This window comes from Ochlerotatus camptorhynchus, unplaced genomic scaffold (assembly GCF_037179485.1).
Source record: "Ochlerotatus camptorhynchus isolate MF236.1 unplaced genomic scaffold, CSIRO-AGI_Acam_v1.1 ptg000108l, whole genome shotgun sequence".
Classification (NCBI taxonomy): Eukaryota; Metazoa; Arthropoda; class Insecta; order Diptera; family Culicidae; genus Ochlerotatus; species Ochlerotatus camptorhynchus.
The window spans coordinates 146,290-218,378 of NW_027040598.1; positions in this window are offsets into that span (position 1 = coordinate 146,290).

Sequence of the window (72,089 nt, forward strand, 5' to 3'; positions counted from 1 at the left end):
CACCAAGCACAAACGGCCCATAGGGTGATGATATAAATCGTGCATTTGCCTGACGATGCGGTGCACAGTGGGGATTATAGGAACAAAAAAGGATTAAAATTGTCTGCCGCTTAAAACCCAATATGGAAACAAAACTCATTTAGGTAAGTGAATAAAGGAATCTTCTTCGCACAATTTCATTTGGAGCATTTAATCAAGTGATTTGTTCAGATATGGGATACCAGTGCACACTGGGCCAGAAATGCAATCTAGCGGAGCAAAATTAATAACTCCGCAACGAAGCATTTCCGCGACTTGGTGTCTTAGGTAAAGTTTCTCATCATAATAAGGACAATCTGTTGACATAAACAAATAGTTCAAAACTCTTCCGCAAAGATGGCGCCACAATATAATTATCTTGACAAAATAAACAACTCTTTTCAAGACGTAAAATTTCCACAGCCTACTGGTTCCGAGCTATATGGATTTAAAGAAAAAATGTCGACAATATGTTTTTTCTTTCTGTTTCGGTTTTTTGCTGACAACCAAGGGGTAAGACAACTCTACTCAGAGTAAATATATTTGCAGTGAGTAAATTTGAGTTACTCATATTTACTCAAAAATAAACAAAGTAGTCTAATATTTTTCATCACAGTCCCGTCTGACAGAATGTTTTGAATTCAAAATTTAGTTTTCTTTCATTAAAACATCCAAGTTAGATGGCTCTTATCCAGGCCAGGCGATCGCGATGTTTAGGTGTCTTTTGTTTTATAGGGATGGATGGCTAAAGTGTAATTTCTTTGAAGTTTTTGGTGATGTGGTGGTGTTAGTTTTTCCATTTTCCAGCCATTTCTAGTAACCCGGGAATCTTAGCTGAAGACTCTTCCCGGGAATCGGAAAATATTTTCGGTAGCTATTTATTAAAACTTGAACTTCGTCAGGATTTCCCCTGGAAGATTTTTCCGACAATTTCTGGAAGTTTCTTCCAACTTCCCCTTGAAGATTTCGACCAGCTTCTTCGGAAGGATTCTTATGATTTTTCTGGGAGGTTTCGTCTGACTTTGTATGGAATTTCTTCCAACATCTCTTGGAAGTTTTTTTTTAAACTTGCCCTGGAAGAATTTTCCACCTTCTATCGTAAGTTTCTTCCATTGGTCAACGGAAGTTTCATCAACTTTTCGTTCAAACAGTATCTTCAGATTACCCTCAGAAGTCCTACTGGCTACCGCTGAACGTGGAAACTATTTCCCACGGAAAACTTTTCTGAATTATTCTGAAAATTTCATTCGTCTGCCTAAATTTACATGGAAGTCTCTTCTAACTAACCCGGGAATTTCTCACAGATTGTGTCACAAACGTCTACCGCCCAAGTAACATTGAAAGCTTTATCACGGTTTTAAAGCATTCTACAAGTCTAAATCATGGTCTACAGAACCCGCATAAAACCCAAATTGTTACTTGGGCGGTTTCATTTGGAAGATTCTTCGCCAGGAAGCTTTCCTGACTTCGGGCTCTTATATTTTCCCTAAGGAAATCCTGGGTTGTGTGGTCATTTTTAATATAAAATATGTTTAACATGGTTTTTGTACAGTAAAAAACCGTTTCTCGGGAAGTCAAACTAGTTTCCTGGGAATCGGGAAATGATAATTCTAGTAAATTTCCCAGGCATGAACCACTAGATGGTGTGATTTCAAGACTAAGGAAGTAGGAATTTTAGCTCATGAAAATTAGTACTCATTCTTACAATATCGGAAATGACGAAAAACTCATCATTAATAATTATTATTAATAATTACGGTGTACCGTGATTACCAACATTTTATTTACCAGCATACATAAAGGCAAAGGGATTTAAATCTCTGAGAATATTTAGCTGGAAAACTCAGAGTTAGTGTCAATTCTCTTCAAAAGCGTTCGCTGTTTCCACTGATTGTCCAGAATCCCCCTTTGGATTGACTGGATTATTTGGAATCCCTCCTGGACTGTCATGAATCTCCCTCAGTATTGAGTAAAATCCTTCCTGTGATTGTGTGGAATCTCCCCTGAGATAGTCCATATTCCTTCTATGGATCTTCCGAAGTCCACTTTGATATTGTTGAGAGGCCGAACTGGGATTGTCTAAAAATCCCCTTAGGAATCTCTACTGAGACTGTCGTAAATCCCCTTTGCGATTAACTGAAACCCTCCTAGAGATTGTACAGAATCCTCCCTGTAATAGAACGTCATCGGCATGGCAGTAAAGCAAGACAGCTCTGACTGTTCCGTAAGGTCACGATAAAAATCTTAAAATGTTGTTGCTTTGCTTTGCTTGACAGTATCGGTTGCTATGTGCATCAGTATCAAGTTGAGCAACGCGAGTTACTCAGAGTTACTCAAAATTAACTCCGATTTTACTCATGATCAAAAGCTGTCTTGCCCCAAGCTGACAACCATATAATGTTATATTTTTCTCTTATGCAAATGCATTAAATAAAAAACTTTTTTGAATAAACATACTAATTTAAGCTTCAATTTTAAAGATAATGTTGAATAACCGAAAAAAAAACAACAATTTTTGAACTTTAATATCTTTTAAAGCGCAAAAAATCGAACCTGACATTTTTAGCAAAAATTAAGCAATACTCGATAAACAAAATATCAAAAGTTGAGAGAGGTATATTTTGGTGTTTTTGAGATTTCATCATTTTATTGGAGCATGTATTTTTGTCGACTTATACTGAGGTGCAATTCAAAACATATGTGTTGTGAAATAGTGTTAGGTTTTAAACGCTTGTAACTTTGTCATTTATAGATGAAAATAAAATCCAATTACGCCAATCGATAGGATATTACATTACGAATCTGTTGAAATAAATATTTTTTCAATTTTCCCTAAAAAGCATTTGAAAATGTACAAATGATAATTTTATCTCTGTTTTCATGAAATAAACGATTTCCCCTAACCCTGTCGTCATAATCGAGTACTATTTGGCTGTACATCGTTCTGCTTGAACCTGAAAAGATATAAAACAGCGCTGTTGTCATGCCTCTGCTCATGAACCTTGACAGCCCAACCAAAGATCTTATCAGGCTCCGTAACACCATTCGTAGGCTGTTCCAGCGTTCTGGGCTACCCCACTTGAAGACCAATATCAATAGGCTAACCAAAATTATCCAGGCCAGGATGGTGGAACTCAGAAATAACGATTTTACCAAAAAGATTCGCTCTCTCCCAGATTGTGCAAAACCATTTTGGAAGATGACCAAAATTTTGAAAAATAAGTCGAGACCGATCCCTTCGCTTTCCTCTGTTGACCACTTAGACCCATCCCTACTGATAACCCCAGTTGAAAAGGCCAATGCTCTTGGCCAACATTTTGTGATTTCACATAATCTTGGTCAAACCATGGTGAGCCCCCATGGGCCTGCCGTACTGGAGGCAATGACTAGAGTCGCTGACACCCCCGTAGTAGTGCATGATCATAGTAGAATATCGGCTGATGAGGTGATAGCAGCTATTAGAAGTACTAAAAACATAAAGGCTGCGGGTATGGATGGTGTAGTCAACCTCGAGTTGAAAAACTTGAGTATTGACTTCTTCAAGCATCTTACCGTTATCTTCAACAAATGTTTGGAGCTTGGCTACTTCCCCGCATGCTGGAAGTTAGCCAAAGTGATTCCAATACACAAGCCTGGCAAAGATCCTACCAGTGCCAAAAGCTATCGCCCCATCAGCCTCTTGTCCTCCATCTCGAAGCTATTTGAAAAATTGATACTCAGCCGTCTGCTGGTGTTTTCAAATGATAATAACATCTTTCTCAAAGAGCAATTTGGGTTTAGGAAAGGCCACTCTACCATCCACCAACTCGCACGGGTTACTAACATCATCAAGCGGAACAAGTCCGTTTCCAATACATCTGCCATGGCATTGTTGGACGTCGAGAAGGCGTTCGACAATGTCTGGCATGATGGTCTAGTGTACAAGCTGCATCGATACAACTTTCCGATCTACCTCGTGAAGATCATCAAAAACTACTTGTCGGGCAGATCATTCCAGGTCTACTTGAACAATGTCCCCTCTGATACGTTCAACGTTGATGCAGGGGTCCCTCAGGGTAGCCTGCTTGGGCCTATCCTATTCAACATTTTCACGTCAGACGTTCTTCCCCTGCCGGGTGGTGCCCAAGTAGCAATTTTGGTTTTATGAGGGTTCTGTATACCACGATTTAGACTTGTAGAATTCTTTAAAACCTCGATAAAACTTGCAATGTTACTTGGGTGGTATCCTGTCTATGTTCGCAGATGACACCTCCATCATCTATAAGGGTCGAGTGATCCGTGCTCTGGCGAGTAAACTACAATCAGGCCTGGATGTTTTGTCCGACTATTTTAAGAGCTGGAAGATTTGTATCAATGCAGCTAAAACACAAACCATTCTGTTTCCACACTCGTAATCACCTCGGCTTGTTCCGCCTGCTAACGTCAAGATCCATCTTGATAGCACTCCCATTGAATGGTCGAGTGAAGTAGTCTACCTTGGTCTCACGCTCGATAGCAAATTGCTATTCCGATCCCATGTGGACAAGACATCCACCAAGTGTAACATCTTGATCAGGTCGCTCTACCCTCTGATAAACAGGAAGTCCACCCTGTCCCTCAAAAACAAGCTTGCTGTCCACAAGCAAATCATTCTGCCGGCTATTGAGTATGGTATGCCAAACTGGGAGAGTTGTGCTAAGTGCCACCACTTAAAGCTTCAGAGGATCCAAAACAAGATCCTCAGAATGATCCTTAACAGTCCACCGCGAACTCGTAATTCTGAGATTCACCACCTGGCCGGTCTTCAAACACTCGAGGAGCGAAAGACTTCCAAGGGGGAAAGGTTCAGAGTCGCCTGTCTGCGATCGAACCACCAGCTCATTCGTGATTTGGCAACCTAGTTTAAGTAGTTAGGTGCTCAAGTAGGTAGGTTATCAAATTTTTAAATTCAAACCAAAACAATCCCACTCGGAAAAAAATCCGTTCCCGAAAACGGGAACGGACCGTGAACTAAAAATCACGGCCAGCTATCCAGAACAAAATTTTCTCAAATATACACCGTGAACTATGGTTCACGGCTGTGGTTCACGAATATGGGAACTCTTTTTTTCCCGTGCACAAAGGGTATCCTTTAAATTAGCGCTAAACGCAATCATCACATTAGAATAACCAATTAACTAGAACAAAGATGAAGAGCCAAAGGCTAACCAATTGAAATGTTAAATCAAATGTTGAAACATAAAAACCCAGAAAATAAACGTAAATTTTACTACTACTACTGCCTCTGCTCATTACCGCTTCGGACGGCGTGGCACTTGGTCCTGCAGCAAGCAGGAGCAAGTCAGTGGATTAAGGTGGATCATGGCGTTACCACCTATCACAAGGAGGGAAAGAACTAGGAAAAGTTAAACATGCAAAACACCCCTTCCTCTCCCCCCGCCTTAAACGACAACCCGAAAAAGACATGGACTTATTACTTTATTCCGGGAAATAAATTATAAGCAAACTACAATTATAAGTAAAAGCAAAAGTTAAATTCCGTTAATTTTTTACCCGCTTACCATAGAGCCAAAACTTTCAAATTTGAAAAAAATTTGGCTTGGTGAACTTCCAACAACTGACTGTAAAACATATCTGGTACCTCTATACATGCAATTAGATTAACATCCGAAGTCCAGCCTTTTTTTACATATTCTGCACAAAAGATACTTTCTGCCCCACCCCATTCATAAAAAAACGGCGGGAAATCCTATCAGGTGCGGTTGCACATCGTTCTGCTTGAACCTGAAAAGATATAAAAAAGCGCTACTGTCGTGCTTTTGCTCATGAAGAACTCAAGGACCGGTACAAGCTGGCCCCAATCGCTGTCTTTCGGATGATGAGGCGAAACGAAAACGTGAAGACGTACCCGGATTGTCTTTTCCTGGTGCACTTCCAGAAGGGAACGGTGACGCTGAATGCGCTGCAGGCTATCCGCTCAATTTACTCCATAATCGTACGATGGGAGCCATACCGTGGAGGCCATCGCTATGTGACCCAGTGCCAACGATGTCTGAACTATGGACACGGCACTCGCAACTGCAACATCAAGCCACGCTGTAGCAACTGCGCTCAAGAACACGCCACTTCCAACTGCCCTGCGGATGGAGCCGTGGCGTTAAAATGCGCCAACTGTGGTGGTGCTCATCAAGGTTCCGACAGACAGTGCTCCAAACCCGAGGACTTCAAACGCATCCGAAAACAGGCGGCAACTAACAACCAACCAGGACGCAAGAAGGACAAAGTCCCGGCATTTCGGACGGAGGATTTCCCGCCCCTTCGTGCTCCTCAGCAAAGGCAAGTGAATTCGCGGGTGCATTCCGCTCAAGCAACTTCCGGTGATTCTGCTGGCCAAAGCTCTCCATCCCCCCTGGATTCTGGAGACAACCAACAGCGCAAAACAACAACTCCGATCTGTTCTCAGCGGATGAACTGATGGAAATCTTCGTCAACATGTCCGGTGCTCTTCGTAAGTGCCGCAATAAGCCCGAACAGATCCAAGTGCTCGGTAAGTTCATCATCCAGTATGGCGTCTAAACCGCAAAGTATCGTCACCTGGAATGCTTGTTCTGTAAGAGCAAAAGAGATTGAGCTTGCCGACTTCCTCCGCAAGCACAGCATCGACGTGGGCCTTCTAACCGAGACCCATCTAAAGTCCGGCGACAGCTTCTGGTTGCCTGACCACAACATTATCCGGCTTGATCGCACCAGCTCCAGGGAGGGTGGTGTAGCGGTCATCGTCAGAAAGGAAATCAAGTTCTGCACTCTGCCCCACGTCCGCACTTCTATCATCGAGGCCGTTAGTGTGGAGGTGGAATCACCAACTGGAAACGTCCGGGTTATCGCTGTTTACTGCCCACGCCAGTGTACCACAAGCAACGGCCTAGGCATCCAATTCAAGAACGACCTGACCGCCATCACCCGTACTAGCTCCCGATTCATCGTTGGGGGCGACCTGAATGCCCGCCATGAAGCTTGGCGGAACTACCAGCGAAACCGGAATGGATGTCTATTGTTCGACCACGCACAACATGGACTGTACACTGTGCAGTTTCCGGACGAACCAACTTTTATCTCTCCGGCGGGAAATCCGTCCGCCCTGGACTTGTTCCTGTCAAACATCGTACTATCCAAGCCGGAGGCGCACAACGATCTCAGCTCCGCCCACCAACCGGTGGTGACTGAAGTCGGTGTCAATGTGGTTCCTGCTAGAAGCTGCCTGCGTAAAGACTACCACCATGTCAACTGGGTGCAGTACGGACGAATGGTGGACAGCAACATCGATGAAAATCCACTGCTCGACACTGTAGATGACATCGACCGGGCGTTGGAAGGACTCCAACAGGCCATATCCGTGGCTGACGAGGCGCGTGTTCGACAAGTTCCTGTGAGGGGTAAGTTTGTTGCTATTGATTCCCACACCCAATTATTGTTTCGGTTAAGAAATGTTCGTAGACGCCAGTTTCAGAGGACTGGAGATCTGGGCAAAAAACGTGAAATGGCCGATCTGAACAGGTAGATTGCTTCCAGAAGGGACTCACTCCGAAATGAAAGTTTCGGGCGTGTTGTCCAGAATCTGGACGACCGCTCCAGACCATTCTGGAAGGTAGCCAAGGTCCTGAAAAATCATCCCAAACCCGTTCCACGTCTCAAAGTCGATAATGATGACGATCGGCTTTTAATCACCCCACAGGAGAAAGCAAATGCGATCGGCAAGCATGTCGCTTCATCGCATTTGCTTGGCTCGACTATCCAAAGTCCGCTCGATGATCAGGTTGCGCAATGCGTGCAAAACCTAGATGTCTCCCCTTGTGTCGTAACTCCGGCGGATATGATTACAGTTCAACAGATTTGCTCAGCGCTGAAATGCACCAAGAACATGAAGGCTCCCGGGTTTGACGGTATATTCAACTTGATCTTGAAGAGACTCAGCACGAAAGTGCAGTCTCTTCTAACCACTATCTTCAACAGATGTTTGGAACTGCACTACTATCCAAGCATCTGGAAAGTAGCAAAAATCATACCAATCCGCAAACCCGGTAAGGATCCGACATTGTCTTCAAGCTACAGACCAATCAGCCTCCTTTTAGCGCTGAGTAAATTGTTCGAGAAACTCATTCTCAATCGTTTGCTCAAGTTTGTCGAGGAAAATAACATTCTCCTTCCGGAACAGTTTGGATTCAGAAAGGGGCACTCCACCAATCACCAGCTAGTACGGGTGATGAATAACATCCGAAGTAACAAAGCTGTATCCAAGTCCACAGCCATGGCCTTGTTAGAAGTTGAAAAGGCGTTTGACAATGTTTGGCATGACGGACTTGTGTACAAGCTTCGTAACTTCAACTTCCCATTACATCTGGTTAAAATCACCCGTGACTACCTTCAGCAAAGGTCGTTCAAGGTATCGTTGAATAGCTGCCTTTCAAACACGTTTTCCATCCCAGCAGGAGTCCCGCAAGGCAGTCTGCTGGGCCCCTTGCTTTACAGCATTTACACTTCCGACATTCCTCCCCTCGCTGACGGTTGCGTGTTCTTCCTGTTCGCAGATGATACCGCAATAACCGTCAAGGGTAGGATGCCTCGCGAAATAACAAACAAGCTCCAACGATGTCTTGACGCCTTTGCTGATTATGCCACCACGTGGAAAATCAAAATCAATGCTTCCAAAACACAAACAATCATGTTCCTCCATCGGCAATCACCCAAACTAAAACCGGCTCCCTCTTGTACTGTAATCATGGATGGCACAAGGGTTGAGTGGTCCGCCGAAGTAACCTATCTCGGGATGTTGTTTGACGAAAAGCTCCAATTCCGCTCGCATGTAGAGAAAACCGTAGTCAAGTGTTCCGCCTTGGTTAGGTGTCTGTATCCGCTGATTTGCCGCAGATCCCGCCTCGCAAGGGTGAACAAACTGGCCGTCTACAAACAAATCGTAGCACCTGCGATCCTCTACGCAGCTCCGGTGTGGGTTTTTCAACAATATCTTTAAAATTTGAAGCTTAAACCAGTATGTTTTTTCACAAAAGTTATTTATTTAATGCATAAGAGAAAAATATAACATTATGTGGTTGTCAGCAAAAAAAACCGAAACAGAAAGAAAATAAAAAAACATATATTAGACATTTTATTTTCTTTAACTCCATATAACTCGGAACCAGTAGGCTGTGGAAATTTACTTGAAAAGAGTTGTTTATTTTACTTGAAAAAAGTTGTTTATTTTGTCAAGATAAACAACTTTGGCGAAGACATCAAGTCCCCAAAACGTCAGAGAAAGAAGTCATATTGTGGCGCCATCTTTGCGGAAGAGTTTTGAACGATTTGTTTATGTCAACAGATGATTCTTCGTTTCGGAGTTATTAATTTTGACCGGCTAGATTGCATAATATCTAGCAGGGAAAAAATAATAACGCGCTGGAATTGCATCCAATTGAGCCGAACTCTACAGCAAAGTTTCTTGGCTTAGTTAGGACTACAATTTGGTAGATAAGAATAGTTCAAGATTTGACCGCAAATATGGCGCAGCGATACAAACTTTTATAATTCACATTCTATTCACGGTCAAAACATGGACTATCCACAAAATCCACTTTACTTGAGTTGACGTACTCAATTGGATGCAATGCCAGAGCGTTATTATTATTTTCCTGCAAGATTTCATTCCTGGCCCACTGTGCAGTGCAAAATGAGCTCTAAGCTTGAACCAGGATTATTTTTGGACTTTAAACTAAAATAACATTCTGAATATGTTATGCATCATACACATTGTTTTTTTTTTAATGGAATTAAACATTCACATTTACACATATTATATTCATTTGACCTCATACTCTCCTACAAATTTTCCAATAGCTACCCAACGGTCTCTTATTGACTGTGGAAACACAATTGGTAACTTTTAATTAAATTTATTGACTTAATAGATTATTAAACTAGTTTAAATAACAATCTTTAATATACGGGAGTTTGGGGTAAAATGAGCGCCAAAACAACGCAAGTGTACCAGATCTCTTTAGCTTTTTTCATTAAGAAAACATATACAGGGTGCGTGACGAATTTTTGCAGTAAATTTCAAATAGTAATTTCTCATGCTTGTGCATCATGATTTAGATATATTTGGCAGCACTGGATAGCTTATACTGTTAGGTGTAAGATTTAAACAAACAATGTTGAGTAAACGTAAAGATGTCGAAACAAGAGAGCAATCTGTCAGCCGTTGTCGCTTTGTTGCGCGCCGGAGTATGCATGAAAGAAATAATTCGGTCGGTAAATGTGTCTGAAAGAACAGTGTATAATATTAAAAAAGGCTTGGGAAAGTGTATAGGGCGTCGTCCAACGGGATACCAATAGAACCCCTCACACCACACCTAAGTCGCTAAAAGCTTAAATCAAGGCAGTGATGACATCTATGGATCGAAACATTTTAAAACGTGCATACTGCAGTTTCCGGAAGCGTCTAACTACAGGCGTCGAAAGGGAAGGCAATTTTTTTGAATAAATTTACTTACAACTTCCATATGTTGCGAAAGAAAATAAATCGCACAAAATTCATTGCTAGAATAACTAACTGGTGTATTTTTTCTCAAATATGCCATTTACTGCAAAAATTCGTCACGCACCCTGTATTTCATGTGTAAAATATTTGGTTTTAAAGCGCAGCCAATTTTAATCCTTTTTGTTCCTAAAATCCCCACTGTGCGCGGTGGTTGGTTGGTTGGCTTGGATGGGCCCAGTCAACCGCAAAAACACTTTTCTTCGAACCAAATCGATCCGATCCAGATCGCAGTTAGTTAGGAAGTGTACTCCGCCTTCTTTCTTGCTTTCTTAATTTCTTTCGCTCGGCGCAGGCGAAGGTGACGACACAGGAGCGCGCGAATCCAGAAGCAAAGAGCGTGGATAGCAGATGATTGAGAAAATTTAAATTTTGAATAATTAAATCTGAATGTTAATAACGCGATAACAGCGCAGCGGCTACTGATCTGGATCTCTTTCGGCGCGTCACCTGAAGGATGGGGGAGAAGAGAGCGGTAAGAAAGCAGCGTGTCGGTTGAAGATCGATCGCGTCACTCATGGGTCGGAGGAGAAAGCTTTTCTTCATCTGATGCTTGATGACGATGGCCAGAACCAATCTAGTGGAAAGTGGGGTAAAATAGGAAGCAGAGTGAAATACACTCAACCAAAATATGATTGCTTGATTCACTAGCAATTTTCGAATTATTTAATGCAAATACTGACGAAATGCAATCATTCGTCGTCCGAAACTATATTTTCAATCGTAACTTAGGGGCGATTCAAAAGTTACGTCCACAGTTTTTTCGATTTTTTTTTGTACCTCCTCTCTGTCTTGTCCAGGGTTGCAAGTGAATTTCCAATTTGAAATTCCTGTTTTTTCCTGGTTGTATTTAAAAAAAAAACAATTTTTAATAAACAAAAAATAAATAACAAAAATTAAGTGATTCCTTGTACCATCATTCTTCACGCAATGCCCCGTCTCGATGAGTCTCATCGTCGCCCACTGGTCACCATAGCCAGTCGAACTCCAGACGAATCTAGAACCACACTACCGTTCATACTGGCGACATCGCTCTGATGAGGCAACGAAACCCTACCCCAAGCTCCTCCCCTTTTCCTATCCTTCGACAATGTACCCCTCTAGCCTCGAGTAAGCCGCGAGTATTCGGCCCAACTCCTACTAGACATAGAATTAAGTGAATTTTGTTACAAACAAAGAACAATGAATTATCGGCTCCGTAAAGCTAACGCGATTGAGCCTTACAAATAAACGAACTAGATAAAAAAAATTCTTCGTGCAATGCGGAATTTCACAAACCAAAATAGGTATTAAGGTTCTTGTGAATGCTCGTGAAATCTTTATCTGATTGTTTGCTGTAAAGAAGCTAGTAGGGAGCTGCGCTACTTCGTCGTATCATGGCGCCTATTTCCGTTCTATGTGCTAAAATTATAATAGCAAAGCATTTTCACTTATGTTTTTGCAAAACCATCTTTGCTTACAAGATTAATTACGATTGACACTGAAACATTTACGATAACCCGTAAAATGAGCGATTTTAGGGGTGTATGACGAAGAAAACTGAGATACGATGGACTAGCGCGGAGCCCTATCTAATGTCTGAAATTTATGAGATCTATAAGCCCCTAAATCTTGGGATTTTTGTTTTTGAAACTGCGTTTTTTTTAACTTTATTATTGAGATTTTTATCTCAAGGTGAAATTACGAAGTGTGATATGAATGAGGACTCTTTAAACAAACCTTTGCTTCTAGCAATTTTACGGATTTCCAGTTTGTTTAAATTTTCCGCAAATTGTCAACGATTAGGATCTTACTTAGCGGAATTTTGATTACAACATAATTTCAAAATCATATGATTTAAAGATTTCATAAACAACGCTGGTTCAATAACTCTTATTATTAAAAAGACTGACTGCTGAAGTTCATAGAAACTCCCAAAAGTTCGTAGAACTTCCCTGACGCGTTAAGGTCTTTCCTGAAGGGTTCATTGAAGTTTGTATTGTCTGAATTTCATGGGACTTCCCGGAAGTTTGAAGGACTTTTTTTTAGATCTTAGAACTTCCCTGAAGTTCGGATTTTTTTTGAAATTCATAGAAATTTCTCAAATAACGTAGAAGTACCACGAAGTTCGTAGAAATTCTTAAAGGTTCGTAAGACTTCCTTCAAGTTCGAAGAACTTTCTCGAAGATCTGAGAACTTCCCTGTAGTTTAAAGGACTTAACCCGTAAAGTACCAGGACGAACGATTTTTTTTCAACAAACTCGTTCTCAGCAATGCCTCATCCGATTTTCATAAACTTGGATTTTTATTCAAGGGGAATAGTTGAACTAACTTTTGGCGTAGGTACCTCCCCCTCAGAACCCTCCTCGTTCTTGGGAGATATAAATATGTCTGTGTTTTTTTCTAATCGTTTAACCAAATGTTTTAAATTTTCACACGAATCGGTTTTCTGGTGTAACAAATGATATCAGATAGATGAAATATGATTAGTAAGACTGAATTTAGATATTTCCATGACGTATGACTACGATATTATCGGTTCCGGGAGTCCCGGAAATCGGTTATATACATAGTAATATCTCAGGCAAAAGTATCTTCTGGCATGCCAAATCATGTCAAATAGGTAGAATCAAAAGAATGAAGATGATTTGAGATGATTTTGGCCAGTTTGGCATCGGTTCCGTATCGCAGATCTTTGAATTCCGGCAAACGGTTTGTTGGAATATAATTACATTGAGGTTATGATATCATATTATGCCAAAACGACAAGCTATGATCAATGAAAACAGGTTGTAGTGTATCTGATGATATATGGACACATTGGCATCGGTTCCGGGAAATCCGTGGAATCCGGTTTTATACCTCACAGTAACATTCGCGGTATAGAAATCATTTGGAATATCAAATCATGTTAGCAATAAAAGGTCAATAATGATTAATTGTGGTGATTACTTTGGCATATGGTCACATTGACATCGGTTCCGGGATTCCGGAACTACATTTCAAAGATTCCGCAATACGATACGGTAAGGGAGGATCTTGTAATCCGGTTCTTTAGGCCATAGTCATATTTGAGGCAAATGAATCATATTGCATATAAAATCATAGGATATGACCATGAACAATCATTTCAAATAATTTCATTGTCATATTGGCATCTGTTTCAAGGCTTACAGTCAGGCATGGAAAATCATTAAGTTACAGTATCTGGTTTCGTAAATTCTAGATTATGACTAGAAATGATATATTTGAAACTGCTATATCGCACGGTATGCAAATTAATGCATGGTCAACCGAGAGTCACCGATGTCACACTTTAAGGGGGAGGGAGATGTTTGATTTTGTGACAAGCAATGCATTAGGTATAGGAAAAACGTGACGAAAGGGGAAGGGAGCTAGTTTTTTCTCAATTTAGCGTGTCATAATAAATGGATCGCCCCTAATGCAAATAATCTGAGGACAGTAGCCACCATCCAGGAACTGATCCTGGTGCTCCAGAAGTCATAATGAACTAACAGTCCTAGCTAAAATATTCCATAAGTATGACCATCTGCGATCTGATCCAGGTTCTCCGGAAATCATTCCAGCCCAATAAACGAGGCTAAAATATTTCATACAGCGCAAAAAATCAAATTACCATAGCAAACCCATGTGAATATTACAATGCCAACCATTGTGTGAACACATATCACACGGGATCTGATCCAGGTTCTTCTCAAATATGACTATGGCCTAAAGAACTGGGTTTCAGGATCAAAGGAACCGATGTCAATGTGGCTATGTGTCACAGGATTCTTCTCAAACTGTTTCGGTATATGTATCTACTTTTTTGTCGTGATTGGAACCACCACATGAAATGGTTTTCATGAATATGATTATACCTTACCGTATCGTATTGAGGAATCTATTAAATGGAATTCCGGAATCCCGGAACCGATTTCCATGTGACCATTTGCCAAAGGAATCACCACAAATAATCTTTATTGACCTTATCTTATCATGCTAACATGATTTGATATGCCAAATGATTATTATACCACGAATGTTACTGTGAGGTATAAAACCGGATTCCACGGATTTCCCGGAACCGATGCCAATGTGTCCATATATCATCAGATACACTACAACCTGATTTCATTGTTCATAGCTTGTCATTTTGGCATAATATACCGTTTGCCGGAATTCAATGATCCGCGATCCGGAACCGATGCCAAACTGGCCAAAATCATCTCAAATCATCTTCATTCTCTTGATTCTACCTATTTGACATGATTTGGCATGCCAGAAGATACTTTTGCCTGAGATATTACTATGTCCTTTAAAACCGATTTCCGGGATTCCCGGAACCGATAATATCGTAGTCATACGTTATGGAAATATCTAAATTCAGTCTTACTAATCATATTTCATCTATCTGATATCATTTGTTACACCAGACAACCGATTCACGTGAAACAGGTTAAAAAATTAAAAAAAAAAACAGACATGTTTATATCTCCCAAGAACGAGGAGGGTTCTGAGGAAGCGGTACCTACGCCAAAAGTTAGTTCAACTATTCCCCGTGAATAAAAAAACAAGTTTATGAAAATCGGATGAGGCATTGCTGAAAACGAGTTTGTTGAAAAAAATTCGTTGGTCCTGGTACTTTACGGGTTAACTGAATATATGAGGACAGAGGACCAAAAATTTAGAAGAGCTTCCCTGAACTTCATAAGGCTTTCAATATCGAAGGGTTTTCCAAAAGTTTGTGGATCTTTCCTTAATTTCTTGGAAATTCTCTGAATTTCGTAGGACTACCTGTATCGACTTCTCGGAAGTCCTAGGAACTTTTTTGAGCTTGGAGAACTATGTTTAGTTCAGAGGACTTCCCAAGAGTATTGAAGACTTCTCTGAAGCTCGGAAAAAATCCATAAGTGTCATAGGATTATCCTTAAGCTTTAAGCAATGTCTAAATGTCGTAGAAGTTACATTAAATCTGTAGAAAATTCTGTAAAATTCGTAGTTATTCCACAAAGATTAAAGGACTTCCCTGAAGTTCGGAAGACTTCTCTCAAATTTGTAGAACTTCTCTGAAGGTTCGGAGAGATTTCCTGACCGCCGTAGGTCATCACAGTAGTTCACAGGATTTTCCTGAAACTTGTAAGACTTTCCCGAATTTTGAAGAACTTGCATGAAGTTCGAAGGCCTTATCTGAAGTTTTTAGAAATAGAACTTTTTTATTGAACATGTTGAACAGGTACTTCAAAGTAGTTACGCGTCGGCACTGCTTAAGGTTGCTATCAATTAAGCACAAATCATATATGCAATTGATTCGAGAAAAAAATTAAATATATTTACTAAATTCTCAGGGTAAATTTTGTTCATCAATGTTTAGTTGTGTGAAAGATTTAGCTTGAACAAAATGGTTCGTTTTGACCTGATTATAAAAAGAACCTTTGACATACATAAAATTTAAAACCTATTTAAATTATACAAACAAGATTATTTTCCTGGAGGACTTATGAAATTCCTGTTTTTTTCCCGGTGAAAATAAATTCCCGACTTTTTCCTGGTTTTCCTGGTTCACTTGCCACCCTGCCTGTCCCATAATTAATGCAGCTAAAAACACGGACGCATAAAGTGCCATAGCTTTTCAAAACATGCATCTTTAGAGACGAAACAGCCTAAGGCCGCTGGCAGAGTGAAAGCTAGGACCGAGCTGACCAACAAAAAAAAATTATTGCTAAAATCTTTCGTCCGCTCGGTTGCCAGCTTTCACTCTGCCTGCCCGCTTAAGGCAGAAAGTCTCTTTAATAATAATTTAAAAAAAAAAACTTGCATCTGGGCGCGAAAATATTAAAGAGAGCTTAATTACGTGTTCGGGGTATCATCCAAACCATTTGTGATATAGTTTACCCATCCGGGATACAGTTCGTTTATGGTATTTGTTTATTAGGAAACTGATTTTTCCCTCTCGAAATTCCATGAAATTTCGGCTAATTGTTCGCAAGGGGCAATGAACTAAGTTTGTGCCAGAATTCGGCCATTTTGGCTGTCACCTGGTGTTTTCGATATTTTCAATAAATCATAGCACGATAACGGATCATCTGGCTCTAATGTTGGCCTATGATTGGTCTAAGATTGGGCCCATCGCTAAAAATCTGCTATTTATCAATTTTATCTAGATGAACGCGTCATTGGAACGGTACTAATGGATATTTTTGGTCGCTATTGAAAATTTTGTCGATTGCTGAATTTATGTATGGGCCCAAATTAGGGACATTTAGGCCGACATTACATCCATTTCCCCTAATCGAAATGATTGTCTAAGACAAAGTTATAGGAAACTGGAATTCCTTTTCAGAGAAAAAAAAACACACTGCATAAAAATCTCAATTTTTTGTCAAAAAATTTAAAAAAAAATCTGTAATTGTTATTGTAATTTATTAATTATACGTAGGCCTGTTAGTTACACTTTACATCAGGTCAAGAAAGAAAATTTAGTTTAAAATTACAGAGGAAGATTAATCGAATCACAACTGACAGTGGAGCACATTCTAATTTGTTTAGTGTAGTCTTTTTGTTTAACTAGTTCGTTTATTCACTAGGCTCAGTCGTGTGTGACACTTTGCGGAGCCAATAATCAGTAATGTTTGAATTTACATTTTAAACAACAGTAGTTCTAGGTTAATGTGTAACAATCTCGATTTTAAGGGGAAGTTCACCGCTCCAAAAAAATTAATACGTTATGATTTTTTAAAAAATATTGAAAAAAAGATATCAAAAATTTTAAAAAATCCCATTTTTTTCTTATTTTTCAAAGAAATTTCACGTGCAAAAACATTTTTTTATAAATCATTATGGCGTAAAGTTGGACTCTAAAAACCACAAAACATCATCTTTTCAATTTTGCTGAGAGTCCTGTTTGTCATGATCAGATGAAAAAAATATTTTTACAAGGAAGAAACTGAATTCTTGGATTTAAGATATGTTTTCCCAATATTTTTAAAAAAATAAAAACGTACCGAAAATATTTTTTTTTATTTTCGGACCGGTTAACTTCCCCCTTGGAGCTAGGTAGGAAACTGGTTTCTGAAGCCTCCTTCAGATACTACTCTCGGACGGTTAACCCAATCCTGGCTGAGCAGGGGCAAGTAGCACAGACACAGGAAGATAATTAGACTGGGACACAATGGCTGGAAATTGTTGGGAAAGGAGGGGATGGTCACATCAAAATCTAACATCAGACAAAGGAATTCGTAGATCGCCTGCAAGTAGGGAAGATCACGGGTTCCCAATCCAGTCCGCATCGTGCTCTCTTGCCGTGCGGATTTATTTGCTTTCTGTTGAAGGAAGTGTTGCTACTACCTAAAGCTACAACAAATTTAAACAGCACTTTTCAGTGCTCAACCTGTAAAATTTCTACCTTGTTCAACTCTTATTCCTCTTCGATCCTTGTTTGGACCCTACCCGAGGTAATCCTTCTTGGATATTGATTTGATAAATTCCTCTTCGATCCTTCAGATTGTTATAGTAATTTGTAGGAAGTCGATCTGGATAAAAATTTACTGCGCAAAAGAAAGGGGCAAACTCTTGATCCCCCTTCTGATGAAATTAATTTGAGTAATCAATTTGATTTGCTCACGGATGATGAGAATGATCCATCATCCAAGAAAAATTCTAGTAAATTCTCCCGGCTTAATGACAAGAAGGAAAAGGTTCCCCCTATTGTGATAACCACTTCCGATTTCCATGCTTTTCGCATGGAACTTTTGAACTTCGTGAAAGTTAAGTTTTCACTACAAATTGGACGTCGGGGTGAATGCCGTGTATTGGCTGAAACCTTGGACGGATTTAAATGTCTTCTCAAGTATCTTACTGAGAAGCAGCACAAATTTTTTACTTACGACACCAAAACTGAACGTGTGTTGTCATGAAAGGACTGCCCAGTGGTGAATCCCTGGATCAGATCAAAGATGAACTGGCAAAATTAATTGGAGTTGTGCCACTCCAAGTAATCAAAATGAAAATGAAATCCCGTCCAGGCGATTCGCACAACGGGATTTCTAATGATTTTTATTTAGTTCACTTCAAGTCTAGTGAACTAAACAACCTTAAGGCCTTAGAAAAAGCTAGTCTTATGATAAATGACCGAGTGCAGTGGGAACACTTCAGGAAGACTGGAGGAAATTTCCAAAACCTCACCCAGTGCCGTAAGCGCCAGGGATGGGTTCACGGAACTAAAAATTACTACATGCCAGCTAAATGCATGAATTGTGGTGATTCCTCTCACGCAAGGGACGACTGTCCTATGAAGGAAGATCCTAAGAAATTCAAATGTTCAAATTGTGGTGAAAACCACAAATCCAATTTTCGGGAATTTAAGACTTGCAAAGCGATCCTAGAATCTCGTTCTAAGCGAAAGGTAGGAAACGCTCCACGTTTCCGACCAGGTACAACGCTCAGCGAGGAACAAATTCTACATTCGTACCCGTTGGTACAAATATCACCTCTGCTTCAAATTTTTCATCTATACCTACTCCCCTAGCTGCTAACAATGTTCAGCGAGTTAATGGAGCTACCTATGCTGCTATTTCACTGGGTAGAAATCAAAATACTAACCAACGTAATTCTAACGTAAATTTTGAAAATTACTGCTCCTAAAATGGAATTTTTACAGAAATCATTAATTGACATGATTACTGATATGCTCAAATCAAACTCCATGTTTGATGCTATTCAAACTGGAGTAAAATTTTCAAACATTATTGTCATGACTTTGAAATTCAGTAATGGATATTAAAGCATTAAATATTTGAAATTGGAATGCTCGATCTCTTAAAGATAATGAAGACGAGCTATTTAACTTTTTGAGAGTTCATAACGTGCATATTGCCGTTATAACTGAAACGTTCCTTAAACCTGACCATAAGGTTAAGAAGGAGGCAAATTACTTGATTTATAGAAATGATCGTCTTGATGGACCCTGTGGTGGCGTTGCCATCATTATTCATAGACGAATCAAACATAAAATTCTTTCTTCATTTGAAACCAAAGTTTTTGAAACAAAATTTGGACAACTTACGTTTATAGCTGCCTATTTACAATTTCAATGCGTAGGCCAGCAAAAGAATTTTGCTCAAGGGTGACCTTCAGAAACTTACCCGTCATAGGTCTAAATTCATCATTATTGGTGATTTTAATGCAAAACACCGCTCATGGAATAATGCTCAAAGCAATTCCAATGGTAATATTCTGTTTGATGATTGTTCTGCAGGTTATTACACTATTCAATATCCAAACAGCCCAACATGCTTTTCTTCTGCAAGAAATCCCTCAACTATTGATTTGGTCTTAACTGTTTCATGTCAACTTTGTAGCCAATTGGTTACCCATGCTGACTTCGGTTCTGATCACCTTCCAGTAACTTTTGAAATATCCCAAGAAATAATTTCTAATCCCAACAACTCTACTTTCAATCACCATAGAGCTGATTGGGAGCAATATCAAACATTTATGGAATATAACTTCGATCCAAACATTATTTTGCAAACCAAAGATGAAATTAATCATGTCCTTGAATCTCTGACTACTTTTAAAGTTGAAGCAAGAGCTGCCTCAGTACCAAAATGCGAGGTTAAATTCGATTCAATTATAATAGACGACGATCTTCAGCTCTTGATCCGTCTTAAAAATGTCCGTAGGAGACAATATCAAAGAACACGCGATCCTGCCATGAAAGTTATCTGGCGGGATTTTCAAAAACAAATTAAAAAGCGATTCTCTGCCCTGGGGAACAAAACTTTTGAAAATAATGTTTCTAAATTAGACCCTTTTGGAAACTCACAAAAATTTTGAAAAAAAAACTCTCAAAAGTCTATTCCAGCGCTTAAAGAAGGTGGTAAAATTTTGATTTGGAAAAAGCTCAGAAACTTGCTAAGCAATTCGAGAGTTCCCATAATTTCAGTTTGGGTCTTACTAGTCCTATTGAGAATCAGGTTGCTCGGGATTATCTGAATATTTTCTCTCGGGAAAATATTTTTGATGATTCCTGGGGCACTGATTTGGACGAATTAAGATCTATAACTAAAAAGTTTCATAATATGAAAGCTCCAGGTGATGATGGAATTTTCTATATCCTCATCAAAAAACTCCCAGAGAGTAACTTGTCTTTCTTGGTAAAATTATTTAACAGATGTTTCCATTTGGCATACTTTCCTGATAAATGGAAAAATGCAAAAGTTATTCCAATTTTGAAGCCGGATAAAAATCCAGCTGAAGCTTCTAGCTACCGTCCAATAAGTTTGCTTTCTTCAATAAGTAAACTTTTTGAAAAGATAATTTTAAATAGAATGTTGCTTCACATCAATATGAACTCAATTTTAGCAGATGAGCAGTTTGGATTTCGCCATGGGCATTCAACTACTCATCAACTCTTAAGAGTTACCAATTTAATTCGTTCAAACAAATCTGAAGGCTGCTAAACCGGAGTTTCTCTTCTAGACATAGAAAAAGCATTCGACAGTGTTTGGCATGAAGGTTTGATTGCTAAATTGAAAAAGTTTAATTTTCCACTTTATATTATGAAATTAGTTCAAAATTATTTAACTGACAGAACTCTGCAGGTAAATTATCAAAATTCCAAATCTAATCGACTACCTGTTAGAGCTGAAGTTCCTTGGGGTATTTAGTAGTCTAGAGCTTATATTGTATGACATTTTCACTGAGGACCATTTCCCAACGCTTCCAAAACTCAACTTATAATATTCCCACATAGGCCTAGAGCTTCCCTTTTGGAACCTAACTAGTAGTAGTCACATAGTCATTAAGAACGGAGTTCGAGTTTCTTGGTCAAGTGAAGTGAATGATCACATTGAGGGCATCTAAGCCAAATGCAACAAATATATAACCTTCTATAAACAGGATATCTAAACTTTGCCTGAATAACAAACTTCTAATATTTGAACACATTTTTAGACCGGTCATGCTTTACGTTGTGCAAATATGGTCTAGTTATTGCACTATCAGGAAAAAAATTGCTTCTAGGATTCAGATATAGTTGATGATTTTTTAGGCTGCCTCCAAGGTACGATACTACCGAGGTACATAGAATTACCCAAATACCCAATAAAATAATTAAAATTTCTGGCAAAAATCGTTTCAATCTTCACAAAGATCAATTCCCTTTATAACTAGATAAGATTTAGCATAAGTTTTGAATTTTAAGATGACAATTGTTATATTTACACGCAGGTACATATTGAAAAATAACCTGACTAAAATACTGAACTGATAAGTCAAAAACCATGTAAACAAACACACTTAGGTATATCATAGCAAATAAGGTAAATTGATTTGAATTTATTAATTTATTTTTTTTTAATAGACCTTATAAATCCATCACCCCGACGGCATATGTATGAGATGGAAAGATTTCTTGGGTGTACGGAATTCGGTCTCGTACAGTATTATTTTTTATCAGCAACTGAACATCAGAATCGCATCTTCCGACGGTACTTGATCGTGGAGCCTTAAGACAAGCACCGCTCGATCACTCCACGTATCTGCAGTTAACAGCTTTATTCTATGCTGTGAAAACGCGCACTACACACATTTCACCGAAAATCAACAAATCCAGTCAAATGTTTTGGGAAATCCGCACGTTCGCACCAAAACACGTTTTCCCTGCTCACCACCACGCGCTTCACATTCGTCATCTACATAGTTGCAAGTGGGCCAAAAAGGGCAAATCATTCTTGCTCCATCTCGCTTCTTCACATTATGTAGGTATGTGACGCGATGGTTGTACTACAGTAAACTGCAACATGAGCGCAAAAAACGTTAACTATCATCAACGTTCCGCGGGTGTCGCTGGTGGTAACAACTAAATTACTGGTACTTACTTTTTTGAAGAAGAGGCTTTGGGTTGGACTGCTTCCTACGTGACATTATCATTCAGCACCAAATGGTCATGTAATCACACATCGGATCGAAGAAAAAACAACACCAAACAACAATCGACCTTCTGGCTTCCAGACACGACCGGCTAGCAACTGTAAAAACTACGACGACGACGATGACGACGACTGCTCAGCTTCTACTACAATCGCACTGCAGCACCAGAACTTGAACACTTTTCCACTATTTGATTTATTCACTTCATCTGTTTCGATCATTGCACGCTTGGCGTTTTCACTTGTTGTTTTTATCTTTTTTATTAGCTATGTATTTTTTAGTAACTTCCACCAATTCTTCAATTATTTTCCAATTTTCGATCCCCTTCAAGCAGACAATTCATCACTCAACAAATGATCAGCCAATTTTCCGAATCTCCCAATCTTTAAACTCCTCAATTCAAATCACTCAATAAACACACCACCGCAAGAAAAAAGGAATGAGCTGCCAACATTCCGCTAATCACCAGTTGCTAAAATATCAGTCATACCGAAAAAACCGACAAGTCCCGGTCCAGGTGGAATATCACACACGAAACGACCGTCGTCTCGCGAAAGACCGCAGCCTCAGTAGTAGATGCAGCACCCGCTGCAGAAGAAAATTCGCACACTATCTTTCCGTGTCGAAGCTCTCGCCAAACACACCGGGGAGACCGTGTCGCACGTTTAACCTGACCCAACGTAACCAAACAACTGATGACGGAGTCAGGCGAAACCCAGAAGAGCCGCCGCCATCGTCTCGTAATGTAGTATCTGCATGCATACAACATAGTACCGACAGCAGGCCACGACAACCGACCATCATCAGCAGCAGAGCGACGGCCGGCCGAGCAGCACACAGAAGTAGCAACAACTGTCAGAAACAACACAGCAACACCAAACCAGGCGGCGGCGATACATGAAAAGACGACGCGGAAAACACGCTCCACACATATGACTCCCCCGCGAGTTGCCAAAGCATGGGGCCAAAATGACGATCGTTCTTCCCCGGAGGGAACTCCTACGACGACACAAAGAAAAATCGACGATAATCCGCGCGCTCGCGGTGCGACGCAACACTATGTAGCGTTGCACCCCACCCCACCCAGGCTCCCCTTTCCCAACCGCGTGAAACAAAACAAAAGCAATGCGACGGGGAGCCGGCTTCGGCAAACACGTATCAAAACAACCCGAACGGGCGGACGCGTGTGTCTATCGGAATGTGTTCACACAAGCACAGGCGCAAATGATGGGGGAACGAATATTCACGAACGCCAGCATGTCGTAAATCATTCGGGGCTTGTGGAGCAAGTGAGACCGCTAGCTGCGTTGGGGTTCTGAAAACAAATGGGAGCACAAACGGGCCAAGTGGAGCATCGGTTGTGGTTTGGACGCATCCGGATGCCTTGGGTGGAAAGGGATGACTAGCTGCATTGCGATCAGGAACGAAGGCATGAATCAACAGTCGGTTTCATTGAGCCGAGCAAGCACGTGGTGGGCTGGGATGGCCCCGTGTGTTAGTGACCGAAACATGCTGCCGAACATGGAAACTGGGCATGTTGCAGCTATGTAATGTGTGGCATGAGCACGTGCGTGCTTTATGTAGGTATTTATATGCGGGCCGCAAGCCAGATGCTTGATGGCAGCCATTGTTGATGATCGTTATCGAACCAGTTTGGACGATGTGGTGTATTTTTTTTATAGAGTATGCTACGGTTGGTAAACATTATCATGCGGAAATGGTTTTGAATAACGAATCTCGTCAATTTTACACTAAATGCAAAATGTTGCCGTGCATTGCTCAAAGCTAGTAGTGGGTATGTCATGTAATAGTAGAGACTTTAGTGACTAAAATAACGAAAATAGTGACCAAAAAGTGACATTTATCGATCGGGAAGATTGGTTTAATTCTTCCGTTGATTGCGATTGACATGCACTTCGATTTGTTTTTTTATAAACTCACAAACCCATCATGCACATTTTTCATGCTTCTTAAAAATAAAACAAATGGTTTAAGGATCCCATAAATTTGTTCTCGAAAAAAAAGTATGAATTGTCTAAATTAATTGATGAGCGTTTTAGTAGAATGATTGTATACCTTATTACGTTGCTTACTGATTTTGATCGTTTGTTCATGCTTTTTGTAATGAAATCACATAAAATCCGAATCTCATAAATTTAAGCATCTCAAAGTTAAGAAAATTCTCAGAGTAAGGTTGTTCCGCAGACAGACATTCAAGCAAGTACAAATTTTATCGAAAATGTTGTGTAAATTTTCAAACCAAAATATGTTAGAAAACACTTGCTCACTAGCGCCACGTAGGCTAAAAATTGCCACTGTAAAATTGACAGGCTGTCATCTCATGACAAATGGAATGATGGCTGAATGCATTTCATCCGACGTACCGCCGTTTGTTGGATCTTCAGTAATAATTTCGGAACCGTTTGTACTATCATTTTTCACTTGTGGATGAACAACGTGCGAAAATGGAACAGCGTCGGATAGTAGCCTAAATAAAATCCATAATAGTAAAACCGCAGATAGAATTAACATCTTTAAATCTATTGAATCACATCACATCACATCTTTTGACGTAGGACTACGTCTTCGATTTCTATATGGGGGTACACTTTGTGAAAACCAAAAATGGAACATGTAACAAATTAAGAAAGATTTTGAACGTTAATAACTCAGCTGCCCCTGGTCCAATTTCAATAATTTGATCACCAATCGATCAGAAATATGGCTACGCATCGATAACAATGCTTCCGAACTATTGAAAAACTGGTAAACGTTCAGCATTGTCCAAAAGCGTCGAATTAACTAACAAATCCACCAATTACCTACATGCATATACTGCTTCCCCAGCACAGTCGTCAGAGAGTAGTAAGTATACGAAACAAGTCGAAGTGGCATTCGCCTTCGATCCTCGGGCGCGTGCGAATAGGGAGGATGGAATTGCGTAATATTTTGCACACTCATCGCACTCATATTCAGAACAAAACGCAAATTCTTCGAGATAACCACCATCCGTCGTCTGGCTCGCCGTGGCGGTGTCTGACGTATCTCCGGTGTGATTTACGAGGTGTGCTGAAGGTGTTCCTGAAAAATGAGATCCGTGATGCTGTCACCTACACTAAACACGCCAAGCGTAAGCGGCCATGGATGTCATCTAAGTTTTGAAGTGATAGAGACGCACTTTGTTTGGTTTCGGAGGTTAAATCATCACCAACTTTGGCAACAAAACGGCTCTTTTCAGGGCCACCAAGCTTATTACAGTAAAGAGTAGGAATAGAATTCATCTGCCTGTTTGTCCATTTTTAGAACCAACGATCACACAAAATGCTCATGTAATCAAACTGGAAGCAGGGGTACAAATTATTTTGATCAACCTTGATCAACTTTGAATCGCCACGGCCGGATATTTTCGATGGAAGAAGCAACAATCTAGCATCTAATTTGACGAAGACGGCAGGAAACATTTGTGAAGCCGAGATATTTACGAAAGAGAGTGTCGATGAAGAGAATCGATCAATGTAGATAGGACCTATTGAAAAATGACGCGAGATTTGTTTTCCGTACTGAGCTCCAATGCTACCGACGCCAGGAAGGCAGCTCCCACACCTGGACCCTACCAATCGACCAATGAACTCAACCGGGGACCAACGGCTTTACTTCCCGAAGGAAGGCGTGATCAGAGATGTTATGACTTAGAACATGCCAGTCAGTGGCGCCGACTGAGATTGGACCCAGGCCTGCTGGGGTGAGAGGTAATCACGCATATCACCGGCGCCGATATCTTTCAAGGTGATATCACGGCGAATGAGATCGACCCAAATTTGAGTTTAGTTATCTCAGAAATAAGAAAAAAAAGTGCAGGAACTCAGCGATGAGTAAATTTGCCTAATGTTTTCCCAGGTTTTTCCAGGAATTTTCAGGGAAAAATTCCCGAATTTGAGAAAAGTAAAGATTGGATTCACTCAGTCTATCGGTACTACTCCGAGACTGAATAAAATTTTCGTCAATTTCCTCATTTTCTGGCAGATTTTTTAGGTTTTCCACAGGAAACCACAGAAACCAAATTTACTCATCGGTGAGTTCCTGCACTTTTGGTGATTATGAGTGAACTAAACTCAAATTTGGGTCGTTCTCATTCGCCGTGTACGCAAAAGGAAAAGAGCCAGTGTCGCTACTTGATAGAAAACTACTCATAATGGGATGAGTCTTTGTAGCTTTTATACCACTTGGTTGCACATCATTCTGCTTTCAGGGACGAATGACCGTTTACGGTTAAAGTCCCGTTAAAACAAAGATACACACACATCATTCTGCTTTAACCTGAAAAGATATAAAACAACCCTGCTGTATCATTCCTCGCCGATAGCTTGAAGTAGCCGGACGTAGTTTGTTCGTGTCTCCGTTGCGGGTATTGGTTTCGTAGCCGGTGGAGTTTTTTTTTCCCACCATAGTGGTTTTTTATATCGCGCGTTATTCCTACCGTGGACGAAGTTCAGTGCCCAAGGCAACCGCAGTCAGCAGAGGAAGTAGCCACCTTTAGCGACGCTATAGGTGGACTATCATCTCACCGTCATCATCTCATCACCACTCCAAAGCAGCAAGCAACAACAACAAAGCAGCAAACGGAGTGGCTGCACCAGCTCACACAGCCGGCACCGGCCGGTGTTAAGTATACTATACAATAGTCTTCTCTAGCCCATTGCCGCGCTTTTGTTATTCAATTTTGCGCGTGGCTTTGCCCTCTCCCCTGATAGGGTTGTGAGGGCTATAGTAGTGCAACTTCTTGCAACTAATAAAAAGTTTTTTTTTGTTTGGGTTTTTTTTTTGATAATTTTTTTGTTGTTTTTTTTTTTTTGGTTGTTCATACACTGGGCAACAAAATATTAACAACTAGTGGTTAAGTAGATTAATTGGTGAAGGTTTTTTTTTATATATTTTTTTTTCCTTTTTAAGCGGTTGTGCACCGCTTTTGCGCAACACTTATGGCGTCTTCGGATGTCTACGTTGCGCGAACCAGGTACTACCAGCCGTCTTCAAAAGGACCATGGGTTGTCTTTTTTCGGCCCAAAAATAAACCTTTGAAAACTCTCGACATTTCGAGAGATTTGCTGCGTAAGTATCCGGGAATCTTGGTACATAAAGAGAGATTCAATAAACTGCGTGTAGAAGCACCGACGTATGATGTGGCAAATAAAATTGCTGAACACGAGCTGTTTAGTGTCGAGTACAACATCTACATCCCTTCTCGAGATGTGGAGATAGAAGGTGTGGTCTCCGACGCGAGTCTGAGTGTCGAGGACTTAAAACGAGCATCGGGTTGCTTCAAAAACTCGAAAATCGGAGAGCAGGTACAGATACTGGATGTCAGGCAACTGCATTCAGTATCTTTGCAAGATGGCAAGAAAGTTTATCAGCATTCAGACTCGTTTCGGGTGACTTTCGCTGGTTCAGTTCTCCCAAATTTTGTTAAAGTTGATGGTGCTTTTTTTCCGGTGCGGTTGTTTGTACAGAGGGTATATAATTGTACCAACTGCAAAAGGCTGGGACACTCGGCCAGCCATTGCGGCAACAAAACTCGTTGTGGCAAATGTGGTGAAAGCCACAAAGAGGATTCTTGCCACAAAGAATCAGTAAAATGCGCATATTGTGGCGAGAATCCTCACCCCTTGCAGGAGTGCCCGATGTACAAACAGCACTCCGATAAAGTGCAGCGTTCAATCTCTGGACGCTCCAAGCAGTCATATGCACAAATGGTGAAGGCTGCATCAGCCGTCCAAGATGAAAACCAATTTTCGATTTTGTCAGCTGACGAATCGGACTCTGACTCATCCGATGAGGGTGACTCTACGGTGGTGAACGCACCTTTGAAAACAAACGGATCCTCAAAACGAAAATGCTCCTCCCCGAAAGTGCGCCGTAAGAAAACTAAAGTCACTCCCAGAGGATTGCAAAATTCCCAGGGTAATGGGGATGAAAAAATTAAATCGAAGGCTCCTACTGCTCCACTTCCTGGCTGCAGTAAGGATTTTCCGCCATTGCCCAACAAAGAAAAGAAAAACAAAAAAGCTGCTCCTCAAACTTCTCAAAAGAAATCCAAGTCCGAACGCGGTTTGCTAGCTTTTTCGGACATTGTGGAATTCATATTAAATATGTTCAACATACAAGACCCTCTTAGAAGCTTAGTTTCTGCCTTGCTTCCAACACTAGAATCATATCTTAAGCAATTGACTGTTTCATGGCCCCTCCTTGCATCAATCATATCTTTCGATGGATAATTCGTCGAACGAGGTTGAAGATATGATCACTGTGCTACAGTGGAACTGCCGTAGTCTAGTGCCTAAACTAGACTCGTTCAAATTTTTACTTCACAATTCTGATTGTGATATATTTGCTCTCTGTGAAACATGGCTTTCTTCCGATAAAGAACTCAACTTCCACGATTTTAACATTATTCGCCTGGATAGAGACGATTCTTATGGAGGAGTACTTTTAGGGATCAAAAAGTGCTACCCTTTCTACAAAATGTCCCTTCCTGCTCTATCAGGCGTCGAAATCGTCGCTTGCCAAATAAATGTGAAGAACAAAAATATTTGCATAGCTTCAGTTTATGTTCCACCAAGAACCTCCATTAGCCGTAGTCAACTCTGGAATCTTGTTTCGATTCTTCCATCTCCAGTATTAATTCTGGGTGATATGAACTCCCATGGTACTGGGTGGGGCGATCTATATGACGACAATAGAGCGGCTATTTTTTACGATTTATGCGACGATTTCAATTTGACTATTTTGAACACTGGTGAAGCGACACGTATAGCAAAACCTCCGGCTCGAGAAAGCCGACTCGACCTATCTTTGTGTTCTAGATCGCTATCATTGGATTGTCTGTGGAAGGTTATCAATGATCCCCATGGTAGCGATCATTTGCCAATCATCATTTCAATTAAGTGTGCCCCTCACTCTGTAGAACCATCTCGAGTTCCATTTGATCTTACAAGGAACATAGATTGGCATAAATATGCAACGGCGGTGACAATCGGTGCCGAATCAATAGATACGCTTCCACCATTGGAAGAATATCGATTCCTCGCCGATTTGATATACAAAAGCTCACTGGAAGCACAAAAAAGAAAAGTTCCAAGTGCGCCCTTCAAAAGGAGACCAGCCACACCTGGATGGGACGAAGAATGCACAAAATTGTATGTAGAAAAATCTGATGCTTTCAAAGCTTTTCGTAGACACAAAACCTCCACATACTTCGAGGAATATTCAAAGCTTGAGACAAAGCTGAAACAATTAGTCAAAGAAAAGAAACGCGGTTTCGTCGAGGGACTCTCACGAGAAACCTCAATGAACACCTTGTGGAGGGTGGCTCGGAACATGCGTAACCGCTCATCTTTCAATGAGAGTGAAGAATACTCCAACCGATGGATATTCGATTTCGCTAAAAAGGTCTGTCCGGACTCAGCTCCAGCACAACACATTCTTCGAGAAGCGTCTCCGAGCGGCAGCTCTCTGGATAGACCATTCACAATGCTGGAATTCTCTATGGCTCTTCTTTCATCGAACAACTCCTCACCGGGAAGCGATATGATTAAATTCAATCTTCTGAAAAATCTCCCAGATATCGCTAAAAGACGCTTGCTGGATTTATTCAATTCCTTGCTAGAAAACAACATTGTACCGCCTGAATGGAGGCAGTTAAAAGTAATAGCCATTAAAAAACCTGGCAAACCAGTGTCTGACCATAACTCATACCGTCCGATTGCCATGCTTTCGTGCATTAGGAAATTGTTGGAGAAAATGATCCTTCGGAGACTCGATCAGTGGGTCGAAACAAATAAATTGCTATCAAATACACAGTTTGGGTTCCGCAAGAGCAAAGGAACAAACGATTGTCTAGCGCTGCTTTCCACAGATATTCAACTGGCCTTTGCGCACAAGGAGCAATTGGCTTCAGTATTCTTGGACATTAAGGGGGCTTTTGATTCAGTTTCCATTGAAATTCTGTCAGACAATCTGCACAGATGTGGACTTTCCGGAATTTTAAATAATTTCTTGTACAATTTGTTGTCAGAAAAGCAAATGAACTTTTCCCTTGGACAACTGACAACTTCCAGAATTAGCTACATGGGCCTGCCCCAAGGCTCATGTCTCAGCCCTCTTCTTTATAACTTTTATGTCAAAGATATCGACAACTGTTTGGCAGAACAATGCACGCTAAGACAACTTGCAGATGACGGTGTGGTTTCCGTAAGAGGTCCACATGCCGTGGACTTGCAAGGACCATTGCAATATTCCTTAGATAACTTGTCTTCTTGGGCTAGGAATCTAGGGATCGAATTCTCGCCGCAGAAAACTGAACTGGTAGTGTTTACTCGAAAGCGGTACCCAGCCCAAATGCATCTTAATCTTTTGGGCAGAAACATTACTCAATCATTGTCTTTCAAGTACCTTGGGGTCTGGTTTGATTCAAAGTGCACTTGGAATACCCATATTACGTATTTGAAGCAAAAATGTCAACAGAGGACCAACTTTCTCCGTTCAATTTGTGGCACATGGTGGGGTGCTCATCCGGGAGACCTCATAACGCTTTATAAAACAACTATTCTCTCTGTTCTAGAGTACGGCTCTTTCTGCTTTCTCTCGGCAAGAAAAAGTCACCTAATAAAATTGGAACGAATTCAATATCGTTGTCTGCGTATTGCTCTAGGCTGTATGCACTCAACGCATAACATGAGTCTCGAGGTTCTGGCAGGAGTAACACCCCTCCAGAACCGTTTCTGGGAGCTCTCTCTCAGAATACTAATCAAATGCGGAGTGACGAACACACTTATAATTGCTAATCTTGAAGAAATTCTTGGGCTGAACACACAATCTCGATTTATGAGAATCTACCACCACTACATATCGTCAGATATGTGTCTTCCTTGTTACACTCCAGACCATGCTCACATCACCAATCGCAGTTCCTCAATTGAATATGATCTGACCATGAAACAAGCAACTCATGGGATTCCAGATCAACTTCGACCTATTATTATCCCGCGTATTTTTACTGAAAAGTACCAACACGTCAATTGCGTGAAAAGATATTTTACAGACGGGTCACGTCTCAATGGGTCCACTGGCTTCGGTGTCTTCAATGAAAACTCTAGCGCCTTCCGCAAACTTCAGGAACCTTGTTCTGTTTATGTTGCTGAGCTGGCAGCAATCAACTTCGCATTGGGGATGATTTCCAACATGCCCGCAGACCATTACTTCATCTTCTCGGATAGTCTCAGTTCCATTGAGGCTATTCGGTCGATGAAACCAAGTAGGCACTCATCTTTTTTCCTTTCAAAGGTAAGGGAGCAGATGTGTGTGCTGGTCGAAAGATCATATATGATTACCTTTGTATGGGTCCCATCACATTGCTCAATCCCAGGCAATGAGAAGGCGGACTCTCTCGCAAAGGTGGGCGCGCAGGAAGGCGAATTTTATGACAGGCAAATTTCACACGATGAATTTTACCATTTAGTGCGTCAGAGTACCCTTTCGAGTTGGCAAACCGATTGGGACAATGGAAATCTTGGACGGTGGTTACATTCAATTATTCCTAATGTTTCTTCGAGAGCGTGGTTTAAAGGCTTGGGCTTAAGTCGTGACTTTATTCGCGTGATGAGTAGACTTATGTCCAACCACTACTCGCTAGATGCGCATCTCAATAGAATAAACCTCGTGGACAGCAACATATGTCGGTGTGGAAACGGTTACGATGACATCGAACACGCAGTTTGGCAATGTACGGATAATGACGCCGCCAGAGAGCGACTTTTGAATACCCTCGAGGCCCAAGGAAGACAACCCTATGTTCCTATCAGAGACGTGTTGGCAACCCGTGATCTCTGCTATATGCAGTCCGTTTATGTTTTTCTTCAAATGTCTAGTATAAGAATTTAATTCCTTTTGTCTTTTGTCTCTCTTTATTAGTTTTTGTTTGTCTTGTCCCCCCGTCTCGATGAGTCTCATCGTCGCACACTGGTCACCCACCATAGCCGGTCGAACTCCGGACGAAGCTAGAACAGCACTACCGTTCATACTGGCGACAACGCTCTGATGAGACAACGAAACCCTACCCCAAGCTCCTCCCCTGATCCTATCCTTCGAAAATGTACCCTTCTAACCTCGAGTAAGCCGCGAGTAATCGGCCCAACTCCTACTAGACATAGAATTAAGTGAATTTGGTTACAAACAAAGAACAATGAATTATCGGCTCCGTAAAGCTAACGCGATTGAGCCTTACAAATAAACGAACTAGATAAAAAAAAAACCCTGCTGTATGGCATTAGCTCATTTTCGCTTCGGACGGCGTGGTGAGCAGCAATAGTAACAGTAGGAAGGTGGTGGCTAGTCCACTCCTTCACACCCAACAAGCAACAATTGACTGGTCCTGGCAAAGGAGGAAAAGGTCTGGTAAAGGAGGTGCCAAGCGTCATCGCAAAGTTCTTCAAGATAACCGCCATCGGTCGTCTGGCTCACCGTGGTGGTGTCAAACGTATGTCCGGTTTGATCTACGAGGTGTGCTGAAGGTGTTCCTGGAAAATGAGGTCCGTGATGCTGTCACCTACACTAAACACGCCAAGCGTAAGTGGCCATGGATGTCCTCTTCAATAAAACGGCCCTTTTCAGGGCCATCAAGCTTACATCAGTAAAGAGTGTGAATAGAATTTATCTGTGCTTGTTTGTCCATATTCAGAACCACAAGCCCCCAACGACCACACAAAATGCTCTCCAGAGTTGTAATCTTGTAACCAAACTTGGAAGCAGGGGTGCAAGTGATTTTGATTGATTCTCTTAATCAACTTTCTCTTTGAAAAAAATATACTACAAATTTGGTACGCCTACAATTCAAAAACAGAAAGAGTTGAGATAATATATAATTGATCAATTAAAAGAACTAAATGCTCTTCACATTTATTCCGTCCACTAGCGGTCCTACGTCAAGCTTCCGTTCGTGCCCCTAGGCACAGACCCTTCTACTTTTTTTTTGTTATTCACGTCACGAAAAACTTATTTTTTGTTAGGATCATCAATGTATCGTAAAAAATATTCCATAACTTACAGTGCACTGCATTTCGGAAAACTGTAACAGCTCCGAGTTTTCCAGGGCTCCTTTGATTGTTTCCACAGTAATAAAATTTACATTTTCTTCCCATTTCGATAATAATTTCCTTTATTCATTTGAAATAAAAAATCAAAACAAAAACAAACTTCTGACAGGTCAATGAGAGTAGCGTCTGGCGCCATCTGGTTGATTATTGCTACTTGAATATTTCATTTAAAACGACGGTTACGGAATTTTACACAATCTGAGATTCAAGCTTGAATGACTCTGGTTGTTCCATGAATTTTGTAATTAGATTTTCTTTTTAGTTTTTTTCAGTGTTCTTAATTTATTTAATCAAAACATACACACAAAAAGCACGGATTTTTTTGATGTGTTCAGCCATTCAAACTATCCTGCAGCTGAATTCGGTGCATAAATTTCATCGAAAAGAAATAAATTTATACATATTCGGTTTTGTACAAATGTCCATCTTTTCGTTGAAATTTATGCCTGGAATTCAGCTGCTGGAGTGCTAATTCTTAACAATATAGTTATATCACCAAGGCCCAGGTCTTCCCTACAGAGAATGTACAAACATGTCCATACACACTTAGAAATTATCGCCGACTTCGGTTATTTTTACCAAAATCTGAACAACTGAACTTTTCGGTAAAATTTATGCAATTCAATTCAATTGCTTTTCAGCTACTTTGAAACTAAATCTCCAGTAAAATTACAAGATTTGATCATTTAAACAAGGTGGAACATGTTTTGATATTATTTTCAAATTCAATAGCCTTTAAAATGAAGTTCAAAGTTTTACCGAACGTTCAGCTGTTCTGATTTCGGTAAAATTTACCAAACACGGAAACAAAATCTTAGTGTGTAACATCTAGATTCATCATTCAAGATTCCATTAGAGTCAATTAGCTAGAAAAATATCCAGAGAACTTTACTAACAACTTCGTCTATATGGAGAGCTTTTGAATATTTGCTTCTGTCTAGGACGGATGTCTGAAATAATATCCAGTGACTTCTGCAATGTTTCCTGAACATCTACAAAACTCCATTAAGTTCCTCGACTTCTTCGAAATTTCCTGAATTTATTCCAAATGCCATATTTTTCCCATCTCCCTCAATTCTACGAAGATCTCTGAACAGCTTTACACTTCTGCAAAGACACCTATCATCTACAAATATTCTTGAAAATTTAGAAAGTTCCTTGAAATTTAACGAAGTTCCCAAAACCTCCTAGAAGTTCATGGAGTTTTTTTTTTAAGTAAGATCTCAAACAAACTGCAACTGAAGCAAGGATCCCTGAAGTTCTTAGAAGTTTATTGAATTATTTTTAGATCTTCTGAAAAATTCCCTGAACTTTTTCAAAATTTCTTACACTTATATGGAGTTTAACGCAGCTCCTCAAATTACTACAAAATTTGCAAAACGTCTATAAAGTTTGCTGCACTTCTACGTTTCTCGTTGATTTTCCGCGAAGTTCCACGAACGAAATTTCTTGAATTTGTTCGTACCTTCACCAAATATTCCAAGTTCATGAGGCTTCAAAAAAGTGTCCTGAAATTATATAGGGTTCCCGATCAATAACGAGCTGAAATGAAATAATGTTCCCTTAATTTATACGAAACTCCTCAAACTTAAATAAATGTTCCACTTCGACGCAGTTTTCAGAGCTTTTCCAAGTTCCTTGCTTCTACGAATTTTTTCTGAGGATGCATAAAGTTCCCAGAATTTCTACTAAGTTTCCTCAACTTCTACGATGTTCCCTGAACTTCTTAGAGGTCCTTGAAGTTTTACGAAGTTCCCAGAATTTAAAGAAAAATCCCTGGGCCCATGGCCAATTTGTAGAGCCTGAAGACGACTTATTATGCCATCGATTAAAAATTGATATAATTTCTCAAAATTGTTCGTATAGTCCAGAACATAAGAAAAGTAGTCAACATTTGGGACTCAAAATTTTGTTTGTTTGTGGTCCATCGCACTTGACAAGCTTGACAAAATAAAACAACAAAAATTCTGGGGGGGGGGGGGGTGGTGATAATTCTTGAGGGGCCGGGCCCTCTTGGCACTCCCATTAGCTACGCCAATGATTGTATCACTTTCACTATTTACTTTCACTATCACTTAAAAAAATATAACAGATAAGTATTTTATTTACTATATGAAGAAGATTGCAAGTGGTAAACGAAATAGTTTTTTTAGAGTAATAGTGAAAGTAAATAGTGAAAAATAATAGTGAATTAGTGAAAATGAAAGTGATACAATAGTAGTAGAATTAAAAGGAAAAACAACGTAATAAGTTATAAGTCTGAATTGAATAAGCAAGAGCACGGTCCAATTCTAACCTCTATTGTATAACTGATGTAAGAACTCAGCACTCACCAACTACCTACTCGGAGATCAAACATACAGCACCCGGTCGACTCAGGCGACAAGAGCAAGCTCCGGAACACCCAGGGTCGGCTAGCTACCGGGTAATCAGAGGGGTTCGCGATACAAAAACAAAGAACTTTCACTTTTCTTTAAATGCATTTATTCGTTACTTTCTGTATTATGTGCGTGTTGTTCTGTGTTCATAATTTCATGTAATATATGTCGTGTAGCCTAATCGCGTTGTTCACTGTACCGGTACATACCGCTGCTGCCGTTGATGGTGATTTGGGATGGCCGACACAGTGACTCCTGTCCTACTCTCCTGTCGAACGGATGACGGGCCAGCGGATGGCAGGCGTCGTCCTTCGTTGGCACGATCGGCCGACCGTGGCAAGGCCACCTTGGTCCCCAAGTAGCACAAAATCATTGAGTTATGTTGAGTAAACTGCTATACAACCAAAACTAGTCATACAAAGGTTATATAAACTTATATATAACATGTGCGTTGCTTGTTTCAAACCGAGATGGGAAAACTCCTTTGGGATTATGGCCTACGTTTGGTCAGATAATAGTGTTTGGTCCTTGACAATTGGGCTCGGAAACTTTTTCCAATCTCACGAGCCGGCCGTGTGCTGATGGATGACCTTTTTAAGGTCCAACATAAATGATTTACGGTTTTTGGTGCAGGGTTAGCTGAACGTTAAATTCAAAAACACCAACCACTGCACTTAGCTAATTAAAATGCGTCTTAGCACACGGACGCCTGATATTAAAAGAGGCCAATTTTGGGCAATGGCCGTTCTTTCTCCAAATTTTCCTTCATCCCGTCATCCTAGTTTTGTATGGTTTTTTGTAGTTCTATGGTGGACATAACGTAACGGCACAACATTTTCACAGTGGTACAGAACCCTATCACTTCTGTGGTATACTGCTGTTCTTGCACAAGAAACGTGTAGGTTCTGAAGATAATAACATAAATGACAAAAACCTATGAACTTGTGACCAAATGGATACCATTTCCTTACTCTGAACTCTTTTGTCTTCCTCGATTATTTAAAAGAAACAATGTGTATAGTAGCAAAAAATAAATTTTAATACTAAATCCAAGAGGATGCACTTCAATCATGTCGAAAATCTCATGTAATTTTTATGGCCACAAAAATAAACAACTGCAGTAAAAGCAGCGTAATGTCAGTTCATGCACTGTATTAATTATAATTTTGTAATATTAGTAATATTACTTTGATGTGATATCAACATTAATTTTTTGCTGTGTAAGTGGATATTAGATGCAGATTACGAATTGGTGATTTAAATCGCAAAATTGAGGCACAGAGAAAAATGTTCAAATTCACGGATGTAGAAAAATATGGCAATTTTTTTTAGAGTTAATTTAACGATCTAGGATATAGCTGAAGCGCGTTGAGCAATGTGAAGAACTGCAGTCTAAAACTAAATGTAGATCTAAGTTAGCCATGAGTATTATAATAAAATGTAGTTCTCTTCTTTGTAGTCGCTATAACGGACTGGTCGTATTTTTACTTTGCTCCATTCGTTTCAAGAAAAGAATCTTTTGTAATTGAAGTGTTATAGTTATAGCGTCATCGAAAAAAAAAAATCATAACTCTGGGACCTAGACAAATTTTCTAGATCGCAGCCTTAGAAAAAAATCTCAATATTATAGAACGAGGAAAACTTTCCCAGATGGAAAGATCACGGACATAAAAAATGTGAATACGTCTAGGACTAAAAATCTCGATCGTGAAAAAATGAGGATTGAGGGATACATTTTAATGCCATTTTTTTATTGCTGGAACTTAAAAATTTGAGATCTCTAAGACAAACAAATTGAGAAAATTGTGCAGTCTGAAATAATGTTCTATATTTTGAACATATAGGGGAAATGGCTGAAATGTTGGCCTATGGATCTAAGATTGGGCCAATCGCTCTATTTATCAATTTTATCTAGATGAACGCGTCATTGGGACGGTACTAATAGATATTTTGATCGCTATTTATTTTGTAATCGTGGAAATTGTTATATTACCGGATTTATTAGTACGGAAAAAATACAATACAATACAATGGACTTAAAAACGTACTCAAGATTCTGTGACATGATTTTTTTTTTGATCTTTTCATGATTTACCTTTGAAAAAATGTCGAGAGCTTAGAAATTTTCCTAGACCATTTTTTGACACTGTAGGCTTGGAAATCTGTCAAGATCTCGAAGTAAAATAGCCAGATTATTGGGTCTAGAACTACTTTTTTTTAAACCACTGAACATTTGTGATAGGTATATGACAATCGCGAGATAAATAAAAATTGGTGGGGTTGTGTACAAGACACTACCGCATGGTTGACGTAGACTACGTTGACCTGTTTAGTGAAATTTTCGAGCATTTTTTTTTCTAGATAATGATTTAAAATACAATATTATTTCAGTCCTATGTACGTGTTTCAGATTTCATACTATATTTATGATATCCGTTTTTTACCATGCTGTCTGTGATCGCACACAGATAAAAATTCTGAATAATAATTGTGATGTAAACATTCATTCACGTAGACTTGTATTTCATTTCACGCAACCGAGCAATTTGCAAACAATGTTGTTTACAAAGATGGGCTTTTGTATACAATATTTGCTACAAGGCATGAAATGTGTCAGAACTTTACATGATATATAAAATAAACGTATATGATATGTGACGCTCCATTTATGTGCATCGTATTGCACAGAAATATACACTACTTTTTCGAACTGTGCAGGTCAATGGAAATGGAAGAGGGTGCTCATTATGCCCCTTACTCTCCTATCTATAGAATACTGTGACTTTTCTCAAATCAAACGTTTGATTTCCAATAAGTAGGTGCCTAGTACAAAATTAATTGAAAATTAGTGGGATTCAGTTATTGAACTTCAAAACCAGAGCAAAAGCTCGTATACACGTTCTCCAACTGTCAAAAGTTTTGATAGTAAGTATCATAGTGACGTGTCGAACGTATGCAGTTCCAAAGCACAGTGGTCCAAACGTTTAATAACGTGATCGCGTGGAATTATTCCGAAACTTTTAATTTTAGACGTTTGTAGGCAGGCAAAGCCCTATATTTTGACGGTACCCATTGGCTGATTATTTCCTCTAAAAGTGAGACTCAAAATAAAGTTTTTTGAAAAGTGGAAATAGAGGGTTGGCGTCTACGACAAAGTTGCAGGAAATGAGAATACAAGCAACTTTGCTCAACATATCAACCCTCTATTTAAAGGGCGAACACGAAATTATTGCGACACCGAAAATGTCATGCCAATTTTCTTATAATGTTTAGAATCAAACCAAAATTTTAGGGTAGTTTTATACATATATTTACTTCAAAAATCAAAAGAAAAGTTAATCGATGGAGCATTGAGTGTAAAATTGAACGCATTTTCGCTTGATGCCCTCCATCAAAGTCTTTACAGTGTCATCCGGTACCAGTTCCTCAGTTTTTTTTTTCCATTTTCTTAACATGTCTTTCTCGTCTTTGACTGTCTTCTTGCTCTTCCGAAGTTCCCGCTTCATTATTGCCCAGTACTGCTCCACCGGGCGCAGCTCCGGACAGTTTGGCGGATTCATGTCCTTTGGAACATAATGGACAGAATTGGCCTCATACCACTCCAGGACACTTTTAGAATAGTGGCATGATGCCAAATCTGGCCAAAATAGCGGAGCTTCGTCGTGCTGCTGTGTAACTAATGAAGACTTCCACCCATTGCCGGGACGGCCGTCTTTACTAGTTTGCCGGACTAGCTCACCAAATAATAAAACTCATGGTCGGCACAAAACCACGCTAGCAAAAGGCTCAAGGCGAAACACTCCAACTATCGTAAAGGAAACCACACTAGATCGATTTCTTTGGTGCATACAAAAGATGTTCGCGACATAAGCAAATTAGATTGAATTTTAAACTTTTAAAAATTTATTCAAAATGGAATTGGTACTTTTTTGGACACTTTTGACTCACTGTTCTCTCGTTGATGCTGCTCACTGCTACCGCTGCCTCGTTGGTGGTGCACCACGTGGATCGCTGACCTCGTTCCCGCGCTCGGCCGACCGCCAAACACGCCTCCTCGATGAAACCGCTAGCTTCTTCGCACTTTCCGATGGAGTTTTTGGAGAGGACCGTATGGTGACGGACGGTCCGTTCGACAGCCTGGGATGCGGTCTAGAGTGGATAGCACTCCGGAACTATTTGGCTTCTGACCGGTAGCTACAAACTATCACTGCACGCTCTTCAACACGTGTCGTTTAGAAAAAATGTCCAAAAGATTCACAGGACCACTTTCTAAGTTTGCGGAACACGGTTGGAATTGGGCACAACGTTACTCGAACGCGAGAACACTCCTTGACGTTTAGCGACCGATCAAAGGTAACGAGGCAAAAGAACTTCTGTTCTGATTTTTTTTAGAAAATTTTGTTGAACTTTTGAAACACTCCATAAAACTTCACTTCCCAGGATTAAGACTTTTGTGGGGGTTAAGTGAGCTTATATAGCTTTGCCAAGATAAGTTAGGTAGCATTCCAACTCATCGTACGATCATCACGCCATCCTCGATCGCCTGAGTCTGCGCGCCTTCGGCTCACTTTGTGCGTTCGAGCAGTTGTGTTCGAGTATCGGCAGCCCGGTCGAATTCGAACATGCGAGTCGCCCTAACACTACCTAGATTTTAGATGGCCCTAGCTGCTTCTACAATGCTCAAAAGAGATACAATCCGTCTCATTTGGCAGCACATCCCATATTTTTGCACCATGCTAGTCTTCTGAAATTGTTTTTTTTTTCAGGACAGCGTGACAACGAATTATATCCTCTTTCAGCATGATAATTTCAAAATTTAATTTAATTTAATTTATTGCATTTAATCGTCTTTTTCTTTATATAATTCAAACTTTCTTTGCATGATTATTTACATTTACTGACAATATTCTGTAGATCTTAGTTCAAATTTCTCACCAAGCCATCATTTCTAGGTGGAAACTTCGTCGAAGGTTACAGCTGCAAGAACGGCAAAAGGCGCTTCTCGAGGCACTCAGATTTGTAGATCTCGCCATTTACTGTGCCCTTTGTCACGAAAGCTCCTTTGCCGTGGTCCAACGTCAACCGCTCCTGGAACCGCTTCAACACTCTGGAGACGGTTGAATGGTGAATGTTCAACATTTTTCCCAACTGCCGGTGCAACAGGTCAGGAAATTCCAGGTATTTGGAAAGAATTTGTTCTTTCAACTCGCGTTGGTTCACCTCCATTTTCGTTGAATCGAAAAACACGACTTCGAGTTTGACAGCATGTACACAATACACATCAATGAGAAAGTGTGCAAAATTTGGTTGATTTTTACCCAATGGTAAAAAAGTTATGCCCTGTTGAATGTGTCGCAATAATTTCGTGTTCGCCCTTTATTTGCACAATAAAACTATAGAGCGTTATTAACGGACGATCTCTAAAAGTCTGTTATAAGACCACAACTTTGTCCATGTAATTTTTACATGTTTATCATTCTTTTAAATTTGTCGAACCTCTTAACGGAACCCTTTTATGAAGAGCTTTGAGTGTGTTGGTTTATTTCCTTTAAATTCCGTTATAATTGCTTATCTTTTGACAGATACGCGTATTTCGTTTACTACTTGCAGACTTCATCAGTGCCAAGTACTCAACACAAGTGGTTTTGAGTACTTGGCACTAATGAAGTCTGCAAGTAGTAGCCGAAATACGCGTATCTGTCAAAAGATAACCAATTATAACGGAATTTAAAGGAAATAAACCAACATGTTTATCATGTTCTAATAAGTTGTTTACTTGTTAAAATACACATTTTTGTAGAAGACAATCACCCGCTATTCTTTGTACCTTCGGAGATATTGTAAATTTTTGATTATTTCTTGATAGAGCTGGAATTATGGCGTAACAGCTTTTGTAAACAATGACTTCTCTCGATGATTTCCTGAACCTCAAGCCACGCCCACGCAAACCAACATAATCAACGGGAAGGAGAAGTCTTCCCCTACCCGATGGGGACGTTGATTTGAGTGGGCGAGCGTTGGCTTTCCAGAAATCATCAAGAGAAGTAATTGTTTACAAAAGCTGTTACGCCCTAATTCCAGCTCTATCTAGATTTGATTTTAAGTTGGCACGTTTTTTTTATTTGAATAAATCATAGGGTGGCAAATGGTGGCAGATCAGATGACTTCTGTTCGAAAGTAACACCAAAAATACTACAAAACCCCGTAGGACCCAAGTAACAATTCAAGCAGAACAGTAAGAACAGAAGCTGATTATTGGTTGATTAAAGGTGTACGAAGCTGATTAACAGCAGGCTGAATATATAGTTGATTAGTAGTGCATGAAGCTAATTGTATCCCCATAATTCAACCTCAATAATTTAGCTGATCTAAAGATTGAATAAGCCTTATTTAAACTTAACACTGCTTTACAAATCAACAATGCACTACAAATATTTTGATAGCCTGATTTGTTTAAATGTAGTGAGTGTCACTCGTTGCATTTCCGGCATCTTAGTTCTTCTAAATTCATTGCCTACCTTTGTAATCCAAGCAACGGCAGCAGTAGAGACAAGGTAGAGGAGCTTTTTAGGAATAACTAAAGGTAGAAGTGGGCTCCGACGACGTCGGAAGTATTAGCATTTGTATGTATTTCTGTGTTTTGACTGCTATATTGCACTGACAGACAGAATGCCAATAATATAACTCAATGATAGCACAAAAATAGCTTCGACATGATCATCGAAATAAATCGCGCACTTGTGTCCACATTGTGTTAACTACACTTGAAAATGAGAGGAATGTTTTACTGTCACCAGTTGTTGTTTACAATTCTGCATTGCTGTATAATACTCTTCCGGTTGCTGTTATTCAACTTAAATTTGACGTGTTTCAAGTTAATGATCATAAATTCAAATAGTCAGCAGTCCCATAAAAATATATAAGATATGAAGCGGCCTTCCATTATTATTTTCTAAATAAAACTAGAAGGCTGAAAAAGGGTTGGAAAATACTGTTATTTAATGCCTTAAAAAGCTTATAATTTATATAACTGTTCAGCTTTTGGCTGATTAAAATCACCAAATTTAGATGTTTAAAAGATGATCAAAGGTTGACGTGGTCTATGTATAATAATTATTCAAACATAGGCTGAATTAAAATCGATTGAACAACACTTGTTAAGCATCAAATTGTTACCTGGAAAGTTATCTACGTCTGACAACATCGTAAAAAGTTACAGCAGTTTTAAGAAAAGAACACAATCAAAAATTTATTCTGTCTTGATACATGGGCGACATTCACACTCCACTGAATTACTTCCTCAAATGAGTAAATATATGTAACGCACACAAATTAGTTTTTTTGTCTGCTGCTTCACAGATTTTTAAATATCAATTAGCATTCACTCATATGATATCCAAAAGGATAACGTTTTATTGAAATATGATTCAAAATTCAACACCATTTCTTGCTGCACAATGTTTCATGTTTTCATAAAGTTATTACATGAGGATTTTTATCAGTGTGTTAAGATTATTCCGGAAATGAGCTCATGCACAGATGCAAGCTGAATACCATTGCGTCACTATGATTTTTTTTTTCGTTAGCGAAGAAAAAAATTTTGTTGAATATTTTATTACATATGAAAGAGACTGACTCTGATCACGCCTTCCTTCGAAAGAGAAGTAAGGCCGTTGGTTCCCGGTTCATGAGTTGATGGGTCGATAGGTAGGGTCCAGGTGTGAGAGCTGCCTTCGTGGCGTCGGTAGCATTGGTGATCAGCACGGATAACAATATCGACGGAAAACAAATCAAGGAAAAAAAAAATGAGGCTTATATCATGAGAACAGTAATTAAATTATCATGTGTTCATTTTTCAAAATTTGTTTATGGAAAATTCAAAAAGTATTGAGTAAGTAAGAGATTTGTAGAGTTATGACCTATCGAGTGGTGTATTTGGATTTCAATTTCATTTAAAAATGACAAAGTTATAAGCGTTCAAAACCTAACACCTTTTTGTGACGGTCGCAATTTTAGATTTTCAATTTACACCCTGTACTTTCTCGTAAGACGTAATCTACGTAAAAAAACAAAATATTAGTGATTCCGTCAACATCAATTGGTCACTTCTAGATAGAGCTGGAATTGGGGCGTAACAGCTTTTGTAAACAATTACTTCCTCCGATGATTTCTAGAAAGTCAAGGCTCACCAACGCAAATCAACATCACAATCGAGTAGTTTTCCTGTCTTCTTCTTTCCTTTATTTAACGTCGGTCTCTGTTCCGCAATCTAGTGCCAATCATCGACGGACATCGATTGCCATCCATTGACGGCAACCGAATGTGCAGGAAGGCAGCTTCCACACCTGCGTAGGATATCGCACCCATTCAACACACATGGGCCGGGACCAACGGTTTTACTTCCCTTCCGAAGGAAGACGTGACCAGAGATTTTTATGCCTCAGAAAAATCCCAGCGACCTCGGCTGGGATTGAACCCAGCCCCGTTGGGGTGTTAGAAAGCAGTCACGCTTACCACTACACCACCGGCGCCGGCAAGTTCTCCTGTCAGACGGTTATTTTGGTTTATGTGGGCGTGCCTTAAGTTCATAAACATCATCGAGAAAAGTCAATGTTTACAAAAGCGGTTACGCCCTAGTTCCAGCTTTATCTAGAGTAAACCTTTACGTCTGTTCGCAACTCTTCTTGTCAGACTTTACAAACGGATTTTTAATGAAGCTTTCTAAAACAAATTTGATACCAAACCATGCTGTGATTTGATGTGAGTTTTTAAAGGAAAATTCTTTACTCTCAACATTGGTCGTAAAAAAGTGACTTTAGTGAATAAATTTTAAGGAATAGTGACTTTAGTGACTTTTTGATGAATAAAGTGATTTTTTAGTGACTGACTTGAAAATAGTGCCTGTCACTAAAAAATGACGTGATTTCTACAATGTTTTTTCAATTATATGAACGAATATAGATGACCAACTGATCAGATGTTATCGTCGAATATCTTTATGATTTTCTTAGCAGATTAGCAGATCTTTTGTATATAGTGCCTTCTCGTTTTTTGGCAACATGGCCTCATTAGCTATTCGTTTCTCTGGATTTGTGCTAATGCGCGTTCTAGATTTTTTTTTATGAAATACCTGGCGGCTGCAATCAGTGCTGCAAAATCTCGACAAGTATTTTCCTTGTAGAGGTGATGACCCTAATGTCGGGCTAACTTTACTACTTACTACATTACTATTACTTAATTTTGCTGGTCCGACGTCCCCAGCATTTGACCTGCATTACAATGTTACGCCAACTAACTCGACTCATGGCTACTTGCCGCCAAGTTCTTGAGCGTCCTACACTTCCAAGATCTTGATCAGGGATGTCAAACCATCTCTTTTAATCGATTATAGATTAATTGTTTGGATAGTTTTTGATACTCAATTTAATCGAATTATTGTCTAGAAATATTCGATAAATCGAGCGAGTATCATTTTTTTAAATAGAGTAGATGTACCAGTTACGGTGTGTTCCAATTATGGCCAATGGAATTCCTATAGGCCATAATTGGAACACATCCTAATAGGAACGTATAGCCATAACTGGTACACATACCCCAAAACACAAAAAAAAAAACAAGTGCTCAAAATATGAAAATGTTCTATGGTAATTAATTAGAGATAGAGAACAAAACAAGGCACATACATCTTTGGCTTTGCACGTTGAAAATAAAGAGACGTGCAATGAGCTAAAGCTATGAGCTTGTGCTAATGAAAAATGTGCTGCGTGAGTGCTGATTTTCCAAAACATAACTTTTAAAGTTTGAGTGAAGTATAATATTGTTCCGTGTTATGGAACTAACATCCTAAATGTTGGTTTTGTTTACATTGGTTTTGCAACTGTTTATAATGGAATGAGTTTAAAGGGTGATACGGTCAAAATTTGGTCAAGGGAAAACGCGTGTAAATCGGTGAAATCGTTTATTTAAAAAATCAAATTAAATTTCTTTTTCAAGTTCAATTAGTATAAAATTCAGGAAAAATATTCAGTTAGGCTTCCGCTTTTCCAAATCCGAATTGCCGGGCCTTACGCTTGACCCCTGCCATCAGATTTTGTACAGCCACCTTGTCCACCTTCTTCGCCGCAGAAAGCCAGTTTGCCTTGAACTGCTGCTCGCCCTTAGCAGTTTTTTTGGTCTTCTTTAGGTTCCGCTTGACAATAGCCCAGTATTTCTCAATTGGGCGGAGCTCTGGCGTGTTGGGAGGGTTCTTGTCCTTGGGAACCACCTGCACGTTGTTGGCGGCGTACCACTCCATAGCCTTTTTACCGTAATGGCAAGATGTCAAATCCGGCCAAAACAGTACGGAACAACCGTGTTTCTTCAGGAAAGGCAGCAGACGTTTATTCAAACACTCTTTCACGTAAATTTCTTGGTTGACAGTCCCGGAAGCTATGAAAATGCTGCTTTTCAAGCCACAGGTACAGATGGCTTGCCAAACCAGATATTTCTTTGCGAACTTTGACAGTTTCATGTGCTTGAAAACATCTGCTACCTTTCCCCTTTCTTTTGCCGTATAAAACTCCTGTCCCGGAAGCTGCTTGTAGTCGGCTTTGACGTAGGTTTCGTCGTCCATTACCACGCAGTCAAACTTCGTCAGCATCGTCGTGTACAGCCTCCGGGATCGCGCTTTGGCCGTCGTATTTTGTTTATCATCGCGATTTGGAGTCACTACCTTCTTGTAAGTCGATAGTCCGGCTCGTTTTTTGGCTCGATGCACGGTTGTAGACGATACACCCAGCTTATTTGCGGCATCTCGGAGAGAGAGGTTAGGGTTTCGCTTGAAACTACCGGCAACTCTCTTTGTCGTCTCGGCGGCTTCCGGTTTTCGATTTCCCCCCGATCCAGACTTCCTGGCTGTCGACAAACGTTCCCCACACACTTTAATTACATTTGTAACGGTTGATTTGGCAACTTTTAGCGATTTTGCCAACTTTGCGTGCGAGTAGCTCGGATTTTCGCGATGCGCGAGCAAAATTTTGATACGCTGCTCTTCTTGCTTGGACGGCATTTTGACAACTGAAGAGTGAATTCCAAAATCAAAATAGGAGCAACATTCTACACACACACACCTTCAAAATGAGGGGTGTTCAGGTTTTTTAAATGCAAAATTGAAAGAAATACGTCATGTTGATATTGACCAAATTTTGACCGTATCACCCTTTATCTCGTGGAAATTTTGAACTCTCTTTGTGCTCCTACCCAAATTGCTATAGTCTCACAAATTCAGCCATTCCATAGCAAAACGATATAGTGGTTCTCAGAATTTCGTAAAAAATTGGAAGTTTTGTTCCTTACCACAAAAAATTAGACACATATTTTTTTTAATTTGTCAAAAAATCAATTTTTTTTTTTCAAAACTGACCATTTAACTCACGATTAAAAAATAGTTTCTTAAAAAAATCATAACTTTTGAACCACTGGGCCGATTTCAAAGATCAAAATATCGAATGAAAGGTAATTAAAATTACTTTGATTAATTGAGACAAAACATTTCGATCAGAAAAGACATTTTCGATCTATGATTTGTTGAAAACTATCGAATACGCCATTTTGAAGCGATTTGTGCGATTCAAAATGGCCGAATATTAGCTTAATTGTGAATGATTGACCATAACAAACGATTATGCAAAGTTTCGTGCAAATCGGAGAAGGTCGAGTCTGATTTTTTTTTCTGTTATTAGATCGGGAAATGCTCGAGTATGAAGAGGTCTTTGACTTTTTTTATGAATGTAGAAAATATCGAAACTGCTGTTGACGTCTTCTACAAAATTTCATTTGAAGTAATACTTGAAGAAGTTGAATTAAAAAGTAATTCAAAGCATCGTGTTTGGTATAACCAAAAAATTATAAACTTGAAAATTCAAAGCATTAAATACACGAGAAAGCATACCAAAAATGATAATTGGGAAAGCTATTTGCTAATGCAGCAAATGAAAATAAATTGCGATTGAGGAGTACAATTCTAGAACCGAACTTGAAATAAAATGTTGTCCAACAAATGTCTTCAATTACGTTAAAAGTAAATTGAAATCAGGCAATTTTCCATCAATAATTTATCTTAACGAGATGGTAGGCAAAAACGCGTCAGATATCTGCAATTTATTTGCACCTATTTGCAACTTGGTTCAAAGGAATACACACTTTTTCGGAATATTTTGAAAACTTTCCAGAACTTACAGGTGGCTTAAAGGGAAGTTTCCCGGCTCGAAAATAAAAATTTAGTTTTGGCACGTTTTTATTTTTTCTAAAAATATTGGGAAAAAATTATCAAAAATCCAAGAAAAACAGTTTCTTCCTAACATTCTTGACAAAAATTACATGTAAACATATTTTTTCTATCTCGTCACGAAAAAAAAAATGGACAATGAAGCCGATTTCAAAGATCAAAACATCAAATGAGAGTTAGGTTTTTCGCTCAATATTCCTATGCGAATAGACGCTCATCAGCACATGAGTAACCTACGCTTTTAGAAATTTCTCCATTCAAATGAGTAAAGTGACTCACTCTTCGAGTAAGATTCGGTTTCAGTGTATTTATTCTAACGGCGCTTTCATGGAATAATTGCATTTATTTCGAAAGCTCTACAGATGCCGTGCACGGTCGATCAGACTAACTCAAACTCAAGTCAGCTCAATTTCGTCAAAAGTGGATTTGCTCAAAAGTGACATGAATTTTCCTAACAAAAGCCGTGGAAAACCAGGAAAAACATCTCGAACATAAGGAAAATCCATGAAATTTTTACTCAGCCTAAGAATAGACTAATAGCCTCATATTCGAGAAGTTTTTCCGAAAAATTCAACTCACTTTTGAGTAAATCCACTTTCGACGAAATGGAACCGACTTGACTAGCAATTTTGAGTTGATCTGATCGACCGTGTGCGTATGACGAGGCGAAATAAAATCATACGACAGCTTTCGCTCTCTTCATGTTTTCAGGAGCTCACCACGAGATGTCGCGTCGGGCATCATTCGCATGTACGCGCGTTTGGCGCGAAAATGTTATTGCGAAATCAGAACAGTGTTGTATAATGTGGCGTAATATTCTGAAAACTGCGACCAAAATAGCTGTCTTCGATGGTACGCAAGCGATGTGCATGATAAAAGCGAAATTGTGACGACCGAGAAATTTCTAAGAAATCATAATAGAAATCCGTAGATTAGAGCTACGCTTAAATTTATCATTTTCCAAAATATTTGTTTAGCTGGAATCAGATAAAAATAATATCAAAATGGACTGTTGCAGCAGCTGCAGTAGTTCACATTCTTGACTCGCCTTGACCTATAAGCAACATGTGGGTAGCTGGATTGTTTGGTGGGAATAAGGAACGGCCGTAAACAATCGCCGCACATTCGAGTGTGTGGTTTTTTCCCTCCATATTTACGCACGCCAATCACGATTTACGTGGTGATGCGGTGATGGTACGAGACATGGCATACTCTGTCCTACCTAGACAACTGGGATCCTACTAACTAGCGGCTGAGGATTGCAGAAAATAAACATATAGTAGGCTACGGTAGAGTAGCAAAAATTTACCGATGAGACAACCACGTCAACGGCTACGACGATGATGGCGCAGGTTGATGGACGCAGTCAATGCTGTTCTCGCGACCACCTCGGAGGTGATGTGCATGCTTCGAGAGCGTTATGGAATGGAAAAGAAGCAACAGGAATACCCGAGTTGCTGATATTTATAGCGATCAAGGGCAAAAAGCGTGAGCGTTCGGAAGTGTGCAATGGGTCGAGAAAGTTAATATGATTAAACCTAATTTGCTGATCAGGGCTAACATTTTCTGGACAAATACAATAATTATGTAGGATTGATAGCACCAATCACAGAGAAGCACGATTAAAAAAATAACCATACCTAAAACCTGTATTCATCCACCTGCTTACTAAATGAGAAGTGGAATGTGATGCGAGAGCAGCGACTTAGAAAAGTGGGATATGGGAAGAAAAGCAAACCGTTTCCGCACACCATGAGCTACACGTGGAAAACTATCATTGCAACCGATTACCGGATTACCGAAGATTTTGATTATTTTGAATTGTGTTTGCTTATAAAAAAACGCAGATTATAGATTTATGGTGGTAAGCTCGGTTTGACTTCAAAACCGGCCATGATTGGAGGATCCACCAAATATTTGTCAAGGAACGTTTTGATTAACATCGACATCAAAACAGCCCGACATACGTGATCGGGGTTTATCAGAATCATACCGATTGAAGCTTACCACCATTAAGAACACAGGTAAGTAGTTGGTCCGGCAAAGGTAAGAAACATTAATAAACATATAAAGTATCCGTTCGATTTTGGCAACACGTTCTCAATATTTTTTTAATTTCTTGTGATCTGCAGTTAAAAGATAAACTTCTGTTCAATATTTTTCTGATATTGTCACTGGAATTGTTGAGCTTTGAATGCCACCTGCAGGCCTGTTCGGCAAGTCGTGTGGCTTTCTGACGCTAGTGGGATGACAGTGGTTGCCTCGGGTGATTTGCACGGAGAGTCTACCTAACAATGAGTGACTTTTGTCGACTCACTGGTGGCGGAGAGCCACATGACTCCCAAAATAGGTCTGTTTATAAGATTTGAATGTATTACAAATTGTGGAAAGTTAAGAAGTCAAAATTGTGTGCCAAACTCGAACGAGTACTGTATTATGATATTGCAGATATATACATACATTAAATGCAAATGGTAGAGATGGGACCACGAGGGTACAGGATTGAAGCGATTCGGATGGGGAGAGTGGAATTGTCAACTCCCTATCCTTAACATTTCGTTAATTGACAGCGGGCTCTTCTCCCCACTCATTGGGACGTTCCCTCGTTCTACATCAGGTTGTAGGATTTTATCATTGGAAGGAGATTCTCCTGATCCCGCGGATTATGCAAAAGTGTATCTACCTACGGGTCCGCCCCTCCGTTTTTGGCCCTTCTTTCAGTGTTATGTTGAATATAGGCAAGTACCGAACTTGATCAAGTTCTACTTGGAGGACGATCCACTGTCTAATGGGTGTGCCTTGCAGTATATTTTACATACATACATACATTATATACTATGGTGAGGCCTTTCCTACTTATTTAAATTTCACAACAATTGGGGTATTTAAGGGTATTGAGGTAAATGCATACCCGAAAACCAAATTTTCATCAAATTATTCTAAATAAGTGTGATTACAATAGCAAAAATCACCATCTTAGCGCCCCTCGGTAGGACTCTGCATTAGCATGGAAGTGAGCTGTTAATTTTTTAGTTTACTGTCAAAAAGCGATGTTATTATTTTTCTTTAAATTTTGATTTAAAAATCGAGATGAAAGTCTTTTGGGTTCGTGACAAATATGGTTATGCTTAGAAACTGAATCTCTTTCAGATGATGTATAACAACCGATTTATTTTTAAACATTATAGAACCCAACTGGCTTCAAGAAGAGGGTTCAGGTAGACCAATTTCAAATGAGAGGTTAATTTTATATGAGGTCAGTGATCTTGTTATCGAGTGCTTGTGGTTTATTAGGTGTCAGAACAAATGACCAACTTTTGTCTTGAAGGCTGCCCACGAAATTATTGCACCACACAAAAAATATCGCCAAACTATATCCATTTATCAGAATTAAGAAAAAATTCAGAGTGTGATGTTTGATACATTTAGAAACTTTTTACCATAAACAAATACATGAACTTTTCTCTTAATACCTTTCATTAGCTTTTGCACAGTGGTACCTGCCACTTCTTTCACAGCTTTTTACGCTTTGACTTTTGGCAATACCATGGCTTTATTTTTGGCAATACCAGGATTCTTTCTCAGCTGCTGCTTCATAATCGCCCAGTATTTTTCGATAAGTCGGAGTTCTGGGAAATTTGGCAGATTGTTGTCTTTGGACACAACATTGCCATTGTTCATCCGAGACCATTCCAATACCGATTTTGCATAGTGGAACGAGGCTAAATCTGGCCTAAAGGGTGATACGGTCAAAATTTGGTCAATATCAACTTGACGTATTTCTTTCAATTTTGCATTTAAAAAACCTGAACACCCCTCATTTTGAAGGTGTGTGTGTGTGTAGAATGTTGCTCCTATTTTGATTTTGGAATTCACTCTTCAGTTGTCAAAATGCCGTCCAAGCAAGAAGAGCAGCGTATCAAAATTTTGCTCGCGCATCGCGAAAATCCGAGCTACTCGCACGCAAAGTTGGCAAAATCGCTAAAAGTTGCCAAATCAACCGTTACAAATGTAATTAAAGTGTTTGGGGAACGTTTGTCGACAGCCAGGAAGTCTGGATCGGGGGGAAATCGAAAACCGGAAGCCGCTGAGACGACAAAGAGAGTTGCCGGTAGTTTCAAGCGAAACCCTAACCTCTCTCTCCGAGATGCCGCAAATAAGCTGGGTGTATCGTCTACAACCGTGCATCGAGCCAAAAAACGAGCCGGACTATCGACTTACAAGAAGGTAGTGACTCCAAATCGCGATGATAAACAAAATACGACGGCCAAAGCGCGATCCCGGAGGCTGTACACGACGATGCTGACGAAGTTTGACTGCGTGGTAATGGACGACGAAACCTACGTCAAAGCCGACTACAAGCAGCTTCCGGGACAGGAGTTTTATACGGCAAAAGAAAGGGGAAAGGTAGCAGATGTTTTCAAGCACATGAAACTGTCAAAGTTCGCAAAGAAATATCTGGTTTGGCAAGCCATCTGTACCTGTGGCTTGAAAAGCAGCATTTTCATAGCTTCCGGGACTGTCAACCAAGAAATTTACGTGAAAGAGTGTTTGAATAAACGTCTGCTGCCTTTCCTGAAGAAACACGGTTGTTCCGTACTGTTTTGGCCGGATTTGGCATCTTGCCATTACGGTAAAAAGGCCATGGAGTGGTACGCTGCCAACAACGTGCAGGTGGTTCCCAAGGACAAGAACCCTCCCAACACACCAGAGCTCCGCCCAATTGAGAAATACTGGGCTATTGTCAAGCGGAACCTAAAGAAGACCAAAAAAACTGCTAAGGGCGAGCAGCAGTTCAAGGCAAACTGGCTTTCTGCGGCGAAGAAGGTGGACAAGGTGGCTGTACAAAATCTGATGGCAGGGGTCAAGCGTAAGGCCCGGCAATTCGGATTTGGAAAAGCGGAAGCCTAACTGAATATTTTTCCTGAATTTTATACTAATTGAACTTGAAAAAGAAATTTAATTTCATTTTTTAAATAAACGATTTCACCGATTTACACGCGTTTTCCCTTGACCAAATTTTGACCGTATCACCCTTTAAACACTGTGTTGCTTCAAAAATGGAATGTTTTTGGAGGCACTCATTTAGATAAATTTATTGATTCATAGTTTCGGCTGTGACGAAAATCTCACTTCGTTTACCGCAACTACAGATTGCTTGCCGAATAAAAAAAATGGCAAACTTTGAAATTATTTTCTGCTTAAATTTATCTGACACATCAAATGAATCACGGCAGTGAAAAATCCCAAGCCTGGAAATTGTTAAAAATCGGCTTTTCCGAGTTCGTGGTTGGATAATTTTGGATTTTCACGGTGTGTGAGTAAAATCTTTTCACGGTTGCTTTGCTGTTTCGTTTCCATTTTGAAATCTACACAACAGAATCTCATCAAATTTACAGGATGTAAACAATGTACGTTAAAGTATATTTAAACAAAATTTGGTAATTTTTCATCGCATGCAGAATGAGTTATGGGCAAATTACGTTGACACCCTTCTATTTATGAGATTTTTCTTCAAAACCTGGGAATTTAAACATTCTGCAATGACTTACACAGATCTTGAACTAACACTACTATGGCATTTTTAAGATATTCAAAGCTTGAATCATACGAAAAATTCATGAAGGATCGATTTGGTTATGTTTCCATCCATCAAAACTGAGAAAATTTAAAAATCAAGATTATAGGGGAATTTACGTACTCTCGTCAATCTAAGCAGCGTCCGTGCTTCTATTAGCGTTTCCTCGGCGTCACGCAAATATATGACTTGTTTATTTGTTTACATTTATCTCTTGCTTGCTTATCTATCAATTCCAATCGACAGAATTGTCCCAAACTGTTTGAAAACGTTTTTACAACGCGGGATTGCTCAATCGTAGAGCTTCCATCCCGGGATGTCCCGGGATGAAAATCCCGAGATTGTGACATTTCCCGGGATTACCGAATCCCGGGAAATAAATTTATAAATCCCGGGATCACGTGAATCCCGGGATTTTTTTTTAATTTGAGACTCTTTTACCCCTTTAAATCTTTCTTGGAATATCTGTAGCAGAATTTTAATCCAAAACTTTCACATCTTATGAAATATATCTCTTCCTTTCGTTTGTCATTCATTCTGATGTATTGAAAGGATTGCACACAGACATCACTTTTTGTATATGATCGTTGTACAAGAAGCACTCGTGAAAAATACGATCTAGCAGTGAAACAAACCGTGATCATTTTGATTAAATTTTATAATCGCGTATCTAAATGGTACATAGACGAAAATCAGGTTGAGCGTTGTGACATGTCCATCATTCATGGTTGATCGAAAAACCATTGAAATGCATTGTTAAGATGGTTGGAAGTACTTAGTACTAGTGTCAACTGATGAAAAGACTCAGTATTTGCAGTTTTTAGAGTTCTTCCTTAAATTAGCAAGCTGAATCTTGTAAAATGCTAACTCCTTCTGAAGGAACTTCTATATGTCACGGACTTCTATCTTGGCTTCCATAGCTTTCCCTGGCTGTCATTCGTTACGTTGAAAGGTATGCATTACCTTTCCCCGTTAGAATGTAATCTATGTAATCCTAAAGCACGGCAAAATAGTTTTTACAAATACATTCATGAGAGAAATCATCCACCATAATCATCATGATCTATAGGGACTATTGTGAAATTTGGCTGACATATGTTTGACATATGACATCACGTCACATTAGGGAATTTCTTAGATGTCAAGAGACATTCATTTGATTTCAGAGAACTTCATAAAAGTTCGTGGAACTTCGTAAAACTTCAGGGACCATCATAGATCTTCAGGACACTTCGTAGAATGTTAAACAGCTTCGTGGATGATGATTACGGAACATCAGATGAATTATTTGAAAGTTCAGCAATCTGGGCAGAAATTCAGTTGTACACACTACGAAAAAGACATGTAAATTTCATTGCCCTGAGACCGACACATGCAAGCGACCCTTTTGACATAAGAATCAGTTGAAAAGGACGAGAAAATAAATTCAATCAAACGCACTTTTCGTCGAGTTGCATGTGTTTCAGTTTCAGGACACTTAATTCTACATGCCATGTTTGATTACGTTCTATGATTTACGTCAAAGCTGAATTACGTCTCGTGTAAAAATAATAATTTCTAAGTGTGTACCTATCGAAAAATTGAGCTATGGAAAAATCTTTGAAGTACTGGGAACTTCGAAGAAGTTGACGGAAAATCCCAGGATTTCGTCGAATATTCTACACATTCAGGGAACTTTATATAGGCTTTGAGTTCATGGAACTGAGTTTAAGTTCAAGAAACTTTTTTGAAAATACAGGAGTCTTCGTATGACTGATATTCACGGATTTGCGATGATATCTTTGGATATTATTCAAGACTTTCCAACTTAATCAAGTAATGTTCTGAAGATCTGCAAGTGTTCAAAAATTCAAAGGACGTCTTTTAGACATCCTTCCATGACGGAAGTTTGATTAGAGAATATTTAAAGGATATACAGCTGGTCGGACATTTAAAGACCTCTGGATATTTTTCTAGACTTCAGGTTGATAAATAATTATTCGTAAGACTGTTCATAAAATTCAAATAACGTCTCTAGATAGTCTCTCAAGATTGCTGGTTCGTCAGACATTAGTGAATTCAGGTTGATCAGGAAATCTGAAGATCGTAAACTGGTCAAACATTCAATTGGCTCTCTCAAGATGGCAGATCGGTTAGGAAGTACTTAAAAGATCTCCAGCTGATCGAAGGTTTCAATAAAGTCCTCTGGATATTTTTCAAGGCTTCAGGTTGATCAAGTATTATTGTGAATATTCTTCAAAAACTGAACGTTGATCAATAAATATTCAAAATATCTCCAGCTAATCGAATATTTCAGTGAACTCCTGTGAACATTCAATTGGATCATGTTTTCTTCTGAAATATCCGATTTTGGTTACATTATTCATATTCAACATATCCAGGAAGAAGCTTAAAATATAAACTTCATTTATTTAACACAAATCTTCATATTTTTTTTTTTTTTTCCTTTGGTTTGTTTTTTTCCGTCGATCTTGTTTTCCGTGCTGAGCACCAATGCTACCGACGTGCCAGGAAGGCAGCTCCCACACCTGGACCCTACCTATCGACCCATCAACTCATGAACCGGGGACCAACGGCTTTACTTCCCATCCGAAGGAAGACGTGATCAGAGATGTTATGCCTCAGAACATCCCGGCGGCGCCGACTGGGATTGAACCCAGGCCTGCTGGGGTGAGAGGTAATCACGCTTACCACTACACCACCGGCGCCGTTAAAAATCTTCATATGCCAGCTTAAAATAAAAAAAAAAATCCATCGGAAGTCTGCTTCAGCTTCCGCATGTCTTGAAACAACTTCACATATCATGAAATGTCTTCAAAATGTCTGCATGAAAAAAAAAACCTTCACAGAATTTTAAATGTCTTCAAAATGAAGATATGTCTTTAAATCTGGTGTTCCTAGTATTGAAGAAATCTCCTTTTTTAATGTTTCTTCGAAGGAGATGAAATAAATATTTCAGAACATCTTTAAAAGAAATTAGAAACATACGAACATTTAAACAATTTACTATCTTTATTCAGTTAACGGGATCCTGGGATTTTCCGGGATATCAAATAAATATTTCCCGAATCCCGGGATGGTGGAAACCACCGGAAAATGGAAGCTCTACTCAGTCGTAAAACTGAAATCATATTGAAGCTGAAAGACTAAGGAATCGTGTGAAGACATTCAGCGAAGTATTTTGATGGCAAAATACAATGAAACTAACGTTTAAATTTTGGTTGCCGAAGTCGACATTTACCCTATTAAAATTCACATGGGAAGTTCATTAAAGTCTATGAAAGCTCTGTTATAAGACATCACTGGTCTCCGGTCCATGAGTTGATGGGTCGATAGGTAGGGTCCAGGTGTGGGAGCTGCCTTCCTGGCGTCGGTAGCATTGGTATTCGGTACGGATAACAAGATCGACGAAAAAAAAAGTCAGATGAATTTGGAGGGATTTTGGTAGAGAAGAAAGGAATATTTTAATTTCTCAGGAAATTTGTGAAGGAGTTGTGAAAAAGAACTAGATGGAAAATTTCAACATGATTCTGAGGATAATTGTATGGGTATTGTGAAGTAATTGGCATATGAATTTTAAGAAGAATTCGAAGAGAATTATGATGATACTTCTCAAGAAAAAGAATTTTAAAAGTCTGCAGATTTCAAAGGAATAGTGCGGAAGATATATAAGAAAATTCCAATAGAATCAATTAAAAAAATTGCAGTGAATCCAAAAGTAATTCTTAATAATGCTTCAAGAGGTTGAAACAAACTTCGAAAGATTTCTGCTAAGAGTTTTGACTAGAATTAAAATAAAAAAAAAATGAGAATTTTTTTTTTAAAGAAACAAAATTTTTAGAAGGATTCCAATCAAATTCTTTGAAGGGGTATCAAGGAATTTTCAAATGAAATTTAAAGTTTCTAGTTTTTTGGAGAGTATTCTGATTAGTTTACTAAGAATTCCATGACAATTCAGAGCAGAAGCCAAATTTAAATATCATGGGAATTGAGCATAATTTTGATGTCGAATTTTAAACAAACGAATAAAACTCCGAAAAGGTTTAGTTCAGTTTCGGATTGTACAATTATGTTCCAAAGTCCAACATCTTCAATATTTTCTTTTAAAGCCATTTACATCGGAAATTGGAATAGGATTTTGAAATATTGCTGGGTGATTAAAAAAATGTAGACGAAAAACTGAGTGAAATAATGCAGCAAAAAAATCAAGTCATTCTTTTGGACAAGTTCACTCTGTTTCATTGGTTTATTCCGCAGCAGTATTTTAACAAGAAACTTTCTTTCTTGAACGACTTTCAAAAGAATTTTTAAACAAAATATTTAGATCTAAAAAACTACATTTTTTAGGTACACCCTAATTCGATTCCTAAAAAAAATGAGAACGATACGAGAATGGAAAATGTTTCTTCTACAAAGATGCTTGAAATTAATTCAACTATAACTTTGCTCAACAACATATGTCTATATTTCGAAAAATAAAAATGTTTTTGAATATCAATTTTCAGGACCACCCTAATGTTTGAAACCACTAAACGAAGCGACTTTTCAAGCACAGAAACTTCACCAAATGCACCAAACGTCTAAATAGTACAGCAAAAGCTCTAGCAGTACTAGTCCGGTTAAACTCCCATTCTGGACTACTGTGCATTACGTTTGACCGGTTTCAGAAGATCAACAACTTCAAAATCACTGTCATAGTCGACAAACACAAGATTTAACTATTCCTTACTAGTATCGATTTAATTTAAGAACTAGATTTTATTCCACCGAAGTAAACAACATTGATCTAAATTTCAATCAAAATCCCACAAAAGTTGATCAACAATGGGAATTTTACGACCACTAATGTCTAAATTCTGCAATATCATGCCTAAAACCGAAGCGAACGAACACGCAACACAAACAGGAACATTCGAGACGGATAAAAAAGCAGAAAAACAACAGAGTAACTCCTACTAGGTCGCATCAATCGAGCGGCAGAGGCACGGTCAATCCACTCTCATCGCGCACACAAATGGCACCGGTTCGAACCGGATTCAACGCGGGTGTGCGAAAATCGATGTCACACAGACAACAACCGCGCGAGAGGCCAAGCCCAAGCAGGCGGCGACGTCGAGGTAAATTAGTTATATAGCGGAAGCCAACTACGAATCTTTGTTGCCATGCGATTTCGGGGATTTTTTCGACATTGGATACACAACCTTCCTCGCCGCCAACCCGAAATGACGACGGTGTGGTAGATTTGAATCAACATAGCAAAGCAGAGAAAGGTGAATCTCAGCAAAAACAAAAACATCTGACGCATCTCTCCCTGTATTCGTCGGTGGATATTGAGGCTGGTGTTTTTCCATGTGCGCTCGATGACGTATGCACGATCATTGTCAAACAAACAAGTTTTTTTTTTGGAGGTGTTGCTGATGCCGGCTTGTGTGATGATCACAGGTATCCATTATAATCAACGCCGTCGCTGCCGCCAACAGTGACCAGAAGTTCGAGGGGGGCGTATTTTTTGCGTGCGCTAGAGATCTCTTGTAGTGAACTTTCGCCTACTTGCACAGTGAATCAACGATAAACAGATGATAAAATTGTGTTGCACGAACCATAACGACCGGCTGATGTTTATCGGGATTTTTGGCCAGTCACGCTACGCTGGGGTTACCAGATTCTTGCACTTACCCAACGATCTGTTGACAGGTCTGCTAGAGCATGATACTCACGAAAACGTTCATGTTACTGTCAGTAAATTGGCGACCATTTTCTAGATTAAAACCAAAGGATGTTTTATATAACTGAAGCTGGCAATCCTATTTTTGCGAATGCTCGGGCCCCTAGCAACGGTGGCGAATCGAGAGCAAAATTTAGAACCGCACACATCATTTGAACAACACGCTATCTTACGCGATCCCTGTGAATTTTCGATGCTTACGATCGGCGCAGTTCAGTTGTGACTGGGTTCACCGAAACCAGTTCGATCTGACGTCAAGAGGCCACATTTGTCTCATTTATCAAAATTAATGCAAACCAACAAAAAATAGAGGCCATCAACACAGGCAGATTAACGGGTATGACATCTTCGCTATGCAAGAGGTTGACGTCACGATGACGTACCGTTCAATGTATCTACCTGTTGATTCAATTAGCGGTCGACAATTATAGAACCACACCTCGACGAATCTCGCGGAGCTCGCCGTTGACGTAGTGCTTCATTGATCGATGATCGATCACGACCAGACTGAGTGCAGCCGAGAAGGAGCAGCGACGACCTTTGGAGCACAACTGCCGGCGGCTGGCGCAAGTGACTACGCAAATTGACCATCAGTTGTCGTCTCGCGGAGGTAATTTACGATTCGCGTAGTACTAAATACTATTTACTCCGAGGGGAGGATTGTGGTAATTATATCTGCTGATGAACGTCATCGCACGGGCTTCAGATGTCGGAACGGGGCCTGTTATAGTGTCCGATCGGTACAATGAAATGAATCACGAGGGATCGGTCGTTGATTAACCGGATTGACTTGGTATTACGTATTTGCGAGGACGCTGAGAAAATGTCCAACCCCTAAAATCCCCGGCTGATGGATATGAATTTATTTAATAGCAGCAGTTCCATGCGAAACCTACCTGCAAAAGCTGATATCTGACGTGAATCTTTCCGGTTTGGAAGCATATGCAAATTTGCTTTGGATTGGAGAAATCATAGAGTATCAGAGTGGTGGTCACATGGCATAGAAAGCTCTCCATTAATAACTGTGGAAGTGCATCTAGAACACTAAGTTAAGAGCTGGTGAAACTTTCGCTAATAACGATCCTATAGGGTAGAGCGCTACTTCGTCGTAATCGTCCATTTTCGTTCTATCGAGTAGAAAACATCAGTATAATCAATGATTTCACCGTGCACAAATCAGTAATACGTTTGTACCGATGCGTTAGTTCACAAGCTACAACACAAAGCCTATTTGAGCGTATTGTGTGAACATTTACACTCATTGTTCTCAAAACAAAAGAAGCGCTCCTAGCAAACACGCTTTTTCTACATTTATCCGTAAGACGAAGAAAATCCAGTGGCGCTGCAATGCGTTTGGACGAAATTGAAACTCGTAGGACGAATTTAGAATCAAGAAGCAGTGTTAGATTTTATCAATATCTCAACAATGTGTGGCATTTTATCAAATTCAACGGTACCTAATGAAAGAGGAATAAATTTAGAAGTCATCTTTGATAGAAACATTCCATTTACTGTTAACGCATGGGTTCAAGAAAGAGGGGTAAAGCATGGGTTCTCCTTAGTAGGACGGAAATTAGATCAAAAACCCTATGAGATATTGTAAAAAATCACATTTTCGTTTTGCTAAATTCATGCAAAAAAGAAGTTTATATCCTACCTAACTACTAATAACTTAACCTAATTTGCAACGTCACGTACGATCTGGTGAATTGATTTCAGACAGGTGTCTCTGAACCTTTCGAGGCTGAGCGGACTCCACTCCTCTAGGGGTCTGAAGACCAGCCAGGCGATGGATATCAGAATTTCGAGTCAGCGGGGGACTGTTGAGGACCATCCTAAGGATCTTGTTGTGGATGCTTTGATGTTTAAGGTGATGGCACTAAGCACAGCTCTCCCATATTTGGGTTCCGTACTCAATGGCGAGGAGGATGATTTGCTTGTGGACGGCAAGCTTGTTTTTAAGGGAAAGCGTGAAGTTTCTGTTGATAGTGGGTTGAACGACCTAATCAAGATGTTGCACTTGGTGGATGTTTTGTATACATGGGAACGGGACAGCAACTTGCCATAAAGTGTGAGACCAAGGTAGACGACTTCACTCGACCGTTCAGTGGGCGTATTATCAAGGTGGACTTTAAAGTTACCAGGCGGGACAAGCCGAGATGAATTGGAGTGCTGAAATAGTATGGTCTGCGTTTTAGTTGGATTGATACAAATCTTCCAGTTTTTGAAATAGTCGGACAGAACATCCAGGCCTGATTGGATTTTTTTTTCGTCAGAGCACGGATCACTCAACCGTTATAGATGATGGCAGCGTCATCCGCAAACATTGACAAAATGCCACTACCCAGAAGGGGAGGAGCATCTGGAGTGAAATGTTAAAGAGGATAGAACCAAGTAGGCTACCCTGGGGAACCCCAAGCTTCAACGTTGAACGTATCAGAAGGTGCATTGTTCAATAAGACCTGGAATGATATGCCCGACAAGTAGTTTTTGATGATCTTAACAAGGAAGATCGGGAAGTTGTATCGATGGAGCTTGTACACAAGGCCATTATGCCTGACATTGTCGATGTCTGGAAACGGACTTGTTCCGCTTGCTGATGTTAGTAACCCGTGCGAGTTGATGAATGGTAGAGTGGCCATTCCTAAACCCGAATTGCTCTTTGAGAAATATTTTATTATCATTTTGAAAACACCAGCAGACGGCTGAGTATCAAATTTTTAAATAACTTCGAGATGGAGGACAAGCGGCTGATGGGGCGATAGCTGCCAGTGCCAAATGGTAGGATCTTAGATAGGCTTGTGGATTGGAATGACTTTGGTTAACTGCTTGAAGAAGTCAACACTCATGTTTTCCAACTTGAGGTTGACCACACCATCGACACCAGCGGCCATCATGTTCTGCTATCACCTCATCAGCCGATATTCTACTTTCGTCAGGGACAACTACGGGGGTGGCAGCGACTCTAGACATTGCCTCCGATACTGCAGCCTCGTGGGGACTCACCATGGCTTGGCCAAGGCTATGTGAATTCACAAAGTGTAGACCAAGAGCATTGGCCTTTTCAACTGGGGTTATGAGTTAGGATTGATCCGAATTCTGATTAAGAGAGAGAATTTTTTTTTTTCATCCTTTGGCTGGTTCGCCTTGGGAACTCCAGAAGGGAGTTCCAAAAGGTTTGTAAGAGCTGCTACAGTGTTTGTATAACCATTACTACCATTAACATAAAACACAAATTCAGTATAAACACAAAGGACATATTAAGAACTGGCGTGGTACATCTTCGTTAATTCAGTTGGATTTCCAATTGGATTGCGGTAAGTTGTCATCAGGGTTCAGGGTTGAAACGTATCGTGGTGTATGCCGGTAGTTGGAGCTAGTCATTGAGGGTTGCGTGTGTCGAGTAATTTAGATCATATTGAAGAGTCCGGTTTCCTTCAGGAAGATGAACAGCGTAGCAGTCCGAACGGGATCATCGGAGAGGACCTCCCGGATGTTGCCGGAAATGTCGTAGCTTCTCCTGGTTCCATCGTATTTCGGGCATATGCAGATGAAGTGCTCGACGGTCTGTGGGATGTGGCAGTGGTCGCATATCTTCCGGAAGGGTCCATCCCCCTTATAGTTGTGGGAGACGTTTGTGTGGCCGGACCGGAGTCGCGATAAAACGACCTGCTCACGGTGGAGGGGTGGATCCTCCCATCTGCTGGTGTCCCCTTTTATCTTCCGTATAAACAGTATACTTCCGGCGAGCCAGTCCCGGCTCCAGGATTGGTCTACGGTCTTGGTGACCCACTTCTTCAGATCCTGCTCGGGGGCCTTCCGAGTATATTTGGTCATACGACGGCCTGATCCGGCGAGATGATCAGCTTCCTCATTCCCTTTTACACCGCAATGTCCAGGCAACCAAATGAATACCGTGTTGGGTAGCGCGTACTCTTGGATGGCCTGTATCCAGGCGTGCCTGCTGGTTGCGGATTCAAGTGCAGTGACTACACTAGCAGAGTCTGTGAAAAGTGCGATTGGCCGTGTATCCGGGGTAGTAACTGCGATAAAAGCTGCGGCTGTCTCGGCGGGGAAAATAGAGCACTCATCCGGGAGCCTGTGACACTCCTTTAGGTGGTCACCGGAGATGCCGATGCCCACCCTTTTCTGGGCTACGGAACCGTCCGAGTAACGGATGGCGTATCCAGCGTACTTCCTTCTCTGCAAATCCAATACTGCCTGATTTACCGCAGAGGGATTGGAACCAGCCTTGAAGTGCCGTTTGATGGTGTGGTCGGTCTTAATTGGCGGTTTGTTCCAGCCTCTGCCTCCAACCCAGTGTGTCTTGCACACTGGGGGGAGACCTCGGTTGGAGATTTCCCTGAGGAACTTGTTGGCCTCCTTTATGAGGGAACCTTCCTCGTCTGTACCTGACGTTATCTCATTCAGCCCGATGGCGCGTTTGCATATAGTCCCGGTAATCAGGCGGTCGAAGGGGAGTACTCCTCCCTCACTTAAGAGAGAGAAGAATCTTGTTTGTAAAATCGTTATTTCTGAGATCGACCATCATCTGGCTTGGATGAAATTTGTTTAAAAGGTTGCAATTGGTCTTCAGTCTACTTCAGTCTAATTGGTCATTGGAGTCTACTGAGGTGTTTAGTGGGCCTGTCAAGGTTCAAAGTATTACTCACCTGTCTGGATGCTGACACATGTTACTCTCGATCGCTTCATCGATGGAGCGCAGACACCGGTCGTTGTCGTCGGTCGTTTCTGGCTGGACGTCATAGTCGATACTAGTGTCAACGCAGCGTTGGAACTGCGCTCAGTCGGCACGGTGATAATTGCGCCGGGAATCTTCAAATCGATTCACGGAGGATCCCACTTCGGTCACCACCGGATAGTGGTCCGATTTGAGTTTTTGGTAAACCACAGGTTGCGAGATGTTGTTGGCCTAGTTGCTGATGTAGATGTCGATGGTAGCGTGAGAACTGGACCTACCCAATCGGGTGGGAGTGGCCGAACTCACGGCGCTTCCTGCAGGATGGTGCCATTTTGATTGCGCCGACTGATGCCCCTAGCTTGATGTTTAGCGTTCAGGTTGCCAGCAATGGTGAAGTTTTCCCGACGTTAGCTTGACAATATCTTGTCGCAGGTCGACCCGTCGTGTTGACTTGTTTGTGGCTGGGACGAGTAGCGATTTCGAGCCAATTTGCTGTCAAATCAGAGCCTGTTTCTGATTGTTCGATTTGCCAGTTTAGTAATCGTGGAGTAAAAAGGACAGAGGGATCGCATCAATCTGGCTGGAAGTGATGCCAGAATCATTGTTGACGTTAATGGCGTTGTTGATTATTGTTTATATATGCGAAAGGAAAGTTTTTTGAGGGATGGATATTGTTGTTTGTTTATGGTAGTTTTTATTGTGTTGAACAAAAATTATGTACAAGCTGGTAAACTGCGGTAGAAACTCCGAATAAAATCCAAATTAAAATAGAAAAAATATTGTACATTCCTGGCTTCATTGGTCAACTCCGTCAAACACCACGCACAACTATTCGAAGGGCATTCTTCAAAAACATTAAGAAGAGTGAGAAACTCGATTGTCAAGTCCCGTCCCGGGTTTGGGGCAGTAAGCCGCAACGATGGAAAATTCCACTGCTTCTATTATATTCTCCTTAGAGCGATGGTCACTCCTCCTTCCCCACAGCTGGTTCGTGCCAGCCTCACAATCCGGAAATCGGGAAGGAAGACGTTAATCTCGGACTTCAGGTGCGTTTCGGAGATGATGGCGATATTGATGTTTCGTTCGTTGAGGAGTTCAACGAACTCGATGCTCTTGCTCTTGAGCGAACAAGCGTTCCAATTGCCAATTTTGATGGCTTCACGGTCCATATTTATTAATGAGGGATACTGCAGCATGAAGCTGTTCTGTTCGCGCTGGATCATAATGACTTCTGTTACGAGTGTAACAAGTTGCGCCGTTGTAAGCAGAGCGTCTGCGTTCTCAATCGTTGGTAAAGGGGGAGCACCTTAATGCTGCACCACAATTGGCACATTTGGGATCTTCGTCCTACATTAGCTCGCAAGCATCAGGCGCGTGCTGCTTGGCACAACTGTTGCAGCGGTAGGCCATGTGGCAGTTTCTCGTTCCATGCCCGAACAGCATGCAGTTCGCGCATTGGGTGACCCAAATCACCACGATGTGGAAAAGTGCCCGAATGCTCTGAAGGTCCTTCAAGCATGTTGAATTCCTTTCCAGGTGGACCAGATACAGCTGGTTGTGGTACTTATCTGAAGCGTCATGACGCTTCATCTTGAAGATTGGCTTGAGTCCGAGTTGCTTCAATTTATCTGGCAGTGTGTCTGCTCCCATGTCGGGAAGGCCACGCACGACCACCTTGAGCGGCTTGGCCGTCGCAATATTGTGGGAGAAATACTCCACGTCATTATTCTTTAGTAACGCCTCGACGGCCTTGTAGTGGTTTATCGCTGGGACCTTCAGCTTGATGCCGTCAGTGCACAGGCGCATGGTACACTAGAGAACTTTACCGATGTATAAGTCGATTTTCTCCCGAAAGCCTTCCGAGAATTCTTTTACGAATAACGGTGGAACTTTCTCCTTCTTTTCCACCTTCGGTTCATCGCCGTTTTCTAGGATGGCGTAACGATTGTTCGCCAACAGCTTCTTCGATGCCAATTGAGCGATGGCCGATCGGGATTGTTTCCCGGCCGGAATAGCATTCGCGTCAATACGCAGCGTTTTCCCCATGCTGGGGTTGTGCAATACTTCACCAAACACCGCAAACACTATCGCAACGAACTAGTGAACAACTCGAAAGAGCGAGTAAAAACCGAACCGTACTGGTTGACGGTCAAGCAGAGAATGTTGTGCTGAGCTGCTTCGTCATGAATCATATCGTTCACACGCCCGAAGTTCGAATGGAAATGCGGCTTTGGCTTGTTTCGTTTGTAACCAACTATGTGATGTCTCTGTTAGGAAAGACACCTTGTGGTCTAAGCAAATGTATGGGATATTTTTATACTTTAAATTTTCGTTAAATTTCTTGGTTATTTAACTATTTTCACTATTTATGCTATATGCCAAAAAATTGTTGGAATAATTAACCGCCGAATTAGCAGCGTTTCTGGATATTGAAGGTGTATTTGACAATGCGTCTTTTTCGTCGATGATAAACGCCATGAGAAATCGTGGCTTTTATGAAAACATAATTAAATGGATTGTGGAGATGCTATCCAAAAGAGAAATATCAGCTAATCTTGGAGATGCACTAGTAAAAGTAACAGCTGTAAAAGGCTGTCCTCAAGGAGGAGCTCTTTCTCCACTTCTGTGGTCTCTGGTGATCTTCTTTTAAAGTTTAAGCATCAAGGATTTGAAGTAATCGGATTTGCTGACGACATTGTTATTATAGTTCGCGGAAAATTTGATAGAATGCAAAAAGCATTAAAATTTACACTATCATGGTGCACACAAGAAGGACTGAACATAAATCCTACGAAAACATCAATTGTACCCTTTACTAAAGACGTAGAGTCTCTACCACTGATCTTAAACTAGGAGATGTTAAATTATCACTATCGTCAGAAGTTAAGTATTTGGGAGTAATCCTAGATAGTAAACTCTGCTGGAACAGACATATGAAACAACAAATAGAAAAAACAACAAATGCTTTTTGGGTCTGTAAAAGATCATTTGGTAAAAAATGGGGTCTAAAGCCGAAGATGATACATTGGATCTACTCGGCTATTGCTAAGCCCAGAATCACTTATGCATCACTAATCTGGTGGCCAAAAAACAGACAACAAACGGCACAAGTTAAATTGAACAAGTTACAAAGACTTGCTACTCTTTCCATTACTGGAGCAATGCGTAGTACTCCTTCGAAGGCATTAGATGCTCTACTCAATATTCTTCCTTTACATCAATTTATTCAAATGGATGCAATGAAAAGTGCTCTGAGGCTCAAACGGTCCATGAATTTCTTTGATGGAGATCTTATTGGACATCTGAGCATTTTAAAAGAGTTTCAAATAAGTCCACTAATTTTAATGAATGAAGTCTGGATGTTAAAGCGTAACAATTTCAATCACCAATTCAAAGTTCCTGAAGTGACTCGTTATGATTAGAATACAGGAGGGCCATCTTTTCGTCCTGAGTCAACAGTATTCTATACGGATGGATCGAAACAAGATAATATGGTTGGGGCTGGAATAAGTGGTCCTGGGATCAGCCTATCGGTGCCGATGGGAAAATGGCCAACAGTATTTCAAGCTGAAATATATGCCATCCTAGAATGTGCCACGATTTGCTTAAAAATAAATTATAAAAATGCAAACATATGTATTATCTGAACAAATACATATGTTTGCAAGCAGCGTTGAATGATCTAAAGTCTAAAACTTGCACTTCAAAACTGGTTTGGGAATGCACTAAGCTATTGCAGCATTTGTCCTACTGTAATAAGGTTAACCTATACTGGGTTCCTGTTCATTGCGGAATCGAAGGGAACGAAAAAGCTGATCAATTGGCTAAAGTGGGATCATCAATGCAATTTATTGGACCTGAACCATTTTTAGGATTATCTTTTTGTGCTCTTAAAATGGAGTTCAATAACTGGGAAAGAATAAAGGTACAGTGCAACTGGAATAATACCTTAAATGCCCGGCAATCAAAATGTTTCATAGAGCCCAACGCTTTGCACACACAAAAACTGCTGACCTTATCGAAACACGATTTGAGTACATATACTGGTTTGATTACAGGACACTGTCCTAGTAAATATCACCTTAAACTTATCGGAAAAGTTGATGAAGACAGATGCCGTTTTTGTAAACTAGAGAGTGAGAGCTCTAAACATCTGCTGTGTGACTGCGTTGCACTATTTCACAAACGACGTATATATCTAGATAAGGGGCTTATGGAACCCTGGGAAATCTGGGCTGCTTCTCCCAATCAAGTTATACATTTCATAAGGAATGCATTACCTGTTTGGGATAATTGCCAACAACAGTAGTGGTGGTTGCTCATATAAATAGCATCTTGCCATTGCGTTACGGCAAAATCAAAAGAGGATACACCACAATAGATCAAAGTTATGGTCGCGGTGGTATTATGTCCCCAACACAGGAAAAAAAAAACCGCCGAATGGCATATTGCATGACATATTTCACTTAAATGCTTTGGAGGAACATGCGTTTGAAAACACCCTCCATTTTCGTTACATGCCTCATTTACGTCATGTGACCAAGTGTTACGTACCACTCGAAAGAGCTCGATGATATCGGAATATGCATGTGTGTATATGTGTGAACCAAAATATAGAAGCTCAAGTTTCTCTGCAACCGCTGAACCAAATTGGATGCAATACTCGTCAATTGAAAAGTGCCATGATTCTGGAGATACGACCAGAACATATTCCGGTTAGTACGTGTCGCGACACTAGAGGTTAACTGAAACGTACCAAACCCATCATGCTACACCTCAAATCACAGGAAAGTTCGAAAATAAGTTCTATGGTAGTCAAATCAAGCGCCCAGGACCTCCTTGACAACAAGCGGTCATATTCCGAGTGCCGCATGGGAAGTAGACTGAGGCAAAATTTGAAATTTTCGCTCCACAGTGCTCAAATGGTTCCACATCTGATTAAATCCAATGTTAAAATTTAAACCTATTTGGTAAGAAACTGACTTGAAACAAACCATTAGAAGTTTATATGGAAATTACTATGGGAAAACCAATCTTTTTGTTCATTGTCTTCTAACCATTTTCCATATTGTACTGTTGAAAAGTTCTATAACTATTCGTATGGGAAATTTTCTAAGCTTCAGTCAAATTTAAAATTAAGTAGTTAATAATTATTTAAGAGATTGATAAACTTACGGCATGATCAAGCAGCTGTTTTGTGGGCAACACTGTATTCCGCAGTGTGACATAGTAGCCATGATTTGTGTGTTCTGTTCTACGTGCTAGAAACACCAATGCCAGTGGTCCAGGAGGGTGTTTTTCAGGTAAAAACTAAAAAAAGTGTATAAAGATGCAGTTTAATCAAGTTGGTGTCTTCAGACAAGTTTAGATTTGAAAAAAAGGCGCATCTGATGAAGGGGTCGTCCATAATTTTAATCCCTTAGGACAAAAAATAAAATTTCTAACATCAATGGTTTAAATCGTCGTTTTCATTGAGATATGAAGTATTTTTTAAGGAAAGTGCCTTCAAATCGTTTTTTTCAACCATAACTTTGTTATTTGATTTTTTCTTGGCATACTATGTTAGAAAGAGTTTTTTTTCATTTACCAAAACAAGCAACTTTCTAGAATACTTCAACACGCTATCTCCCAAATGCAACATATTCAAGCGTGTGTTCATACGATATTGTGGTGGATGATTTGCAAATTGGGGCAACCAGTTTTGTAAACTAATGACGTGATCAAATTTTACGTGCTTTAAGGAATATTTTTATGTAAACATATTAGAGGGGCAGTTATTTTTCATTCCAGGACAGCTAATTTAAAATCATGGTTTTAGCTCAATTTTACTTAAAATTGGCTCTTTTCTGAACTAAATTCTTTTATTTCAAAGTTTAATCATCTCTTTCGTTAAAAATTTATTTTTTGTAGAAAACCACACAGCTTGACCGATAAATATCACACTACAATATTATGATTCTGCTAATTTTAAGAGATGTGTGCCTTATTATGTTATTGACATTATTAAAGTCATTAAAAAGATAGGGTTTGTGTACAGCGCAAAACCACATTATTGACGTAAATAGGACTACACGATTATTGTTGTTGCTCTAGTCAATAATATTCACTAGATTAATAACACATAAACTTAATTCCCAAATCAACAATGTTTCATTTTTCAAATATTTGAAATTAGGTGACACTCAATATCCTAAAATGAAGACTATATTTTTAGCACTCAATATTTAGTTCCTGTACTCCAAGTGTTTTGAAGTATACTTAGTCGTTTACAAAGGCGTATACGAACTATTGATGATACAAAACTGTTACGGATCGTAACAAATTCAGCTGAAAATGATTCAAAATGGGACTAAAGTTGTGAAAATACTGGTAAAGTAAGATTCCCTTATTGGTACCGTAAGATATCGTAGCTTTGTCATGATCTCATAATGTTTAAATTAATAAAATAATTAAACAATTGTATAGTCTCTAAATTAACTATTATTCAGCCATTCTATTGCAAAACGATATGGTGGTTCTTAGAATTTGGTAAAAAGTTGTAATTTTATTCCTTATCGAAAAATATTTTTATTTTATTTTGTGTCATCACCATTTCAACGTTAGAGTAGTCTAAAAAATCGTTTATTTTTTATTTTATTTTTTAAATGCCTCTTTTCTAAATGTATAACTTATGAACTATTTGGCTGATTTCGAAGATCAAAATATTAACTGAAAGGTAATTAAAAATTCGTGTAAAAAAAATTATTAAAAGATTGGGATTTTATATTGAAAAAAATTGATTCCTGGCTTCCTGCGACGTTTACAAAAATAACCTCGGCTAGCTTTTCGCCTGCTTTTGGTGACAAAGTGGTTTTCACTACATGCTGGACGTTTCATAGGAGAATGCTGCGTCAGACATAATTTGCAAATTTTTATGAATTTAATTTTTTTTTCTGCGATGATTTTTTCTAACAAATATCTACAAAAAATCTAATTTTCCCTGCTCCCTTTTCTTTACCGGTAAACGGCAATGTAACATGCGTGAGTCGTATTCACGATATTTGTTTTGGTGGCGAACTCTCATTTTTACCCTGCTCATGCCCTCGATCACATTTCATAAGGGAAGCGTAAAAGAGAAAGAGATATCACAAGAAATAATTTCTACTTTACCTGTTTTCTAAGACATAGAGTAGGAGTTGTTCAAGCAACTACCCGATGAAACAGAAGCTACAGGGTGCGTGACGAATTTTTGCAGTAAATGGCATATTTGAGAAAAAATACACCAGTTAGTTATTCTAGCAATGAATTTTGTGCGATTTATTTTCTTTCGCAACATATGGAAGTTGTAAGTAAATTTATTCAAAAAAATTGCCTTCCCTTTCGACGACTGTAGTTAGACGCTTCCGGAAACTGCAGTATGCACGTTTTAAAATGTTTCGATCCATAGATGCCATCACTGCCTTGATTTTAGCTTTTAGCGACTTAAGTGATCCTTAAATAATCCAACGGATTGATATCGGGACTGCTTGGGGGCCAAATTTCTTCCTCCCAAATTTACGAAATATTTTCCGTAAGCCATTTCTGTGCTTTATTAGCTGTATGAGCAGGTGCTCCGTCTTATCACTTTCCCAAGCCTATTTTAATATTATACACTGTTCTTTCAGACACATTTACCGACCGAATTATTTCTTTCATGCATACTCCGGCGCGCAACAAAGCGACTGACAGATTGCTCTCTTGTTTCGACATCTTTACGTTTACTCCACATTGTTTGTTTAAATCTTACACCTAACAGTATAAGCTATCCAGTGCTGCCA